The sequence below is a fragment of the Hoplias malabaricus genome, chromosome 1, assembly GCF_029633855.1.
Source record: "Hoplias malabaricus isolate fHopMal1 chromosome 1, fHopMal1.hap1, whole genome shotgun sequence".
Lineage (NCBI taxonomy): Eukaryota > Metazoa > Chordata > Actinopteri > Characiformes > Erythrinidae > Hoplias > Hoplias malabaricus.
The window spans coordinates 28,688,852-28,740,160 of record NC_089800.1 but is presented as its reverse complement, the minus strand read 5'-3'; the positions used below and the strand labels follow the sequence as shown (position 1 = coordinate 28,740,160).

Here is a 51,309-nt window from a genome sequence, read left to right as displayed (position 1 = left end):
TTTATTAAAATCTATATACTGTCATGTACGCTTATGCCTGGTTATTTAGTTCAGACCCTACCATTTCCATTATTAAAAACATGACCGTCAATTTGTCTTCGGGTCATTTATTTACAATGATTTGTCCTTTCACTCATCAGCCGCTTTATTAGAAACACCATCTTATACGTCTTTAAAAATTGTAGATTAGGAAGGCATTTAAAAGCATTTTTATAGTGGATCCTAAACTAAGAGCTGTTTTTTTTATTATTACTAAGTAATAAAAATGTAACTTCAACTTTCACCCAAACACACCATTCATAAAGTAATACCAAAATTTGTCTGTGAGTTATCAGCCAATCACAGCTGAGAAGGCGGGCCCTTGGTAACCAATCACAGTGCAGGAGAGCTGGGCTGGTCTGAAAACGGGTGGTGAAAACCAGGCTGTGTTGCGCATGCGTATTGTGTTGACGTGCGCTGCGTTGCTCGACTGTGCCCTCTGGTGAACACAGACGATATCGGTAGGCTTAAAGGGAAACTCCGCCTATTTTCAAAATGTTCGCATAATTGAGTAAGTAACGTTAATGAGGGAGGTTTGATGTACTATGTGTTACTGTCGAATAATCTACTCAGATTTATATGATCCATGTTCACCCAGGTCTACAACAAATTTTAATTTATTCTTCATAATATATTTGCATTAACAATTACATTTTAAGCAATAATCTTATCTATAAATGTATAGTAAAATATTGTATACTATAGAAGTGAATTCACAGCGTTTCTGTAAAATTCACAAACATTCCCTGAAGAGTTTTGGAGACAGTAAACTCTCCAGATGTCTGGTTCCTCAAGTCATGTCAGGTCAGGTCAAGTAGCTTGATTAGCTCAGACTCAAATGTAGCCCTAAGGCCTGCAGTCCTCCTCAAAGTTTACACTCTGGTGATGTCAAACACACACAGACCCGTAGGGCATTTGGGAGAGATGTGTGTGATCTCCAGGCCCTGCATTTACTGAAAGAAGCAAACAACAACAGGGTTAGTGAATACACCAAAGCATTCATAGACACATCTTAATATCTTTCTCTCTCCACATGATGAGCAGACCGCCATCATGAAAACAGTCTATTATTACTGGCAAAAGTGCAAACAAATAAGCAGAAAGTCTATACCATAATACCATATTGTAAAGATTATGTCACCATCACTGTGAAAAATTCTAGATCATTTTCCCTAAAGTGTAGCATTTAACACAAAACCCTCTTCTTGACCTTGTATAAAGATTTATTATTCTTTTTAATGCAGGAATTCAAAAATGTTACAAATTTGGTGGAATTCCCCTTTAAACAAAGATTGTTGACATTTTAAATATTATTTGTTGATTAAGGAAAATATAATAAGAATATGAATCATTAATCAATACTGAAATACATTTACAAAAATTTACAACACAAAATAACTTACAAAAAGAGCATGTCGTATTATTACAGTTTTAATTGATTCAATATAGAAAAATAAACAAAAGAGTTTTAAATAAAACAGCAGTAAAAAATACAGAAATATATTTTTAAAGTCCAAATATTTTTTAATAAAAATGATGTAAACATACATTTTGGTGAATTGCATTCTGTCTACAACTAAATAAATAAAAATAAAACAATATATAAAATATAAAAACATATAAAATATACATATCCAATGTAGTACAATGACTATGCACAGATATGTAAAAAATAAAAAATAAATTAATCAGATACATGTGAGGTTTGGCTGATTAAATATGAAATGCATTTCATTTCTGATCACCACTCCCCGCAGTGAGACACTAGGTGGCAGTAAATGTAAGATGATGTATATCAACTGCAGAAGTAATGGTGATTTAAATACAAACATAATTTAACTAGGAATGCCCAGCGCATTTAATAAAATACTGCCTTTCAGCTAAATCTAAAACAGGCTCACAGACCATAAAAACATAGAATATGAAAAAAAAATAAGTTTTTTAAAAAATATATCCTCTGTACAAAAATATATTCCATTGTTTTTTAATTCACCATTTGATTTTTGGGATTCAGTGTCTTAAAGAGTCTGACAAATGAATATAACACTTTCTTTAATGTTTACAATAGAGTACCTTAAATATATTTATTTATTTAAATTATTTACACTTTACATCCCAATAATATATAAATCATATTCTCTGATAATAAAAAAATATATATAAATCATTTCCTGTGGTATCTTCTGGCTATTAAAACACTCATCCATTTTTTTTTTATTCAAACTCTGGAAATACATGACCTACCTGCATGTTTACCCACCTCCCCTCAACCTGCCCACATGCGCATGCTCAGCTGTACTCAGACTGCCTTCAGGGCCACCTTGGGCATTCCTGCTTACGAGTTCAGAGCTCATAATTATGACATGATTTGTGTTTAAGTCGTTCCTGCTCAGGGAACAACACGCAAAAAAAACTGCTTGACAAATGAAAAGTTAGATTACTGGCTACACACACACACTCTCTCTCTCATTGTTGTGGACTCCTCCAGCTGCACAGAAACGTTGGAACAACGTCCCGGAGAGGTCCAGCCCACGTCACCCCCTAGCTACGGCGTAGGCAACCCAGCTACACAATATCGATGTAGATGTGCCTTTAGTATAAGAGCTAACGGAGGGAGTGAGATTTTTTGGGTTGGATATTCAAATTAAAATTTACACTTGTTGTTTTCTTCAAAACGACATATTCCTTGACATAAATACAAAGGGAACACACGATTGTGGGGAAACGCTTTTCTCTCTTGTTTAAGTTCAGAAGCTCTGTGTCTGTTAAAGTGGAATGGTATTTTTGAGGAAATAAACAACTGTTTGTATCACTACGTGGCTGATGTTTACCTGGCCTGTACTTTTTTATTCACTATTTGAATTACCACAGAAAGTCGCTTGTTGCTCTGCCATATCATACCGGGCCTGCTGTACTGTAGTGGTGTAGCTGTATTCGGTACACTGTTTAAGGAGCTAGTGAGCGATTTTGAAAACAGTTGTGGAGAAAGAAACGAACCTATGAGGAAGTATGACGCACCTGACTTGCACGGTGCAAACTCTCGCTCTCTCTCACACACACACACAGAGAGAGAGAGTGTCGGTGACACACAAACACACCCCGACTGATGAAACTCGCTCTGAGTTGTGTGTTGACAGTGGGAGTCTTCACACTGAAATCTCTTTAACTCGCCTCAAAGGCTCCGAGGACAGACGGAACTGACGGAGTTTTGTCCATTCTATAAAGTCAGGAATACACGGATATATCTGGGCTAGTTGTGGATTTAATTTTGTAGCTGAACCCGAGCTTAACAAGGCACCATGCACTCTGCTGTTTATGTAAGTCCTTACTCTCCTATGTAGCCCTGCTTTTGACATAAATCTTAGGTGTGGGACTGAGTTCGTGGGAAAAAATATTTACTTAATTTATTAAGTTAACAACTTTATTAATCGTTTGCACGCTTTACCGACCAGTAACCACGCCTTTTAAACCCATTTCATCGCTTTAAATGGTTCCCACGTTTGCACAACGTTTGTTTTGAATGGATGTCATCAGTAGTGCTCTGTAAAAAAATGATGGGCCTTGGAATAATACTCACTATTAGAGGTCACTGGTCTCCTCTAGTACACCTTCAGCAACTAGAATCATAAAATGAACCATATTTGAATGGTTTCTGTGTTTGTTTGTTTGTTTTTGAGTAGGGGTCAGTACTTTCAGAAATTTCAGCCAATCAAATTTTAAGTTATCGCTCTTAAACTTAAGAAGGAAGGATAATCTGATCAGTGGTATATTAACATGTTAATGTCAGACTAGAGTTGTGATGGGTTGCCAGATTTCAATAGTTAATGTACTTCAAATGGAATGTCTGCATAATTCAGTGGTTACGGTGTAAAAAATAAACAAAATCTATGAAAGTGGCATGAATGGGAATGAAATGGCTAACTATAGACAGACTTTTACAGACCACTTAAAGCAAGTAACAATATTGGCTACAAAACACCTGCATGAGCCTCCCGTGATAACTGACACATGTCTTTAAAAGCTTATTTCAACAATGATGTGTTGTTATAAAAGCTGCTTCATCCTGAGATGTATCAGCCAAAAGCTTGTTGGAATAAGCCTTTATTGATATAGAGACAACATCCACTTCCTCAGTCTCATGCAGAACGCCCATAACATTCAAACGTCATTTGATTATATCTTTTCCAGATCTTTTAAAAAGGGGCACATTTTGAAAAAAATCATCTGTTCAGTGCATGTGAGAATTTATTTAGGGATCTGGAGCCTACCGACCCACACACCGTCAAACAAGATTTGTATTTATTTATTAATTTTTTGGGGTGGGCTGTCTAAATCAAGCATGGGATAAAACTAGTCATTCCATTTTGGGGTTGAATCTTAAGTATTGTGCTAGGGTTAGGTTTAGGATTTAGGATTTGTCCTGCCCCGTAGTCTTAGTCTGTCCAATCACAGCGCTGCACCTGTGTTTACGTGAGTGTGCAATGACGATGTTAAACAGAGCAAAACAAGCATGGAGGAATCAGAGCACTGAATTAAAAATGGAGAAAAAAGAGAACTGAGCAAATTTGCTCCTCACTGCTGCGTTCTTAAAAGATTATTATTTAAAGGAAATGGTGCTGAAACTGGCCATTTTGATCAGGGCTGTTTGATCCTTGTGGTATTTTGGCCAAAGACCCAGAACTATGATCCCATGTGGGGTTAAAGGGCTTTTATAGACATTTAAAGTCAAATCAGTGTTGAAATGGGTGTGAAATTACACCATATTTGCCTGGTATAATACCGCAAATTTATTTTTACCACCAAAAGTAGCCAAAAATATATATGAAAGAATTTAATTATTTAGGTTTAAATAAAAAAAAAACTCTAATCAGACGAAGCATTATTCATTAAATTAATATTTTTTGTTGTAAATCAGATTTTATATAAAAGTTTTGGTGACATCCAGGCCACTATGTGCCAGTATAAGGGCTGTTTTACAACATAAAATATAATTATTGAAGAAAAAGATTAACTGCACAGATGAGGTTCCTCGCAAGTGGACATTATAAGATGCAGTGACTTCATTAAAGCTGAAGCAGTAGCTGCTGCCCAACAGAGAAACACCATCATGGTCAGCTATATTGCTTCACTCTGTTTCATAACCATATTTCCTGGCCTGATCAGGATTTCCACCCTGCGTTCTGTATCAGATTTGTCCATGTCAGAGCTTAGAGTGGTGATTTAAGGACACCATTAATTACTCTGTGGAGTATGGATTAGTGAGCTCCATAGGGTGATGTAAGTATGGGATGCTGTGAAATGACAAATGATTTCACCACAGGTTTAAATAAACACTGACACTACTAAGAAGGATGGTCTTGACACTAAAGCTTCTTATTTACTGCAGGGCTAAACGGTTCTGAGAACAGAGGGTCATATTTCTAATGGCGATTCTCTACAACCTCCTGTTCTCATCCAGTTTTCTCAGGACCCATTCGGGTGTGATGACATAATGACATAGGTGTTAGCTGATTGGTTCACGTCACATTTTCTCCACCTTTTCTCTCGGCACCTCTGTTTGTTTTATGTTTTCAGCTGCGTTATGCAGGGGGAAAAAACCCACAAAATTCCAACATAAACCTAGCATCCTCTGAATTGTAAGTTACGTAGAGTGACATAGCGAACAATTACAGGATGCTGTCTAGATGGATAAAGAAACCGTCCAGGATACACATCCTGGATAGGATGCTACACAGGAGTCTAGGGCTGAAGTAACAGGAAAATTGCCATTTTCAAATCACGATTAGCTGCCATTTATATTATATTCCATATCATAAACATTCATTCATTCATTATCTGTAACCGCTTATCCAGTTCAGGGTCATGGTGGGTCCAGAGCTTACCCGGAATCATTGGGCGCAAGGCGGGAATACACCCTGGAGGGGGCGCAAGTCCTTCACAGGGCAACACACACTCATACATTCACTCACACACTCACACCTACAGACACTTTTGAGTCACCAATCCACCTACCAACGTGTGTTTTTTGGACTGTGGGAGGAAACCGGAGCACCCAGAGGAAACCCACGCAGACACGCACCAAACTCCTCACAGACAGTCACCCGGAGCGGGAATCGAACCCACAACCTCCAGGTCCCTGGAGCTGTGTGACTGCCACACTACCTGCTGCGTTACTGTGCCATCCCATATCAAAAACAATGATGATGAAAGTTTTCAAGTTGGCTAGTTAAGGCCTAATCAGCTCCTATGTTTCCTGTCAATAACTATGACCAATCAGAAGCGACCAATTGCTGAATGTCCTGTTATATCACACCCTCCCAAAATGTTCAAAAAGTTAAAACTTTTCCCCAAAGTATTCCTCCCTAGATCATCATTGTAGATTAATCTAGAGCACATTAAACCTTTCTGTCTCTACATAAAAAAGCAAAACATGAACTAAATAAATCTGCTGTTTTCCTACTGATCAACATAACAGCTCCAGAACAGAGTGAGTGGCTGATCTGTTGGTGACATGCCAGTAAATAAAGTGAGCAATACTGAGGTCAGCAAAAACTATTCAGGAAATGTCCACATATTGTATGAGAAGTCAATAATATAGCTATTGTGACAAGACGGACAGTGTGATTTATTGCTTGCCTGATCACCTGATTAATTAATAGAGGTTGTATTTCCAGTACTATGATGCATAAAGGGGCCAGCCATACTGGAGAGTCTGTTTTATCTGTGCTGATTTTCTACAATGAATAATTAGTATGTTTTAGATTGAGTACATTTAGTCACAGTTAGCTTGTGTCACTCTCAAATTTACTCAGTTCTAATTATCATTCTCCATTTAAAGCAATCTTTGTCCTCTCAGTTAGTTGGGAGCTGTAATGCCATGTAGATTTCTGCAGGAATGACACCTGTGGAAAAGCTCAGTCATTTGAGGGAAGATGTTCTGTTTTTATCTGTCTCCACGGTTCGTCCGCATCCCTTTTGTAGTTCGTTCAGTCACACTTTTCCTTAGACTTGTTGTGACATGTAACTTGCCCTATTCATACATAACTGCCATTCAGCCGTCTCTGGACTTCTAGAATCCACAGTAATGAATTGCTTTAAAAAATAAAAAATAACAACCCTGAAGGTCTATAATTAATATCATTTCTTTACTGTCTCCTGGGCAGAGCTTTATATCTCTTCAGCCCTGGTTCTTTATCCTGAGAATGAGTGTATAGTCCTCTGCTCTTCTGAGTTCAAGAGCTGCTCTTCATGTCGAGTGTGTATTTAGGAGGATAGCATTGGCTTCTTTGTTCCTTTCCATGCATACATCACTAATGCAGTCTGATAATGAATGCTCAGAGACGAGTGCTCTTTTGTAAGCTGGAGGTCTTTAAGTTTATTTATTAGTCATTTTCTGGTTCTACAAAAGCTCTTACAAAGATATTGATTCCATATAGAGCCAGTCAGGCAGGTACAGTGTTCAAATGCAGACTTTATTTCTTGATTTTCCAGATGGTTTCATATGATTTATCTGAAGATTTTTGAACACTGTGATATAATGACAACAAGTGAAGGGCAGTATTTTGCAGCCTTTGACTCTATTAGCCGAACTCTCGCTATCCCCCCTAGTAGCCCCAGCAGTGGGAAGGTGAAGAAAAGCATGTACTTCCTCTGAGATTGCAATGTCAACCACCAGTCTTTTCACACTGCTGCCAATACAACATCACCAGAGAGCCCCAAGTGCCAGAGGGTAGCCCTGAGCGCTCAGGTCTGTCACATCAGCAGACAGATGCCCATGCAGGCTGGGCTCATGCTGTGTGATGAGGGGACAGCAGGGACCATCCCACCCACACAGACAATGAAGCCTTGAATGGCTGACACATCACTGGGGATCTAATAAGCCATCTCTTGATGACAGAGGAAACACTCTGTTCTTCTGTGAAGTCCGGCTACACCTCTGCGGCATTCTGTTTGCATTGGTTGTAGAAACATGATTGAGCTGAAACGTTTTTGAACTATTCCAGACAGTTTACTTTTCCTTAGCCAACATCTACCACGTTTTTAAAGGCTTAAAACATGTTTTCATAAAACGTCCTTTGGCTGAAAACTTACCCACTGATTATAGTCCTTGTAATCTCCCCCTCGTTTGTAATCTTCTCCCCATGTGCTTGACCCTATAGAGAAATGCAGGTGTGTTTCTGCAGTAATATGATTTCCACGGTTGTCTATGCGCTTTGAAGAAAGACAAAGAGAAACCAGTTAATGATGTGATAAAGATGATAATAATGTATACAACTGCCAGAAGTCTTTGGTCAATCAGCTTCAGACAGAAATCTGCACGTGTTTGAGAAGCAGACCAATGCTAGTGTTCATTTGTCCATTTTACAGTTTTTTATTAGGTCCTCTAAATGCACGAATAAAAAATACTTAGCATTCATGAAAAAATCAACTCGCCAAGCAATGTTTGACTAAACAGAAATCAAGCTTTGTTTTGTTTTAGCTGCAGCTGTAGAGTCAGTAGCAGACGAATAACAATGTAGTCTGACAAAATGCTGTCTTTTTCAAAAGCAAAATCCCAGAATTATTTTAACTGCTATCAATATTGTAAGAGAAGCATGCGATGTAAGTAAATCAGACATTATTGTATCTTCTTTACCCATAGTTTTAATGCTTTTGGCTGATTAACAGGAACAGATGTTTCATTTATAGAAAAGTTGTCAAAGGCTTGGGAAAGTTGTTCTAGCAGGGGACTTTTGCTTTGGAGTGAGGAAACAAAAAAAAAAAAAAAAACACTTGTAGCTCATGTTTAGCTTCATGTTTTATCCTGGCACTATGTACACTGACTGCTACTAATAACTTTAAAATATTATTTCACTAGGACCTCATTTTAATATTTGTTTTTGTGAGGGAGCACTTACACTTATAGCTCTTTTCACTTTACAAAGTCATAAGTGATTAAATGTGATTACAGGTGATATCTGGTGGCCATATCCACAAAAAACGATTAACTTTGCTGTACTTACCTTAGCTGAACCTATGGCTTCATGTGTGTTTTGTTTATCTAATATTTTAGAGCTGTAAGTAGCCACGCTAAACCATGCATTAGCCAGCTGCTTAACACACATCCTCCAGTGGATTACTTACTCTACAGAGAAGACAATTTTGCACTTTTTAAAGCACGGTTACTATTATTTGCTATTTATTTAAAAAAAAAAAAAACACAAAATGAATGAATGAATAATTTTCCCCATGTGTTAACCTTAAAGTTTTGCATTTACCTGTTTACAGCATTGAGGCATTCGGTAGAGATTCAATCTAACATCTGACAACTATCTTACTTACTCAAGACTTCTACAAGACTCAACATGTTTGTTGCAATGAGAGGAATGTCAGCAGAATTGCTGTCTAGAACCGTGCCTTCCACCGTTTTCCATTCCATTACGTACTCTTATGATGAAACTGGCTGTAAAGCTGTACTATTTTTTTAAGTCTATATATCTGAGTGAATGAGTAAATGAAGACAGTAAATCCACTTTTAATTTCATAAATAATTCCCATTTCACCTTCTCTTCATTTCCTCACACATAACTCAATGACTAAAGGATTCTCAAATGAATTCATAAATAATTTATGCTTATTACTGTTCAGCAATTTCTAAATTTGACACAACTTCTTAAGACACCCACAGGGAGAGGGAGAGAGCTGCTGTTTGTATTCCAGCATTCTCAAAATATGTCCAATTACATGTGCAGGAATTAAATTATCTTCTTTACAAAAGCCAACACTATTTTTACTGTTTTGTTGTCAGTTGAAAACTGCATCAAACAAGTGCAACAGCAGGAGATCAGTTGAGATAAAGTCTTAGCAATAATACTTTTTTTTTTAGTTTTTTTTTTCTGCTGGGTGCAGCTTAGCCAGGTTTGTTAAAGCAGGGAAAATGCAGTGTTTCTGTGGTTTATAGGTCACTGTGTGAGTTTTTTCCTAATCAGAGGAACCTATGTCTACCCCAGGTGAACTTAATGATGTGGAAGTATGCAGCTTGTGTTACTCCCGATTGAGTGGTCTCTTTGTTTAGACCATATGACAGTGCAGAATCTCTGCAGTAGTGTTAGTGCTGGCCTGGCCTAACAACGATATGACATTTTCAGTATTTTAGTACATTATTTACAACTTCTGTCACTGATGTTCATTACTGTTGCCAGTTCAGCGCTTTTAATATTGACAAAGCCAATAGATTTATGTTTGATGGTGATGTCATGTTTCTTGTTTGTTCTTGGACTTGTTTCAGTGGATTTTATATTGTTCATATTGATATCACAATTATATCATATCGACCACAATTAAGAAAAATATCATGAAATAAATTTCGTCCATATCGTCCAGCCCTAGCTGGCCTGAACAATTGAGATATTTGAATATTATTTACTTATTTGGAGATATACGTTGCACATTTTTTCTAGAAGCCTTTGTATTTTATTTGACAATGACAGTAATTTATTTTATTTTATTATTTACCGTCACATTATATGTTACTATTCCAGAGGAAAGCCCCACTCTGTAACTTGATCTTATTGTCATATTAAACACTGAGGAAATACAACCTGCATGAAAAACTGTACCTGTAATGGAGCTCAATGTGGTTAAGGAACATATGAATGAAATGAGACATATTATACCACCTTTTCAATAAGTGAAGACAGTTCTTGGATCTTAAATGAATATCTGTCACCTGCTTTGGTCAAAACATCACAGCACTTTTCTTACCCAGTCTCAGCTCTGTTAAGAAGGGCCAGCTTAGGCCCCTGTCGAAAACAAGCCTGTGTTTATTTCAAATGCGAGAGCCCGGGAGTGTAGTGTGAGGAGCAGAAATGCTGGCTTTCATTACACTCTATGTTTATGCTGCCATATGTAATAATAATTGTAACAATAACAGTAATTATAACAACAAAATTTGATAAACCACATTTCTTATACCCAATGGCACTTGAAGATAGAACAGATAAACAAAAACACAGCAATAGAGTACAGAACCTAACACACAGAAAGCAGTGCTTAGAGTTGGTAACTAGACCAGTGAGCAGCACCAAGTCACAGGCTTAAAACATTTTGATTTACTCATTATTCTTATTTCTGTGCTTGTTTTGCTGCGTTTAATGTTGTACTCTCTGTACATAAACAGCTCCAGATTAGTGACTGGAGAGATTCTGACAAGGGGGTGGGGACCCTTCTATAGTTCCTGCTGTCTACAGTATGTAATGCACAGAACAAAAGCACAAAGACTCATTTTATCCCATGTTTCCAAACTTTCAGACCCCTAAAAACTGACTGGTTTGATTCATTTTGCAGTTTGTTTGTTGTAAGATCCTCCAGATCCTCCCCAAATGTATAGGTTACTGCACTCAAAGTGCATTGTTTGGAATGTGTCTCCTAATAAAATAGAGGAAATACAGAGTTTCCATGGTTTGCAGGTCACTGGGTAAGTATGGTCCTAAGCAGAGGAACCTACGTCTACAGAAGGTGAAGTTACTGATGTGGAAGTATGTGGAGTATGTTATTTTTCATCAAATGTGTATTAATATATTTTTAGACAGGACCATTCCTGACCATTTTCAGGTGTACCAACCAATACCAAGCCCTGCCTGGAGAGGTATAAATCCCCCAGCATAGGGCTGTGAGTAGTGTGACTGTTGTCTGCAGTGCTGGACCTCTGTCTGGTATCTGTGTGTGAGAATCAGCAGACATCCACAGTGTTTTGACCATATAGTGCATGTTTCTGCTCTTTATCGGGGGGATGACATGGTTCTTTGCGCTCTGAGCACTCGTGATGGATTAGGAGATTAGCTGATTATAGACAGTGCTGTACTTGTTGGATGTTTGACAGACAGGGGATCGTTATCTCCTCACCATCTTAATTTTCCAGAGTAGCAGATATGAGATTGCACTGTCAGAGATTTTGGTGTTATCCGATTGAATCAGATCTGCAGCCCTGCCCTCCTGCAGGATTCCTTCTAATTCTCATTTCTCCCTTTCCCACCCTTCACTATCCCTCCTCGCTCTGGCACAGCTGGCCTCAGCGATGGCTTGCTTGCACGGCTGCTTTGTTCCTCACAACACCCTGCTGTAGTGTGACATCACTGATTTGTCAGGCCAAAGACAGACAAGCTTAAGTTTCTGGAGCCCAATGTCTGATGTTCTGCTGGAAGATCTGAGAGTCAGATATGAGAGGGACATGATGGACATATTGACGAGTGTAGGTGCTTATTTCTTTAAATGAAATTCTCTGTACCTGCATCCTTCCTCATGATAGATCATGGTGGGTCTGGAAACAACCCGCAATCATTGCGTGCATGTCAGGCACACACCCTAGAGGGGCCGCCAGTCCTTCACAGGGCCACACACATTCACATCTATTGACATTTTGGACTATGGGAGGAAACCGGAGCACCCGGAGGAAACCTACATGGACACGGGGAGAACGCACAAAACTCCTCACAGACAGTCACCTGGAGCGGGACTTGAACCCTGTGACACTACCTGCTGTGCCATCGTGCCACCCGCAGTTTCGATTAATACATTTAATTATTTTTTTCATTATTGAATTATTATTCATTGTCTGCAACCAGAATCAATGGGCACAAGCGGGAATACACCTTGGAGGAGGAGCCATTCTTTCTCAGAGCGACATACACTCACACATTCACTCACACAGTTACACCTATGGACACTTGAGTCGCAAATCCACCTGCCAACCCGGAGGAAACCCACGTGGACACAAAGAGAACACATTTAATTCAATATATAATAAAATATTGTTGCAGCACCCCTTGTGGTGCTGTACTCTAAGCGTTGGCCCTATAAGCAGGAGATCGCAGGTCGAATCAAGGTGAAAGTCTTAGAGACCACATTTGGATTTGCTCTCTGGGGGGGAGATAGGGGGTGCTCTGCCCCATCACTGTCAACACTGCTAGCTAGCGCAGGCATCTGTCAGCTGATGTGACCGACAGGAGCAGTTTTTTCACTCTCCTATGTGATGTAACGCTCAGTGGAGTGGCATTAGTGGCAGTTTGTAAAGAAGCGGTAGGTTGGCCTTGTGTGTTGAAGGCAGCAAATGTTTGCCTTCACCCTCCCGAGGCTGGAAGTGGGAGATTCACTGACAGAACTGGACACGACTGATAATAGGGGTGAAAATTCAGTGAAAGCTGGGGATAAACAAAGGAAGATAAAAATATATTGTTGCGTACGTGTTGTATTTTCAATAAAAAAAAAACCTTTTATATACATAATTCCCTCACAATGTTTCTTAGTTTTACTGTTGAAATAGTTTCTCAAGGGGGTGGCACAGTGGTGCAGCAGGTAGTGTCTCTGTCACAGCTCCAGACTTAGAGGTTGTGGGTTCAAGTCCTGCTCTGGGTGACTGTCTGTGAGGAGTTGTTGTGTTCTCCCTGTGTCTGCGTGGGTTTCCTCTGGGTGCTCCGCTTTCCTCCCATGGCCTAAAAACTCATTGGTAGGTGGATTGGCGACTCAAAAAAGTGTCAATAGGTGTGAATATGTGTCGCCCTGTAAAGGATTGGCGCCTCCTACAGGGTATGTTTCTGCCTTGCACCCAATGATTCCGGGTACCCACCGCGACCCTGAAGTGGATAAGCTGTTACAGACAATGAATGAATGAATGAATGTATGAGTGAATGAGGATGTGATCATAGTGAATTTTGACATGTAATCACCTACAATGATTGCACAATAAGAAAGTATCTTTGGCAGCCTCCTCCACCCAGCACTCCTTAAGAGCAGATACAAACTGCTCAGTGAACCTCATGCAAATGCAAGGCATCATAGTGGGTGTTTTCTTTTTTTTTTATCTTGTTAAGCAGGTTTGTTTACGCTGTGCTAAACAGAAGTGTGTAGTTTTACTTCAGGGAGCCACTCCCTGAATACTGACCTGCATTTCAGATTTACACAATACCGTACAGTCTCACGGTGTTATCTCTGTCCACTGGCATCTCAGAAGCTCATGAGGTTGCTTTTACCACCAAGATGCAGCAAGCAATATTTATGAACCTGGCTATAAAGTTTTCTATAAATTGACCTCTACTGAGATAAAGAACAAGATTGCTCTGTAGTCCCTTAATGAACTGGTTTATGCTTCATAAAATGGGATCCCACAGGAGAGTTGTCATTTTAACATAGGGCTGATGGCTGTGTATTCTTACAGCTGTTTAACACAGTGGCTCTGTAGGCTTCATATAGCATGTCTACTCACAGAAGTAGTTCCCCAGCCCAAATATATAAAATCAGCCAACTCATGTCTGGCATCTTTATTGTTATTCTGGAGTCAAAATACTACAATAATGGAAAATGTGTCCAAAGTAATATATTTTGTTTCTGACATTATATAACTGACTGTGATAATCCTGGATGAAACGTCTGGTTTCAGCACTTGCTCCTTTAAACGATAAGGAGATGTTCGTTGTTCACCCCCGACCCGAGCACTCAGCAGTGTGGAGCAAGGAGCAGAAGCTCTGCTTTTTAGCCGTTTTTGCTCGGTTCACTTTTTTCATAACTTTTCCCCTTTTTAAAGAGGACTTTGAATATCATCCTCTCATTCAGAGTGAAAGTAGAAAAGGCAGAGGTCTGTTAGCTAACGTTCTCCTCTAAGCGTGTTGAGCTCCAGTTGATTAAAAAGATGCAGTGGTGCTGGAGGTCTTGGAGGAAACGTACTCCTTACACTCCTAGTGGGTGAAATTGGAAATGTATAAATGTAGAAAGTGTATATGCATATTGCTGAATGTTATTATCACAGTAGTCTAATATCACAGCTGATGTATCGTGACTGTATCACTGTTTCCAATCCTGTTAGCTTTGTAATTTGTGTCAAACAAAAGAAGCAAACTTATTAAACCAAACACGTCTCGGCTGATTTACTACATTTGGTGTAAAAATGGAAAAGTTAATAAATTCCAAGATTTGATTCATCACCAGATACTTTCTTTAATGGATTTTTATGATGGATCTATTTTTAATGCCGTCTGTGCACATTGTTGAACTGAAGCAAACCCAAGGGTTCTAACTCTCACCAGTAGTTGGTCAAATTGAGTGAGATAGTTAGAAACGGAGAGGCCGAGGGGGGAGAGAGGAGAGAAGAATGAGAGTGGGGTGGTTTTAGAGAGATGAGGGAGTGATGGAGCTGTTGACGGATGGGTTGTGAGGGAGGTGTGTGTTGTACAGGAGTTTATATTATGTGTGTGTGTGTGTGTGTGTGTGTGTGTGTAATGGTTTTATTAGACGGTGATCAGGGTGAGTGATGGCGGAGCCCCAAAGCAGTGAGTGACCCTTTTCCCCAATGACTCTCTTAATTCACCACCATGATTACTATTAAAAAACCCCAATTAGGCTTCTGCAGTGGCGGCTGGAGGAGTGCCTTTAATTGCGGAGAGTTATCATCATCTGCTCTGCTGTAATTGAGGCCGATCTGAAGGGTGCAGTGCATCTGACAAATTGATTTAATACCAAAGTAATTCTCTCTCCCTAATGACACTCCTCCCGGCCTAGACACACACACACACACACACACACACACACACACACACACACAGATCGCTAACTAATCGCACCCTCTCTTACCAGTGTTGTTGGGGGAATGGAATTAAAGTGTGTGTGTGTGTGTGTGTTTGTGTGTGTGTGTGTGGGGGGTTAAGAAATGCTTGCTGTAATCTTGGCTGGTCCCAGTTTGCTTCCACTGTGCAGTATTAGCACTGCAGTAAGGAGAGGAGTGATTTATGGACAATTAGATCTCTTTTAGTGGAGTCAGCTGTGTGTGGAAGAAAGGAGGGGGTCCAGTGGAGTGAAAGAAAGAATGGAGATCCACAACAATACAAGAGAACAAGGGGATCAAACTGCCTGAAAAAGACTCCAAGAATCTAGCTACTATTAAGGTGCGCTCACTGTGGACACAGTTTTTCCACAGTGGACACACAGCTTGTATAATCTCTGTATAATGGGTCAGCCTAAAATCACCATGCCCAATACCAAGTGAAAACAGCAGTGTATAAAGCTCCTTGGCATTGGGCTTGTGATCCTGAACTAATTATTCGACTTCAGTACCTGAGCTCTTCACTCTTCCCTGAGCTGAAGTCCATCAAATCCAAGCAGCAATGTTCAACTCCTCAGTATAGTCTAAAGCCTTTCCAGAAGAAATGTATCCATTGGATAAAAATAGTATATGCTTCTCCTTTGGCCACAATTGTCACCCAATGGGTCAACTTACCAAGCTTTGCATTACATCAGGGAACCAGACAACGAAGTTTGTTCTCTCCATCCTTGTTTAACTTCTTGTAGCAGCGATACCCCAAAACAAAGGTGTAGATTTGCTCTTGACATTGGTGTGGACCTATGAATCTCTTTTGCCTTTCCACTAGACAAATCTGGTACCTGGTCCCTGGAACCATGTAAATTTTCAGTCCCTGCTCGCTACGGGTTCCAGCCGTGATGAGTAGGTACTAAATGCTGACATCTAAACCCTGCAGAGTGCTAATTGGCCAGAGAGACATGTCTATCACCACTAAATGCATCAAATCCAGCAACAACTTAACACTTGTAAAATCTCTTTACTGTATCTTTTACATATATTTTTCTCGGATGCACAATGGCAGCCCGTAACTTTACCTCGAGGTGTTTTGAAGAGGTTTAAACACTCCTTGGGCCTACGGCCGATGAAAATTTCCATTGAAAGCATGCAATAAGTAAAACTGATCTGTGAGAACTGGGGTGCGGAGCTTTGTTCAGTCCAACAAACAAGAACACAAGAATGCATGATGTGTAAACAGCACCTAACTTTACCGCCACCATTGTTGTGGTTTTCAAAGCCAGCAATTCCTGTTAGAGACAGGGTATTGAACTGTGCCAGTGGAAGCTTTAAGTGTGCCTTGCTGAGCTGAGTTGAGCCATATGGAGTCGGACCCATATGACTGAAAAGTTTTCCTTCCAGTTTTAGCGTTGCTAACAACCAAACGTAGCTACAGTCACACTGGCTATATGTTTTACGGGGAGGTAGAACTCGAGTAGAGAATGTAATTTAACCCTTTCTGCACTTCTGGGTTAATGAGACATTGACAGATCGAGGGATCAAATTATTGGTGCGGACATGTCACTTCCGTCCATGCTAATTTTATGCCCTTGCCCCAAAATAATAATTTTAATGGATTTCAAAATGCCAATTCACTTTATTAGTTTATCTACAGTAGCCCCATGCATCTCTACAGGAAACACTCAACATTATCAACTATTTTCTAAAGTCTCAAAGAAATCAACAATATTACCAATGACTGACCAAAGATTGTTGGGATTCTGCAATCCAAGATCACAACCTCCCCCTTATCATGGATAATATTAAATAACTTGAATATCACAATTTCCCCCAGGCCAAGTTTTTATATTGGACAGGTGCTGAAAAGGAAAATAAAATCAACAGAGGTAAATTATTAACTTAAATACATTAACAAGAAAACCATCAAAGTAAAAATAAGAAGAGTAAAATATATTATTAAATAAATCAGGATTTAATTAGAGAGGATAAATTAATTAAAACTAATCAAAAAGTAAATAAAAGAAAGCTCAGTTAATTACTGAATTAATAAAAATTAATTATAAAATGCACAAATAAATAAATGGAAAAAAATAAAATAATAATATGAACATGCAGAGCGACGACTGTTAGAAATGTTGTCCACACACCTTTGTCATCTGTTTCAACTGCAGCAAATGGATGAGACACCTTTCTAGAAACCCAAGGACACTTTACAATCAACACTGCACAGAACGCCATTCCATTCAACATTTAATCCACACAAACACTGGCAAGAAGCACCTGCCAAGCGTGCAGTCTCCTCTCAACCAGGAACAACCATCCACCACCTGGAGGACTGCATCAGGAACTAGGGGTTCACACAGGATAGAACTCCAATTCATATCTGGCCACATACATACACACTCATTTACACTCACGCCAGGACAGTTATTAGAGGGGCCAGTTCACCTAACCTCCATGTTTTTGGACTGTGGGAGGAAACGAGACATCAGGAAACCCACACAGACACAGGGAGAACATGGAAACTCCACCAAGATGTGACTTGAATCCAAGATCCCAGCACTGAGAGGTGAACGTACTAACCACCAAGCCACCATGCTGCCCAGAGAGGGAGGGAAAACCCTTCTTTACACAATACTCTGATACTGTCTTTCCTGAGAAAACACTTTCTATGAAAAAGGAGGCCTGGTACTCTGGAAGTGTGTTACAAAAACAAAAACGGGTTTCGCCAGATTCATACTAAGGTTTATTGGCCAATCAAACATGTTCCTGTTTCCACAGCCGAGAGAATGACCGTGTCGGTACTCAACGTAAAATATTTGGTTAGTTCTGATTTCTATACAAAAGCAGCCATTTGAAAATGTGAAATAGAATTTGTGTGAAATCAAATCAGGACTAGGAGGTTGAATAATATGTCTTTTTGTTATACATCATAAAACATATTCTACCCATGGGGCATAAAATACTGAATGCCTGGTTTTTCCTTTTCTAGCAGTCAGTTATTTTTGTCCCCTAATAATGTTTATTAATTTCTAAAACATCCATTATACTGACACCTGGTGGCCTGTACTAGTTTCTGTATTAAATCAATTTGTTTACAAGGTGTTTGATTGGCAACATGGCAACATGGTTACAATCAGGTTGGGGACCTGCTCCATGGAGAATAAACTGTTCATTTCAGGGACTGCACTCTATTTAGATTCTTCATCTGAAGTGATATGCATTTAGAAAAATAGAAAAAGCAAATGGGGGAAAATGTATAAATATAACTAATTACCCAAAGACTCCGAGCATGTATTACACAAATCTGAATTTGAAGTTTAGTGTTAAATATTTTATTAAACTTAATGCTAGCAATAAAAGTAACTGTAACATTAACCTACACCTAATCTCAGTCACAGATGCCCCGCCCACAACGTCTGATACAGTGTGTCTGATACCTTCAGGGCGCTAATCTGGCCTTACTGTTAGGATCCTGCCTGTTTCATTATGCTGTATTCAGGCCGCTTGTACATCCGTGGATATGCACATAAGTGTATCGTTTTGTACTGGCTCTGGTACTGGTCCAACGTGAATCCTCATACACGTCTTGCCAAAATAGCAGTCTTTTTTGCATATCAGTCAAATTTCTTTTCCTAATGTAGTAGGCATTTCTTGCAATGTGAGACTAACCTACGCCTCTAAATTGTACATAATTTTTGTTGTTAAATACAAATCAGTAAAATATATTGTTAGTTTACATATACTTATTTAATTATCTATAAGAAAAATGATCTATTTGAAAAAAGTGTGACTGTTATACATTACCATGGCTACAGGACAAATATATTTTGTGATGTGTGTCTCTGTAGGGTAAGAATGGACCCCAGGAGGCAGTTACGTTTCTGGACAGCAGGCAGAAGAACACACCGTCTAACAAGAAAAAGACTGGGCTGGTGGTGGGAGCGTTGCTGGCTCTGCTGGTGCTGGCTGCTGTGGCTGCAGTTTTAATCTGGTTTTTTGCTGGTAGGTGAACAACTCTGCACCTAAAACGAGTGTACTGAAAAAAGAAAAAATAATAAATTGGACCTCTTTTACCAAAGAGTTTAGCTGGGTGAACATTTTAATATTCAATATTTAATTTAATTAAATATTAGATATATTTATATATTTATTTAGTTGTTGGGGTTTTTTTTAATACCAAATGATTATCATTGTTATTATTAATGATTTTGGGTCTTATGGCCAAGTGTAGTTATTATATTGAAAATAATAATCATCATTCTCCTGTGTATCTTTATGCATATTTTTACATATCACCATCCAGTGAAAAACATGCATCTCCAAAATTGCTTTAAAACACTTTACAGGAGACTTCCAGTTTAATTAATTTCTATTAATTTTGGAGCATTCTTATTGGTCCATTCATCAGGAAATTTTCACAGAATGTGAAGGGCAGCTGTGTGCTCAAATGATATAGTAAACAAATTAGATGAGGCTTCTATATGACACCAAAAATGTTCTTCAAGCATTCAGGGTACTATATAGAATCATTACCCTCAATAAAAACTCTTGTAGAACCATCATTTTTAAATGTGTATTCATTTTCCTCACATCTATTGTCCAACATCTAATGAGATTTTACATGATGTTAGATGATATTTTGTTTTGTTTTTATAAATATAACTATTTTAAACTCCTCTCTTTCTTCAGTCAAACCCAAAATGCTAGCACAGAAGAATAACCCCTCACTGGCGGCACGGCGGACCACCGCAACACGGGTCTTCAGTGGACACATGAGACTGATAGACTTGCCATACAGTGCTGCATTCGATGACCCTAAGAGCCCTGAATTCAATGACACAGCTTCCCAGCTACAGGATATTGTACGTTTTTTATGTTGTTATCATTGCACAACAGAAAAGTGAAAATATGGATTCATTTAACCCATTTGTGACAGTGAACACACACACACACACACACACACACATGATTAAGACTAAAGAACCCACACCACCCATACCATAATTATTAGCCTTAATAGATCCTTAATACTCTCAAATAGACTTACAGCATGTGCTGGTATTAATTATCACTTTTTACTGCAATAACTGCCACAGAGATCTTCTCAGAGAAGACCTTGCGCTTTTACAGCACTGTCATAAAATGGAGAGGGGATTTCCTTACCTCCTCCAAAAGTTACATAGTGCAGTTTCTGCATTGCTGGACCATGTGTAGCTATGACAGTGGCCCTATTTTATTCCTGTTACAGGAGAGTAAAAAAAATACAAAGACTTTGAAGCTGTAAGTTTAAGGTGACAACTGTCTTTACTATTGTCTTTAAATTTTCTATTTGCTACATTAACCTTTGATTTTTGAGTGATTTTTAAGCAGTTTTACTCACTACGTTTGATTTGTTTTGGCTTAAAAGTAACTGTTGATTGTGGGAAACTGCTGTTTTCTGTGGTTTGTTTACATTCAGAAGCTCTGCCTCTTTTAAAGTGGGATCATGTGTTTCAGGAGAAAAAGACTGCTGTTTATACGTGGCTGAACTGTAACTAGTTTTTATAAACTGTTTGAATTACCACAGAATCAAAGTCAGCTCCAGCTAGAGCAGAAATAAGTAACTATTACCCCCCTTTTGAGCAGGAATAGAGCAATATCCTCATCTCTTTTAATAATTTTCAACTTTTGTCTCTTTGCTGTCTTAACATCTCCAGATCCCGTTTCTCTGCTGTGAGCAAAGAGAGAGAACAACTTGAATATCAGACCGAGACCCTTTTTTTAACTCATTTACTGACACTTGGACTTTGTAGCCACAGTAAACAGAGCGAGCAAACAGACTGAAGTTTTCCGGGGCTTTATTTCATAGAGATATTTGTTAGTGTTGTCTTTCACAATGTGTCCAATAGCAGGACCGAGGACCAAGAGCAGGTGATTTTTTTTTTATTTCTAAAGGAATACTGGACTTGATACTAAAATACAGCAAATGATTTTGTTTCCAGACCCCTTTGTTGCCACCATTTACTGAGTGTTTACTTCCTGTGATACACACACACACACACACACACACACACACTCATATACAAACTGTACTTTCCAGCTGCACATGCAATGGCTGAGAGTCTCTTGAACACACTCCTTTATGCTGTTTCTTTTCCATTTTCATGGCCATCTCTGCCTTGAGTTTGCTGAAAAGCTCAGATCTTAAGGAGTGTGAATGGTGTGAATCCTTGTTGCCTTGCTAAGCCTAGCAGAGGGAACAGCCTTTACTTTATTTCAGGATGGAGAGTTGTTGTTTTGGTCAACGTAGATTGAAGTTATGCCTGATTTTTTAAAAGGCTTGTGAATGACTTTAAAATTCAGATTTTGTGAATGTTCTGCTCCACTTCTGTTGGCTTTGTATTCGTTTGTACTCGCTATTGAACATGCTTTAAATCAATGCTATTGAAATGAATCTTATTTCAATGAGAGTTATTTTAATGATAGATGCTGCTCATATTATTTCTCTACAGTCTGAAATGTGGTTAAGAAATGTACATTTAAGCTCAGAATTTAAGCTCACAAAGGATGCCTTAAAAATAGTACTTTCTGAGAATAAAGTCAAAATATTTTAAGAAAAGTGAATTGCAGTTTTATTGCATTACTATGAGACACAATTGGAAATATTTTGGTAATGATGTACACCCACAGATTAATTACCAATACATGTACATTGACACTAATGGTGCAAACAGTGTTAATGTAGCTTTTAAAGGTATAGCCGTGGTTAAGTTGTGTTCCCTAAAGTTATATTATATTCTCTTCTCCAGAACTGTGCAAAAGAACATCCTGGAGATGAAATGGGTCATATAAAATCAACACAAAATCTACAATTATTATAGAATATGGTACAATTATATTGCACCTGGTTTCAACTTGAAACCACTTGGATACCATAGCCAACATGTTGTGAATTCCAAAAAACACAATGGATACCACAGAAACCATGTCACAACACCCTAGAAATCACTTGAAATACCATAGCAACCACCTTGGATAATATAACTACTACCTCACAATACCATGCACCCCCAAACCCCCCCACCCCAACACACACACACACACACACACACACACACACACACACACACATGTATACCATAGCATGCACATAACAAAATCCTAGCAACCACCTTGTAAACAATAGCAACCAGCTAACCTAACCCAGCTACCACTTATAAGAACCACTTGGATGCCATAGCAACCACCTATCAACCACTTAATCACACCTTAGCAACAACCTAGCAACACCCTAGCAACCTCCTTGGATACAAAATCAACTGCCTAACAACACCCTAGCAACCACTTAAGATTCCATAGCAACAACCAAGCAAAACTGTGGCAAGCACACGGGAATTGCTAAATCTGTCCAATCACTCTGTATTTCCTTCAGGAAATGCACTTTTCTACTTGTTATTGCTCTTTTTCTGTGAGCACCCAGTTGCACTGGTGAGATGTGATGGCTAAATGATTTTGCTTTCAGCACATGCTGCCTTCCAAGGAGCCATTGTAGCGTTTCAATTTGCTCGCTTTAATGTGGACGCCTTGCAGACCCTTTCATCTTAGAAAGAAACTGCTTCAAACAGAGAAAGGAGCTTCAGCGCGCTGTGCTCTGATAGACTCTGACATCTGTTTGGGGGAAAAATTACAAGCAGTATTGGGTTTAAACTGTCAGCAGTGATCTGGCAGCTTATGTAAAATTTAACAACAAGCTGTAGCCTTAAAATCCATCAGCGCAGGTTCTAGTCAGAGCTTACTCGCAGGATTAGAAGTTTCACACATGGTTCCTTTTAGGGGATAGCACCGTGAGATCCTGAAGACAGGTGGTAGGCCTTTTAGAGTCAGGTTTAAATCACTGATAGGCTTTAAAAGGGAAGTTTGATGAAGTTTCTGAATTTCATTATTGTTCAATCACTTTCATGTACAATGCTTAGTTCTAGTGAATTTAGCTAACAGTGGAGATGATAGGAACCAGAAATCTAAGCAATTTAGTTCTGAGAAGGTTTTGATCTTTTGAAAGAGTTAATCAATATATTCGGTACTTGTGGAGGTCCATGATTAATTTTGTGGGGGTTTTTTTTAAGTATGTTTTTGTCACATGTTTATTCATGGTGCTTTCAACAAAATGCTTAAAGTTTTGTTTCCTCCATCCATGCGCACTTTACTTTAATCAATTTTATGCTGCAATTTTTAAATATCAATTTAAATTCAAAACTCATTTCATCATTTGCAGATGGCAACTTGAAATTTTAAATGATATTATTTAAAACAAAATGGCAATATTATTTTACTCTATTTTTGAAAATGGTCCAGGAGTTTTTCCTTATGGGTTTGTGTATCTTTGAATATCATAGCATATAAAATGCATAATATAACCAACTCTAAGTCTGTTTAGTTCTTACTGAGTGAAGGTAATGCTTTATTTATTATTATTATTAATATCCTAGGAATGTTAGCAGACGCAGTGTGAGTGAATAAGAAAGCGTGAAGGATTTCCTAAGTACATCTTAAAGAATAATGATGAGGGCTGTTTGCTCTGGACATGCCTGACCTTCATGAATGTGAGGTGTCATGATGGAATTGAGTTTATTTGGATGAAAATCTCCTGTTTGTTCACTGTAGAAGACTCTCTCACACACATACACACACACACACAGTCAGATAAGTAAGAATATAATTCTGACCTCACTTCAGTTTAATGAAAGTGCATTATAAAATGTCAAGATATTGCACAAGTGGCTTAAATTATTTCGGTATCAGGATGAAATTAGCTCCAAACTCTCACCTTAGTTATGAGGTGGGGTGAGGGTCTGTGTGTGGGTGTTTGTGTACGAGTCCCCTACCTGTTTCTATATTCATTGTCCATAGTATCAGCTCCACATTATTAAATCTGATTTAGTTTTCCCCTATTCATCCAGTTCTTCAGTGCTCAGGACCCCACAGAACAGGCATGATTTGAGTGGCAGATCATTCTCAGTGCTGCAGTGGCAGTTTAACATGTGTTCCTTGGTTGGAAGTGGATCGGACACATACACCTGCTCTTTATAAGTCTGAAGATGTTCCTAACTGGTTTAGTGCTGCTCTGTTTTGTATTTGTCTGACCTCTACTGTACCTCATCAGTCTAAAATCAGTCTGAGAACACCCCTCCTAGCTGTGGTGATTGCTGGGAGCTAACTACTGTTGGCTGTTGATTTTTATGACGTGACTAAAATGATTTATTCCATATGAATTTTTTGCAGCTTAGTTTTCCGGGATGGCTGGTATTGACTGAGGAAAATGGACTGTATGAATGTTCAGCTTTGAATCTTTACATATTAGATAGACTGACCAACCCTCATCCCTGAGGGAGCGTCATGTCGAGATATATCAGATTACTTTAAATCCTGAAGAACTTCGCATGAAATTGACTCTCTTTAAAATTCAAATACCAAAAAAATGTTTTTTTCCGGACCGCCTGCCCGCCAGCCTAAATTAGACACTGACACCTGATATTGAAACGCGCATGCGCGAGTAGGAACCGTGAGGTTAATTGAGCCTATTTCACAGAGAGGACTTGAGGTAGCGCTACTACACCGTCTGTGGTTAGTTTAGCCATATTTCACATTCCAGTTCGCAAACTAAATTTGGAACCGTTCGGCAGTGACCAAACGTCCTCTTTTCCCCGGACAAAAACTACTCTTTTTGCGACATAAAAAATGCGTCCGGCAGGGTTTCCCAATTAACAAAAAATGTACGGGATTTTGCTGTCTGCAGGTTTTCTCCCCCGTCTCGTTTCTTGTCATGAGCCCTAAAATCATTCATTAAAGTGGTCACGTTGATGACTTTGTTGAAAGGTGAGCAGAAGGCGTGAGGGTTGAAGTGTTCAGGGGGTCAGTGACACAGCCTTTTGTTTTCTACTATATACGAATACATGGACATATCTCACCGTTAGTGACTTTCTGACGAGGAAATTACATCTGCACAGCTTTTTGTTTAACTTTACACGAAAATGGACAAAATCTCTGGATTATTAAAGCCAGAACACCAGAGTGAGATGTTATTCAAAATGAACAAAACTGTTACAGCACCGTTTTATCAGTCGGACTCTTATAGAAATGTAAGTCAGTACAAAAATACCTATCATCAGTTCCCAGCAATGGCCTGTTCCTTCGTCAAGGGTAGATCACTTGGGTGATAAAATAATAAGGTGCTTGGTTTTAGAAACGTTCAAATTCTTAAATGTAAAAATGTTCAGTTTTGTAGCTTTTTATGAACAGAAAAGAGAAAAAATTGATTATAGATAAACTATTTTTAAAATGTGTTACTATTGTAAACAAACACATGAAGCACCAAAGCTCCTCCAGACCTTCCAGTGACAAAGTTATGTGTTTTGGGCTTTCGTGTTTTTGAAATACCAGAAAAACCTCTGTGACAATGGCTAAATGGCTAATGGCGGTCCGGCAAAACTAGGCTTGCCTAGTTTCTCATTGTTTCTTTCCGTTACCAGTTTCCTGTTAAAGAGGAGCATATAGGGAAACTAGTGCTTTATTTCAAATGAGGCCAGATTTGGTATTCACATTTTAATCTACACCCTGCTAATCTGTTTAAGATTAAAGAAAAGAAAAGAAAAAACCTTCCATTTTAAACTCTGGCTCTGCTTATATTATAGAGCAGGGAAAAGACCTAATGTCAGCAGCACTCTTTAATTCATTGCCTTATGTGTGAGGTTGGGTGTTTTAATTGAAGTCTCTGTATTACCAGCACCCTGAACAGAAATAGAAAGTGTGAAACGAAGCCATTTTAACATTGGGTTTATGAATTTTAATCAAACACCGCTGGCGTGTTTGAAATGTAGGCATATTGCTCACAGAGTGATTGCGTCTTTGCTTTAACGATGTCTTTATGTCTCTTTGTTCTGTTTCAGCTAAAGCAGACTTTCAAGAAAGATTCCCTTTTCTCCAAATACTACAACACGTCCGTCATCACCGCCTTCAGGTAAACGCAGCTCTATGCTCCAGGCCAGAACAGATCCACCCTACAGCTCTAAACATACTCGAGGCTCCAGGTTTAATTCAGATTAAACATTCTTAAACACATATTCTGTCAATATTGGATTTATCTCCAGCAGATGCATATTAAATCTTCCGTAGAGTGAACTAAACCAATCTGTCTAGTGGTGCTAAGAGCACTGTAAATATTCAATTATAGTTTTTTTTGTTTGTTTGTTTTTTTTTTAATTGTTATATTTATTTCTTAATTTTTTGATATCTCATGTCAAACCCTCGTTGACACAGATATTAACTGAATTCTGTTGTTTATTTATCATATTTGAGTGTTTATAAACCCAGCTTTGCCCTGGCGGATGTTACATGTATGCAAGTATGAACGGAATCTACATGGAATCTAAACTGGTGGTGATAATGTAATGTTCTGTGTCCTGTATGCTGCAGTGATGGACTGCAGGCGTATCACTGGACCCAGTTTGTGGTTCCTCCCTCAGACCTGGTGGCTCTCCCCAAGCTGACGGAGGAGCGGGTTCTGGACGTTCTCCGCAGGGGGATCAGGCAGGAAGGAAAACGCAGCATGCAGTCCTTTACCATCACCGACATCACCGCCTCGAGTAACTAGCACATCACATTCACATGCACACATGCTAGGTCAGACTCTTGTCTTTAAAATGAGTGCTTAGTATTAAAAAAAACAAAAAGCTACTTTCACTGGGTTCTACTTTAACTCTAAATCTAGGCAATCAGTCAAAACATGTTTGAGATGAAGATCTACACCCAAGCAAGTGTCATCACTATTACCCTCACTGTAGCACGATGCAATGGTGTCTGAGGCTCACTTCGTTAGTTTACACTGTAGCTGTGAGGCTAATGCATCTTAGCTGTCTTATATATGTAATCTGACTGTTGTAAGCTGCGTCTGAGTGTCCAAATAATTTTAATGAATGTATTCCACTGGGGCTAACATACTTAATATAATGATAATAATGAACATTTCTTAGAATTGAGAAATGGAATTGTTAATTAATACTAACCTATGCAAAGTAGACTGAATTTCTCATTGTCTACACGTGGTTTTCTCTTCTCAGTAAATATGTTCCAGTATGTTTAAGGTAACTTAGAGAACAGTGCAATGTAGCTTTTATGGTTTTTTAAAAATGGACCTGACGTAAGAAATAAACAGCCGACACCAAATGCCGTCGCATATTTGAGTAACAGGAGAGATTGTGCAGATATAATTTTTTGCTGAACTATCACATTGAGCAGTGTTTAACAGATTGGTGGACATCCAGTACAATACACCTGGGTGTGTAAGAGTGTGGAGAAAAACATGATAGAGCTGTCGACTAAGCAGATTTTTTTTCTTCCCTCCCTCCAACTGACCAACATCCACAAACATGCATAAAGAAAAGGTCAGAATGCATTTTTTATTATTGATGTGCAGCTTTTGCCCCAAGGGCTTAAGTTCAGTTAACTGAAGGGAAGGAGTGATTCTGTTTAAATCAGCAGAAATTGATTTTTTTGCATTAAAAAAAGATGATATATATATATTTTAACTTTTTCTTAAAAGAAATCATCTAGCATCAGGAAACCTGCAGAAGGGATACTCTCAGAGCTGAAAACTAGATAGCCTTAAAAGCTAATTCACAGTGATTGTTGCTGCTGCTAATGAAACCAAGTGTATTTATAGAGCACCTTTCATCACAATGACAAACAGTACAGAGAAATGACAGTAAATTAATGAACATTTAAAAGGTAATTTATACAATTTAAAAGCAATTAAAAATAATAATTCAAACAAATAGTGCAATAAAAGAAAAAACAATAAAATACATGACAGTTAATTGGAATATAATTATAGAAGCTGTACATTTATACATGCTAAAATAATAAAATAAATATGTGCTAATGATAAACATCATTCATGAGCTCTCTAGTTGTGCGGCGGTCTAAGCCATGGCCCCATCATCAAGAAATCGTCTGGTCAGTCCCCTGTGATGTCTTGCAGCATGATACTGTGCACCCATCCAAGCGTGTTGAAGCTGTGCATGGGTGTTGTGTGAACAGAAGTTTGAGAAGAATTTATTGTTGGTTTTACCAAGTTTCCTTTTGTGGAAGTGTGTGTGGGTTCTAATCTTAGATAACAGGTATAATTTATAGGGGAATTTATAAATACCAGAAAATTAAATCAAAATAATTCTGTAAACCGTTTATCCACGACGTCTGCTAAAAATACATGCAGCATAAAGATCTGAATCACAGCAGAAGCTACTGAGGAATAATCCCTAAAGGGACAATTTGCAGCTGTCAAGAAAAGTCTGTGTTTAGGCTTCATCTTCATGGAAGTTCAAAGCGTTAGCATTTTATTCCAGGCTCAGAAAGCTGCGAAAGGCCTGAGGGGGTGGAAGTGCTGAGACGTGGCCAATGGAACATCAGAATTTGGGGGAGTGTGATGCAATGTACCCTCAGAGATGAAGATGAGGCATTGTTTAGGTTTCATAGTGATAATAAAGAGTTCCAGACAGTAATTAATTATATATTATCCAAACACAATTTGCATCACTGTAGTGCTTATATCTATCTGTCAGTTTATTTTATTACCCCTGAGCTGAACATAATATTCATAACATTCCTGATTCAGTGTTTATTTTTATTTTTTTAAGGCATTATCTTGCATACATTTATATTTAAGCATAGTACCTGCTTGTTTTACGTCTAAAAGTTATAAAATATAGTAAATGTTATTGCATGCCGGTACTTGCATCAATATGTAATGCATATGCAATATGCTATTATTACCCATATTATATATTTCAGATACATTACAAGTGTAATAAAGATATGTGTTAAATATTTATTCAGAATATTGTCCATTCCTCATGTTCTGACTCATAAAAAGTATATGTGGTCTGGGTTATTTTGTGCATACAAGGAAAACACTGAGAAATTGGTCAGTACAAGTGCAGTTGCCATAACCTATACTTCAGAATGACACATTCATTCTCTCTCTCTTTCTCTGTCTCTCTCTCTCTCTGTCTCTCTCCACCTTACACAGTTACGGATCCTCGAATGGCCATGGACCCCAGAACTCGTGAGTAAAGCATGTCCCATTTCAGTCTCTGCTGCTCTGTAATTTTCCACGTGGCTCGGCAGCCGCTCTGCTGACACTCTACTGAAATACAGCTGCTCAGCTCCATCGCTCTCTTGCTCTCTCGCTCTCTCTCTTTCTCTACACCAGGGCCTGACACCTCACTCACTCACACCACCAATTTCCTTCTTCTTCACTCCTGCTTGTCTCCTTCACCCGTTTCTGCATGTGTATGCTGTGTAACAGACTCCTTCAAACTCTGACAACAAGAATTCTCCAATATGTATCTAGTCTCATGCATTTAAAACAAGAAGGGGAAAGATTGGTTACTGCTGCCATTTAATCTACTCTTCTGCCTTTTGTTGTTATCCTCGTTCAGATTAAGCCAATCAATAAATAGACATTTTGAGTTCTGAATGTGTTCAGAGGCTGACTTGGAACATATTGCATAGAGGCAGCAGTGGAAACAGTGTCACAGCACTTAAACACATTTTCTAAATACACTTTTACAGCTGTGTAGTGCCTCCACGTAGCCCTGTTATCGAGAGATCCAAGCTGATCCAAACTGATTCTCTCCCCAGAGGAGGTCTGCTTCACTCGTCTGGAGGCTGGTTCCACAAACCAGACCTTCTTGTCTCCAGGCTTTCCTACTGGTTACCCCACCCAGACCCGCTGCATGTGGCAAATCCGTGCTCCTAAAGGCCAAGCAATCCTGGTCAAGTTCCCCAAATTCTTCATAGAGGATGACTGCGCCAACAACTACGTATTTATCTACAACTCCTTCAGCCCGGACGCATCTCAGGCCATCACACAGTGAGTAGAGGCTGGTCCTCAGCATACGCTTTTTCATCAAGAGCATGTTTCCTCTTGTTCATCATGTTTAGTGCATGGTTTTCTCATATTGATGCACTAGATCTGAATTGCTGAGCAGGGATTATAAAGGCTGTGGTCCCCTTTTTATAGATGGCAGATTAAAGTACACACCCCTAAATACTCAACTCATGCCAGGACCTGACCTGTACGATGCTAGATTTATTTATTTATTTATTGATTGATCATTACATTTATATAGCACCTTTCTTGATACCCAAAGATAACAATGAACACTGCTCAGAACGCCATTCCATTGCTCTTAAAGCAACACTAGGTAATATTTTTACCTTAAAATTACAGCCTCAAATTCATTGTGATGCTTCACTGAGCTGTGACTAGTCTGGTCTTAGCACTGCAGAAGCTGCACTAGTTCTGGGTAGTTCTGTGAAAGTGCTCCCTTTGAAACTGTAGGCGGAGCCCAGGAGCAAATATTCCAAATCTTAACTAGTGTTCCTTTATGTTACTCTGGGATGGGCATGAAGTCAGAGTGGTTTGCACATATAATCTCTCTAACTGTTTAAAAAGCACCACTTTATTAGATATGGCCCGAGCTTATTTAATTTATGAACAAAAATGAAATTATTAAAGAGCTACAGCTTTTAAAAATGTTGAAGCGTCCTGGTCCTATTTTGAGTAGCAGTGTGATAAACAATATTAGTAATGGATCATTCTAGGTGTTTGTCACCTTAAAACAAGTTCACCCCATAATCAATTTACATTCATATTGAAAAACCTAGTTGAAACGGGTGTAATTGCCAATCTTGGTGTGAAAATTGGTGTGCACCCTGTACAGATGCTGATAAGGATAAATGTGGCATGTGCAAAAGCTAAGACGAAACTTTTAATTATTATTTTTTCCAATTTGTTGAACTGCACTATAAATTTCCGAAAAATACCTAGGGTATGCCATATGAAAATTACAATTTGTCATAAATTAGTGACATTATCAAAAATCTGTTTTAGCAGTCACTACGTTTTGACTGAAGATGATGGGAAACCTTTTAATTTAAAATTTTGTATTATTTTTATTTATTTAATTTTTAATAAAAAAAAACAAATTCTCTTGTGGATTGATAAGATAAAGAATCATACGCTGACACGGTTACCAATATCAGCTTAGAATCCTGACTTTAAAACGTAACTGGGGATTTATTTGAAACACGTCAATAAGTATGAACGAACTGTACCAGTTTACATGTGTACGTATTAATTAAGTTCTTCAAATCCATTTGAAGTTGTGAGTGGCGGGTGGGTTTTTCCTTGTTGTTTTTTTTCTCTTTAAATAAAGCTTCACCAGGTTTTATAAAAATGACTCCTGCCTCTGCTGGCCTTGGTAGAAGTTTCACAGGAACATTCCAGCTGTTCATGGTTTAGCCCATTACATTTTTCGTTTTCCCCTTTCTTCCTGAATACCAAGGACAAAATGTTTATTGTATCCCTTCAGAAAGCTTAGACAACTTATTCATCCGCTTCAAAGGCTATTTCTCGCTGGTTCTGGCTGGCGCTGGCATGTGTGGGTTCCTTCTGAGACCTTGCAGGAGATTGACTTGGCTTTTGAAGACCTCACTTTTGAAATCCATCAGCCACAGCTGCCACCTGCGGTTACCCCGAGCTCCAGAGAACGCCAACCTTTTTAAAGGACGTCCACACCCACCACCCCCCACTCCGCCCCAATCTCTATATTTAGACTGTGTTTCAAATGTTAACATGACAAGTGTGAAACCTCCCCCCAAAAAAAAAAATGCCAGCAATGTAAATGTAAGTCTGACATTGAGGAATGGGGAGCAGTATGCCGGTAGGTATTTGCTTTTAAATGAGGTGGAGAAATGCTGTTTGTAATGACATTATTATTCTCCAGTGACATGTTTTATCTCCCTCTCTCGCTCTCACTCCTTGTTAAATTACATCCCTCCTGCTCTCTTCTTTCTCTGCTTGTTAAATTGCTTGTTTGGGAGAGAGAATGTTTGATAATGGAGTGATGAAAGGTTCGCTATGTCTGTTATAGCTTGGTAAACATGAAGTATTCATTTATTTGTACGTCTTCAGTAGGACTGTATTAATGCAGGGGTTCTCACATCCCACTTCTACACACTCAGATCATGGCTTTATAAACACTCCATTTGTGCAAACATTTGTAGGGATGTGGGCTACTGGACCCAAAATCATGTTGTATTTGTTTGTCCTCAGAATGTAATGCACATTATGACTTACATCCAGTATCTTAGAGGAGCACAGGAGAATTATGTGTGTACTGTTTTTAAATGTCAGTATAGTATAGCACTGTGAGTTAAATGCCAAACTGCAGACTTTGTGCCAGAAGCCTATCTGAAAAATAATAAACATTTTATGCTAATAAGACAGTGATTTCTATCTCCATTAAATATTGTCTGATTAACTGCATTTTTATGTGACTGATAGGAAATGTGGTCAGCGCCCACCCACAAACCCACTGGAAGTTATGTCCTCCAGCAACTTAATGCTCATCAACCTGATCACAGACAGTGTGGTGCAGAAACCCGGATTCATTGCAGAGTACATTGCCGTCCCCATCATTACAGGTAATGACAGGTAACATTTCTATCACTACAGGTAACACACAGCATCGTCCACCTTCATTATAGGTAACATACAGCATCGTCCACTTCACCACAGGTAACGCACAGCATGGTCCACCTCACCACAGGTAACACACAGCATGGTCCACCTTCAGTACAGGTAACACACAGCATCGTCCGCGTCGCCACAGGTAACACACAGCATGGTCCAGCTTCACTGCAGGTAACGCACAGCATCGTCCACCTTCGCCACAGGTAACGCACAGCATCGTCCACCTTTGCCACAGGTAACGCACAGCATTGTCCGCTTCGCCACAGGTAACGCACAGCATGGTCAACCTCACCACAGGTAACACACAGCATGGTCCACCTTCAGTACAGGTAACACACAGCATCGTCCGAGTCGCCACAGGTACCACACAGCATGGTCCAGCTTCACCGCAGGTAACGCACAGTATCGTCCACCTTCGCCACAGGTAACGCACAGCATTGTCCACCTTCGCCACAGGTAACGCACAGCATCGTCCACCTTCGCCACAGGTAACGCACAGCATCGTCCACCTTCGCCACAGGTAACGCACAGCATCGTCTGCTTCGCCACAGGTAACGCACAGCATCGTCCGCCTTCGCCACAGGTAACGCACAGCATCGTCCGCCTTCGCCACAGGTAACGCACAGCATCGTCCACCTTCGCCACAGGTAACGCACAGCATCGTCCACCTTCGCCACAGGTAACGCACAGCATCGTTCAACTTCGCTACAGGTAACGCACAGCATCGTCCACCTTCGCCACAGGTAACGCACAGCATCATCCGCTTCGCCACAGGTAACGCACAGCATCGTCCACCTTCGCCACAGGTAACGCCCAGCATCGTCCACCTTCGCCACAGGTAACGCCCAGCATCGTCCACCTTCGCCACAGGTAACGCACAGCATCGTCCACCTTCGCCACAGGTAACGCACAGCATCGTCCACTTCGCCACAGGTAACGCACAGCATCGTCCACCTTTGCCACAGGTAACGATGCTGTGCGTTACCTGTTACCTCCGCTTCGCCACAGGTAACGCACAGCATCGTCCGCTTCGCCACATGTAACGCCCAGCATCGTCCACCTTCACCACAGGTAACGATGCTGTGCGTTACCTGTTACCTCCGCTTCGCCACAGGTAACGCACAGCATCGTCCGCTTCGCCACATGTAACGCCCAGCATCGTCCACCTTCACCACAGGTAACGATGCTGTGCGTTACCCGTTACCTCCGCTTCGCCACAGGTAACGCACAGCATCGTCCGCTTCGCCACATGTAACGCCCAGCATCGTCCACCTTCACCACAGGTAACGATGCTGTGCGTTACCTGTTACCTCCGCTTCGCCACAGGTAACGCACAGCATTGTCCGCTTCGCCACAGGTAACGCACAGCATTGTCCGCTTCGCCACAGGTAACGCACAGCATCGTACTCCTTCGCCACAGGTAACGCACAGCATCGTCCACTTCGCCACAGGTAACGCACAGCATCGTCCGCTTCGCCACAGGTAACGCACAGCATCGTACTCCTTCGCCACAGGTAACGCACAACATTGTCCGCTTCACTTCATGTAATACTCAAATTCTTTAAGTAACACCCACTTCATGAAACACATCACTCCCTAAAATAGTGCCACCACCTTCGCTGGTAATTCCCAACCACCCATTCAGTCTGTACATCATATCCCTTTAGGGTATACTCTTGCCCACAAATAATAAACCACACTCATCAGGTAAAAGTAACACCCCATCACATAAAACCCCACTTACAAGGGGAAATATCCCTTATCCCCATTCCTCCTGTAGAAATGCCCCACCCCTAAACTGTCATTATTAACTGATTTAAAAATGCTAGACGTTAGCAAAGTTGGTGCGAAACCTGTTGAATAAGAGCGACACCCACACAGTTTCACTGCTGTTCATTACTCATTAAGTCTTGAGTAAAGGAGCCGCTCACTGTTGTGTTGTGACACGCGTTATCTGACTGACTGAGATTAAATCTGTTTGAATGTGTCACAGAAAGATGGCATGGATCCAATCGCTCGCTAACACTGTTTTCTCTTGTTTTATAGCATATATCTTTATACTGAGGTGGTTTGTAATTATATTTATATATCATGGTTTCTAATCAATATTGCTACAAATTGTTTGACACATAACAGATAAATATTTCTCTATTTCATCACTGTTGTGAAGGAATAAAGCCTATGTCTACAAACAAAACAGCTGTAGAGATGGGGAGAATAAACCCCACTGAGCTTTCAGTGTACACATTTTATATATAGCTGTTCTTGTTAATGTATAACTTTATGTATGTATATCTTATATTTGTGTTTTAATGTTTAAAGTTTAGTGTTTGTGTTTTATTTACTGCATTCTTGGCCAGGGCTTACTTGTAAAAGAGATTTTTATAATTTTTTTTTTAGTCTCAATGTGAATACCCTGGTAAAATAAAGGTTAAAATAAAATAAATAGCCTTGTGGGGGACTGGCGCCCCCTCCGGGATGTGTTTCTGCCTTGCGCCCAGTGGTTCCGGGGGGGCTCCGGACCTACCGCGACCCTGGACTAGATGAGCGGTTACAGATGAATGAATGAATGAATGAATGAATGAAATAATTAAATGAATAAAAGAATCAATGTAATTCTAAGCAATGTATTCTATATAATTTTAGAGGTTACCATTTCTGTTGTTGTTATTTATAATGATGCAGTGAAAATATCAGCAGATAAAAAAGGTTACAAGAAAGATACCGGTTTTGTTCCAGCAGCATATGCTTATGTACATGGTTGGTGTGTATATATATATATATATATATATATATATATATATATATATATAACCCCAAGGACACTTTACAAAGTGAAGATGTACATGAAAGTGTAAGAAAAGGCTCCAAATATCTTTGGAGTTTACTTCAAGGCTTTGCTGGCTTTTCCATTCATGCAGTATCTTCATTCCTTTTTGTGTGTTTGTAGCTCAGACATGTGGAGGCGTTCTGACCACTTCTACTGGAAACATCACCTCCCCCCGTTATCCCAGCTTCTACCCGCCCTCAGTGGACTGCACATGGACCATAAATGTAACAACTCTGTTCTACATCTCACCTGCCTGAACTGTGTGTTAATTAATCTTGCATTTTAATTTTAAAAGGGGTTTTATTAAGTTGTCTCATCTATGTAGTCGAGCTTTAACTGAACTGAGCTGAAGATTTTCAGCCAGCGGCCAACACTTAGCATCAGACATGGCGACATGGGGCTAGTATACGGCTGTTGACAATGCCACTGGAACCTATACAAACATTGAAGGCAGATGGACACTTAAAATAGCTGAGCTCACTAATTACAAGGATTGTCCTTAAGCTTAGTGTGTAAGTAGTGTATGGCTTTCTTGTTTTATTTTATTTATTTATTTGTTGGGTTTTTTTTTTTTTTTTTTTTTGGTTCAAAGAAAATATTTTTTTCAGTGCAGAAGCTTTATTAATAAACTCTTCTTTGTACAAACTTTGTGAACACTGACTGTTCACAAATGCATTCGTATTAATTTAATCATTTATGAGCTGTGCATTAAATAAAATCTGATTAAAAATAAGTGTCCAATTAGAAAAAGGAAGAGAAGCATTCTTGCAATAGCCATTGCTCTGTACATTTCATAACCATTGCATTTTTTTAATTAGTTATGAATTGTTATAAATAATTCCAAGAATTTTCTTAATTACGAATTTAGGATGAAACTCAAGTGCACTTCTTATAAACAAGGCCCCATGGTTTTAAACTCGCTATTTAAGCCTAATACAATGTTTGTACACATGAATAAATAATCACTGACCACTCTCTGACCGTTCCACTGTGCTTTCAGGCTCCTGTAGGGATGAAGATCCGGGTGATGTTCAGCATGTTCCGGATGAAAGAGCCTGAGGTCAGCATCCGCACCTGCAACAAAGACTATGTGGAGGTCCTGGGTGCAAAGTAAGAGTCCTCATTCTGTTCAGTATGAGCAATGTCTTACAACAGAAGTGTTAGGTTTGTGTGGAGCAGATTTTCTTATTTTTCTCAGAATTTCAGCATATAAAGTTGAACATATTTATTTAATTTCTAGGTTAAAATTTAAAGTGATGTGATTTGGCAGGTGTTTCAATGCTTATTTCTGTTCTGTTTGTTTAATGCTTATTTTTTAAAGATTAAATTTCTTACAAGTGGAAAAAAAAGATTATTGATATAATGCTTTACACTATCATTTATTATCTTGTGTTCTTTAATAATGATTAATGCTGGTTCTATTTGTGTGCATCTGCAGGTATTGTGGCGAGAGGTCAACATTGGCCCTGAGCAGCACAAACAACTCCCTGACCATTCGTTTTCACTCAGACAAATCTTACACAGATAAAGGCTTCATGGCTACATACAGCGCCTACGACCCTCAGAACCGTAAGCTCAGGCTTAAAGGAGAACTTCACCCAAAATTCAACTTTCCTAAATTCTTTCTTTCTTTATTTATTATTATTATTTTTCATTCATATTTTTCCCTCCCTTATTCTCCCCTTAACTATTATATAGTCTCTCAAGGCCAATGTTCAGTGTTTGGAGTTTTTCAGAATAAAATCAATATATTAAAGATGTATGTAGTGAACCATCAGTCTTTAGTAAATCTTTTTTAAAGACTATTAAAAAATGTAAGAATCCAAAAATAATCAATCTCTCTCTCTCTCTCTCTCTCTCTCTCTCTCTCTCACTCTCTCTCGCTCTCCTGTATTTAGCATGCCCTGGTCAGTTCACCTGCACCTCAGGGATCTGTATACCTAAGGACCTACACTGTGATGGATGGAATGACTGTGGAGACATGAGCGATGAGAAGAAGTGCAGTAAGGGACAAACGAGTGCAGTCTTCATGCTAAATATCCTTAATTACAGGGGACAGCTATCAACTTTTGTTTGACAGACAGACAATAAACAAATTAATGGAACAGTTTTGCATTTATTTACTTTATTAACTACATTGTACTTGAAACTAACAGTAGAAATATGACCTTCAAAAAGGAAATTTCAGCTCATCAATATGAAATAAATAATACAATTCTGTGTGTTTTTCCTCCCCCTCCACTTTCCAGAATGTGCGGATGACCACTTTGCGTGTGCTAATGGGATCTGTAAGCCAAAGTACTTTGTGTGTGATCAGGTGAATGACTGTGGAGACAACAGTGATGAGAAACAGTGCAGTGAGTACACATCGCTCATTCTCACAACTCCCCTGTTTTACTTTTCTCTCCACTCCTCTCTCTATAGCTTTGTTCTTGCTTTATTTTTTTTCTTGATTGCTTCTTTCCTTCTAAATATTATATGAAAAGAATTTTCATATAATATTTAGTTTTTTGTAATGAAACTGAGCAGGATCTCTCTCTCTGTCTCTCTCTCTCCTCTCTCTCTCTCTCTCTCTATCTATCTATCTATTTATCTATTTCTATTTCTATCTCTATCTCTAGGCTGTGCGAAAGATCAGCTGAGGTGCGGTGATGGGACGTGTTTACCAAAAACTGTGATTTGTGATGGAAAGATGGACTGTGCGGATGGGAGTGATGAGGCGTCCTGTAAAGAGTGTGAGTGTGTTTCAGACACATTGTGTCTTGTTGTAAATTTGCCATTATGAATTAAAATAGTTTAAGCTGCACCAGCCCTCGCGTTTTAAAGGAGCAATCTGTAATATGTTTCCTGTACTAAATCATAAAATGAGCAGGGTGTGTCATCAGAGATTAAGGAATGATTAAGAAGCAGTGCTGCAGCCAATATGTTCTTTTGTTATTCGTTCTGTTGGTGTTTCGGCCTGTGATCCTGTCATCTGTCCAATCACAGTGAAGTTTACACAGCCCGGGTTGGCAGGTATGACACACAACTGCACACCCAAACAGCCAAAGCGCATTCAGACAGAGAAAATGTTAGATTTTACCAGACATAATAAGGTCAGTTTTCCTCAACCTGGCTCCACTGGTTTGACCGTGGAGTGCAATTCTCCTTGTAACTCCTTGCTCTCAGTATCATTACAAATTGCTCCTTTAAGGTTATTTGAAAAGGAAAGATTGTTCAGCTCTAAATGCAAATAGGAGGGTTATATTTTTCTGTTGAGAATGTAATGGAGTAAAATACAGAGTCATTGACTTTCAAATTAATGCAAAATAAAAAAGTAATTCACAACAGTCATTTAAAGAGTATGTCCACTGTTAGTTTATGCTGGGTCCTGTTAACCTTTAGTGCTAATGTCCTCTGTTTGCCGAACCTGCCCTTTTGGACATGATAATGACCATGTGGCTGATATTACTGGCTTTCAGAGTCAGAAAGTAAATCTAATTTTTTCAGTATAGTGGATGGGCTACAAAAACAACCTCCGAGTTTTACAGAAAACACTCTCAGTGGTGCTTGAAACCACTCTGACTTTGACCGTAGTGTCACTGGTACATTTACGCCAAAGAAAACACTCCGGAGCAGAATGACCAGCAGCAAATTCATTCAGCTGCTTTCACAGAGTGGTAAGGTTTCATCAGCAAACTTGCCTACTCTGGAGTGAGAGAGTGAGAGGGTCCTGATGTCCTTAACTTCATGTGAAGAATATAATATTAACAGCACTGTCCTAAAATCAGTGGCTAAGGAGAGGGAGAGGGTGGTACCTACCCTCCTTCAAATGTTACATAGTGCAGTTTCTGCAGTGCTGAACCTCGGATTAGCAACAACAGGGGCTCTCTTCTCCTTATTACTGCACAATGGACCATCGCAGTGATACTGAACCTGTTATTTTAAGGTATAAATATTACCTCGAGTTGCTTTAAAGGAGAATAAAAAGAACTCTTCCCACTGAAATGCACTTGTTTACTCTTCGCCCCTGCAGTGCTACTTTTTGTGTTGTGTGTTGTGTGTATAATTTACAGGTGATAAGTGATCGCCTCTGGTGATCAATACATCTGACCAATAAAGCAGCTCTTGCATTGCCATGAGCAAGCAACTTCCCACCAATCACACACTTTTTCTTTACACCTCATTGACCTCTCTCTCTCTCGCACTCTCTATCTCTCTCTCTCTCTCACAGCTGCAGGGATGTGTACAGACTTTACGTTCTTGTGTAAGAACAGTGAATGTGTGAACAAAGTCAACGCTGAGTGTGATAAAGTCGATGACTGCGCAGACAAATCTGATGAGGAGAACTGCGGTGAGTTAACCTTCATTAACATGTGATTAGTAAATGTGATTTGAGCCACTGACTCCTGATGTTGAAACACGCATGTGCGCATAGGAACATATTTCATAGAAAAAAAGGTAAGGTTGTGCTACTACAACCTCTGTTGATAGTTCAGCCATATTTCTCATAGCACCTTTCCACCAACGAGGAACCGGACCGGTTCCAGTTCGTAAACTAAATTTGGAACTGTTTGGCACTTTTCCACTGACATAAACTGGTTCGCGAGCCAGAAAAAATTGTTCCCAGCTGGAACAAAAGAACAGTAGAGTCCTCAGCGCGAACCGTGGCTGAATAATAGAAAATAAGACAGGAACACACTACGTTTGTGTGTGTTTCTGGGGCTGTGTTTGGTGCGGCACCATGCACGTTGGCCAGAGCTCAGTAGGACGCTTCTGAACTCGGCAACGTTTACACACATATCTCACAGAGAGAGGAGGACTGCTGAATTTGCCTTATTTCACGTGAGTGTGTCTTTGCCTGAAATATTGTAAAGGGATGTGGTGGGGAGACATTTTATGGCGTTAGCGTGTTTATAAAACTCTATACAGCTGCACAAAGCCTCCTTAAAATTCACATGCTTTAACTGTAAGTAATTTTAACTCTTAAAATCAACCAAATGTTATTCAAAATGGTCTTCTTTATTCTTTGGCGGTAGATCATCTAGTATTTATTTTTAAATAAAATGAACAAGAAAAACACTGATGCCGGTGTTTATTATATATGTTTATTTGTTCTGACCTCCATATTTTCTGTACAACACAATCACATAATAAAAACCACATGTAAACAACAACATTTATATGAAGCACCAAAGCTTCTCCAGACCTTCCAATGACAAGGTTATGTATTTTGGGTTTTCCTGTTTTTGAAATTCCAGCAACACCTCCGTGACAGTGGCGATATGGCTAATGGCAGTCCGGCAGAACTAGGCTTGCCTAATTTTCTTTTTTCTTGTTGTCTCTCTGCCTCAGTATCTCTTCCCTCATGTTTCAGACTGTGGAGAGCGCCCCTATAAACACAACCGCATCGTCGGTGGTCAGAACGCCGATGTTGGGGAATGGCCGTGGCAGGTCAGTCTCCACTTTCAGACCAACGGACACACTTGTGGTGCCTCCATCATCTCCAAACAGTGGCTGCTGTCTGCTGCTCACTGTTTCGCCCTCGAAGGGCCCATGTGAGTCTCATGCTGACTTTGAATTGTAGGAATTTTTGCAGATTGTTCTGGTTTCTTATAGAGTTTGAGGTCAGGCAAAAACTGATGTCATGAAATGCTGTTCACTTCAAATGCTGCAGAAAAATTCCAAACAGCTGGTATTTGGGCAAAAAGAAGGTACACAGCAAGGCAGCCAATCAGAACAGAATCAGGCAGGTGGGGAAAAAAACATATATATATATATATATATATATATATATATATATATATATATATATATATATATATTATAATACAAAAATATGGGAGCGCTTTAAACATTCAGCCTCCAACTTGTAGCAGAGAGGTTTGTCCAGCAGGTGGAGCACTGGCCACACACTAAAGCATTGTTTTCCAGTCTTGCAGTCTTGATCCTCCTCCACCTCTTGGCTGCACATTTCAGTGTTTTTCTCCGCTCCCCACACACCTGACTCAACTCATCAGCTAATTACCCAGACCTACGTAATGAGGGGCTTACAGCCGGGAGGATGTGTGACAGTAGCTCTCATTTTATTCCAGAGTACAGGCACACTACAGGTCCACGAGAATAACACCTCGCTAAAACATTCTGAATAAAGCGGGGGGAGGGATTACAGCAGAAAAATTACTTTAAAATCAAATCAAGGAAAGCTTTTAAGATTAATTTTAAAATCAATTTAATGCAACCCACAGATTACTGCCACCAAGCGTGGGTTCATATATCAAATACTGAAACCATTACAGCAGAAACAACTCCCTTTTTCTAATAGAGGAGAACCATAATGTATTAGGCTCTAATATTTTAGTGACCATGGTTTGGTTTTCAAAAAATAGGACACTGAAAACCAGTGAGGGCAGCACAACTGGTAGTGTTTTTTACACAGCTACATGGTCCTGGGGCTGTGGGTACAAATCCCGCTCCAGGCGACTGTCTTTGAGTAGTTTGCTGTGTTCTCCCCGTGTCCTTGTAGGTTTTCTCAAGGTGCTCCAATTCGGGGTCGCAGTGGGTCCGGCGCCTACCCGAAATCACTGGGTACAAGGCAGGAACACACCCTGGATGGACCCTTCACAGGGCGACACACACTCACACTTATGGACACTTGAGTCGCCAATCCACCTACCAACATGTGTTTTTAGACTGTGGGAGGAAACCGGAGCACCCGGTACACGAGGAGAACACACCAAACTCCTCACAGTCAGTCACCAGGAGCAGGACTTGAACCCACAACCCCCTGGTCCCTGGAGCTGTGTGACTGTGACACTACCTGCTGCTCCACCAAATAGATTAGAGTTTTTAATCCAAAAGTAATTGTCCTCCATCAGTATACGGAGAACTGGGCAGAGAAATGATATGCGTCTGTATCCTCAGATATCACGTGCCGTCCAACTGGCTGACGTACAGCGGGATGCAGGACCAGGAGAAGGACGACTCTAACGTACAGATAAGGGAAGTGAAGAACATCATCATCCACCAGGACTACAACACCATGACCCAGGACAACGACATCGCTCTGCTGGAGCTGAAGGAGCCGCTGGTGTTCTCTAACACCATCCACCCCGTCTGTCTGCCCTCAAGCTCCCACGTGTTCCCCGCCGGCATGCCCTGCTGGGTCACGGGCTGGGGGGCTGTCAGAGAGGGAGGTGAGACTCTGACTTTTTCTCTCTCTCTCTCTCTCTCTCTCTCTCTCTCTCACTTTCTCACTCTCACACATACACACACACACACACACACACACACTCACTTATTGACTCATACACTCACACACACACACTTTCCCTCTTTTTTTCTTTCTGTCTATCTTTATTTCCCTTTATATTGTTTTTATTTTTCTATTCTGTCTTTTGTCTCCATCTTTCTTTATTCCTCCATGTGGGAGGTGTTCTTTCTCAAATTTGGTCTCTTATTCTTGTCTCTCTCTTCATTCTTCTTCCTTTATTTTCTTTCCTATTCCTTTATATCACACCTCCACTTTTTCAATCCGTCTCTTATTTTGTTTTTCTCTTAAGCTTCCTTTGTTTCTTTTACTTCTTCTCTCTGTGTTTTTTTGTTTGTTTGTTTTTTCCCTCCACCTCTCTCTCCCTCCACGTCTTGGTCATTATCACTACCCAGTGACCTGATCAGGAGATGCTTGGGGTGTAAAGAGTATCCTTAATGATGTTTACATTTATTTGCATATTGGAAAATAACACCAAGCACTGTCTGTCTCTCTCTCTGTCTGTGTGTGTGTGTGTTGTTGTTTGTTTGTTCCAGGGCAAATTTCTCGTGTGTTACAAAAAGCCGAGGTGAAGATCATTAATGACACAGTGTGTGATGAAGTCACTGAGGGACAGGTGACCTCACGCATGCTCTGCAGTGGGTTCCTTACCGGAGGAGTGGATGCATGCCAGGTATAAATACACACACACACACACACACACACACTGAAATGAAGTCATAAATGTGTTCCATATCTGTGAATATCAGTGCAGTCATCTTCTGCCTTTTAGGAAATCCACTGCCATAAATATTAGCTCCTTGGTTCTACACCTATTGTCCATTTTGTCAGCTCTTAGCACTTTGTAGTTCTACAATTAAAGACTGTAGTCCATCTGTTGCTCTGCATACTTTGTTAGCCCACTTACACCCAGTTCTTCATTGGCCAGGACCCTCAAGTAACGTGGTGGTGTGGTTCTTGTTCTTATTGTGCTTTTAAAAGTGGATCAGCCACAGTAGTGCTGCTGGAGTTTTTTTGAGAGCAGTCGACCAACCAAAAATACTGAGTCAGCAGCATCCAGTAACAACTGATGGAAGTAGCTAGCCCAATTCTAGTATAAGGAGCTATGGAGAATGATTGGGAAATTTTAGCAAATGTGTGGAATTGACAGCGAGTAAAGTGTGGGGGGGAATGTTTGGCAAAAATGAAAAGAATAAAAAAATATATATTTAAGTGAGTTTCCTGCAGTGGATGTTAATGATTAAATGTGTCCAAACTTGTGTATTCAAATGCGTAATACATATGGGACTGGGTGCTTCCTCTCGCTGTGTCTCTCTATATTTCTCTCTACCCTCTCTCTCTAACTAACTAGCACACACATCTGAAAGTACGTACATGCACGTGTGAGTAAGTGGAGTGTTTTTCCTGCTGTAGTCTGCAGTGATTGGGTCCCTGGGTATCGACTGCTCTGGTGCACAGAGAAAACAAATCCACGTCTGCGCATACTCCAGGGATTTTGAGGAGTTGTGTAGGGGGTGGGGTGGGGAGGGAGGTCTGTAAAAATGTGATCTGGCACACATACTAAAACAAAGCAATGCAAGTGAAATAAACATCTCTTATAAGACTGTTAGTTCTGCTGCTGCAATCGGATTGGCTGATTGTCAGTCTGTGAAATACTATACATACATGGATGCACACATTGATGTGTTAGTGCATGAAGCATTAAAGCATTAAAGGAATCGTTTGCCAAATAATCACATTTTCAGTTTCTACCACACACTGTGCATGTACTCAGTCAGCCAAGGCATGTCTGTCTTTTTTCTTTCGTGCTGGAGCTACGCAGCCAATTAAATAGCAAACAGCAGAAGTCAATAGTCGCCCAGTTTTTTACTAAATACATCCTTCAACCCCTTCCTCCCCCAACACCCAGGTCTTTACTGAGGTCACACAGATGTGTCAGTAGTCAAGTTCTCATGCAGCCTGATATGTACATGTATACAACTGAGTCAGAATAGAGTGGTCCAATCAAAACCATTTGGATTACAGTCACTATCCGATGGTGTGAGGTGGGTAATCTTTTAAATAATTAGATAAATAGAAGATGAATAGCCATGTAATCACCATGGATGTTAAACTGATTGGAGAAAACCGTGGGTCTTACACTATGTTCTGCAGGGGTGAGATAAAGGGTCTGTCCCAAAACATAGTGAGCTTTGCCCTTCAACCAGAGCAAACTAATGAAAGACTAGAATCCATCACGCTGAAACGCTGAGGTGACTACGCAATCACTCTCTAACTACAGCATTTCAACAATCTGCCTTATAAGGATAGACGTCCGTTACAATGCTGCTTATATAAACAGCTGCCTACGTAATCAGTGCCTACTTAGGTAGCTCACTTAGTTTTGCGACAGACTTAATAATTCATGAAGTCACACAAATTCATGAATCATTCCCATATCATACTTCTGCTCCAAACTTGTGATGCTCAAATTCCATCAGTCTGACTTTGTTTCCAAAGTGTACTTTCACCCACACTTTTTGTGTCTTCAGATTTGGGGCCCAGCTATGTGTCTTGGAATGGCACGGGACGTTGCGGCTTCTTCTCGCCCCTTCTTTAATTAATTCATGCAAAGCGCATTTTAGTCTGCCATAATTTAAAGCCGTTCCAAATACAAACACATTGACTGATAGCTGTGGTAGCACTGCTGCTTCTCTCACTCTGACTGGGCTCACGTGCACATGCTCGTTATGCTGACATTTTGGATCGGATTACTTGTAGTGTGCATGTAAAAGTATTAATCTGTAATCTGAATAATTTACATCGGATTGGAGGAAATCTTTGTGTGTAAACATAGTCGTTGTGGTTTAGTACATGCTCTGAATTATGTACTGTAAAAATGAACAGAAGTTCATCGTGTAGATGAATGCCTTACACATTTTAGACAACAGGTGCTGTGCTGAAGGTGGACTCATCTCAGTGTGCCAACAGGTAGCACAGGTGTATAGATGGACAGATTGTGTTTGTGATTTCTGTTTCTTCTGATGACAACGTTTTGAATTTACAAACCCAGAGTATATAAAAATATGGGAAAAAAAGAGATCATAAACATAATCTTGCATGTTTATGATGCATGTCATGCATGACAAGGGGAGTCAGATTTTAGCCCAGCACCTGTTGTCAGAAATGACTGACCTCATTGTTCAGCTTCTTTTGTTCTACCCCTTTCCACCATCGTTTCTCCCTCCTGAATTTTTCCATATTTTCTCCATCTCTCTCTCCCTTCTGTAACACCCCACTCCCTGAATTTAAGTGTGTTAAGAGAAATTTGGGTATGATATTTACAGAGGTCTTTGGTAAGTGGAAAATCTTAAACTGCAAATCATCTCTTTGTGGAGTTAAGTGATATTACACGGCAGCTGTAGCCTACTGTTTGTGAACTACATAAAGAGGCAGAAGCAATGATAATATTAAATATTGTTTTTTTTCTTTTTCTGGCATTTTTAAAAAACAGGCATCCACAGGGGGCCCTGTGTTACCATGATTTTTACTCCAATTTAGTTTTACGCCTACCTTAAAAATCACAGTTTATTGCTTATTGCCTTATTATCTAAGTTGAAACACATTCGTTGTAAACGTTAGGCAGTGATTGTGTGTCTGCTGTGATAAGTTTGATTGCTAATTTAATCATTATGCTCATCAAATCAAGACCCAAATGTAATTAAAGTAATACAATTCCGACGCCACGTGTGGTCCTAGCACGCTGGCGGACTTTTTGCTGAACAATTTATTAAATCAGCGGAGTCCGCTGTGAAAGCCAGTGTAAATAAGACCCGTCTAAAGCTTTCCTGGAGAATAGATCTAATGTTGTCTTCCGGCGTTGTGAGGACTTTTTCTCTACGTTCGAAACACAAAAAGGTTCTGTCTTTGAAGGAAGAAAAGAAGGTAAAATGTGGTAAAAGGTCATGAAAAATATTCATTAGCTCAGTCTCGCACTGAAAATGAGAGAAACCCAATGCTGTAATCTTCAATGCTCAATGAGGGAGTTTGATCATTGTATGAACTCATATTTATACACTAGTAAAAACAGAAGTCATGGATGGAAGTTGTTTGAGTAGACAAACCGTACAGTCTAAATATATCCATATAAATAGGAACATGATTCAGTAACATGCCATTCATAGGAACATAAAGGGGGTCCAGTATTTGGGTTAAACTGTTGGTCTGATGTTTTCAGCTGGAGTCTGAGCTAGACAATTGCACTTATTATATTTTTAAAACCCGTTTTTGACTAACTTCCAGTGATTGTGGAGGCGAAAGTATATAATACTCATGTGTATGATGCAATGTCCTGATATTGTCTGAAAACAAGCCTGTGTGTGTACGCGGGTGCATTCAGGCTCATACTGCAGGAGATTAATTGTTGTACCCTGGTCCCTGATATGTAAATTGGACTGATTTCCATAATTTCTACTTCTCTCTCGCTTGTTATTCATCTTGCTTCCCCTCCTGAGCACTCCTCGTACCAGCTTTCTCTTTCTGCACCTAATCTCCTTATTTTGCTCTACTTCTCTCACAGGTTTTAGCTGTTTTCTCTCTGCCCCCCCCTCCCTCTCATGCTCTCTCTTGCTTCCTCTTTCACTCTTCTTCCATTCCATTCTTCCTCCCTCCCTCCCTTCCATTCGCACTCATTCTTTGATTCCCCCAATCTTCATCTCGCTCTCGCTCTCATTTCAGTTTCCAATCCAAATATGCTTTATTGCCTCGACTGTTTACATTGCAATATTGGCAAAGTAATTAGCAGCGAAATTGTATTACACCTAAAACAAATCATTCAGGGGTAATAGCAACGGAATGAAATGAAACAATAAATAAAGACGACTAAATTAGACGTATGAAACAATGGCTGACAAGCGATTACAATAAAAATAATTAAAATTTCGATCTCCTCCGGAAACCTAACCACACGTTTGTTCACTTCTAATCATCTCTCTCTCTCTCTCTCTCTCTCTCTCCACCTCTCTTGTCTTCAACAGGGCGACTCGGGTGGTCCTCTGGTCTGTCTCTCTGAGGCTAATATTTGGTTCCAGTGTGGTGTAGTGAGTTGGGGAGAAGGCTGTGCACGGAGAAACAAACCTGGAGTTTACACTCGTTTAACCAAGTTCAGAGACTGGATCCGCACACACTCAGGAGTATAGCAGCCATCAGGAACTTCAGTACTGCCATAGCAAGGCCAGTGTGTGTGTGCTTGTGTGACTGTGCGTCCAGATAAATCTACCATGCTCTTCATCAAGCGCTATACACAATGTTGGATCCAGCCGATGCTGCAAATCCAGAATGCTCAGGTTGAAGATTTATTTTGGATTTTAATTAATATCTTAGTTTTAAACATAAATTTAGTTTTGAAAATGGTATTCCAATTGTTATTCTTTTTATTTTTATTTTTTTAATAGCACTGTTGATTTCATACAAGCTGAATTAATTGTCTGGACATTCTTTGAAATCTTCTGGGTCTTTCTTCTGAGGTGTTTTTCCTTCAGACGCTGACTTATATAGTTTCTTCTGATATTCAGGGATAAGATGTGTTCTCTTTGACCAAAGGTTATGGTCCTTGTTTGTCTCCCATCACCCCTCCACGAAGCAGCCCATGAGTCTGTCAGCTAACGTTGCAGACGTGGCAGTTCGTGTTCTCCTCAAAATGTGCTCAGACTTCATGACGTTGTGTTGGCCGTGATTTGGAAAGAAGCTCAGGAACCACCCAAGACTAATCAAAAAAGTCTCACAGATTACAAACGTTCATATAGTTTGCCATTCATCAAAAAAAGGTCGAAGAGTCCTTGCACAACACCTTGATAGCACTTTGAATTCCATAAATATATTTCAGTGAGTTGTTCTTTAAAGTATTGTTTTTAATGAGTTGTGAGAGGGTGAAGAAACCTTTAAAGGTGAAATAAAAGAAGTTCTTGTGAAAATTCTTAATCCCTTTAAAGGTTTGTTGGGCACCACATTTATTTCTTCATCTGTGGCATTACTCTAAGAATGCTTTAAGAATATAAATAAATAAATAAATAAATAGCTTACATTTTTTGTTTTTTTACAATTTTACAGTTTTTATAAAATGTTTGCAACATATTTTTTTACACTGTTTTATGTGACAAATGATTCCAAAAGCACGATTTAATGCAGATACCTAAAGCCTACTTAACCTTTTGTTGTTTGTCTTTTTTTTCTTCTTCCTCAAATGGTGCCTTTTTCCCCCCATTTTTCAAAATTGTTTCACACATTCACCACATTACAGTTCTATGTCGGGATCAAACTTCAGTGCTGAGCTGATCATCTTGGACTATTTAATGCAAAGTAAATAAATGTTCCACTTGTTACAAATGGTTCAGTTGTAAAATTGCTTTTCGATTATAGATAAATTTATAATTTTTATGTAATACACACTCTCACCTTTGGGCAGTTCCACAAACTCATCCAGTCACATACTCACCCAGTCACTCACACGTACATGTGGAAAGTTTCACACAAAAACACACAGCTAATTCACCTCCAACATGTGGTTTTTTGGGAGGAAACCCACATGGACACAGGGAGAACACATCATTCTCCTCACAGACAGTGACTCAAGACAGAGATGGAACTAAGTGACACAGCCATGACGCCCTTTCTTCGTTTCACTGTAAGAGATTGTACATTTACAAAGCATTTTTGGAGAATGTCAGTTCAACGTTTAATTCTGACGCAGTGTAAACAGAACATGTTTTTTCTGTAAATTCTGTAAAACTTTGAGGTACAAGGTTTTGTTCTGACTGTGACTGTGTGTAATTTTTCACACCTCTCTGCTCTTCCACAGCCTGCTCTCTGTTCATCAAAGGGGGGTCTTCAAAGAGGGATTCTACAGAGGAAGCTTACAGAGCTCCAGCTCAGGTCATCTCCCCTCTCTTTAGTCATGTGCGCTCTTCTAATTTTACAGCCATATTCTGATGGGTTGCAATCACCAGGAGTTTCTTTCAGAAATTCCTTTTGGAGAAAGCTTTGATGAAGAACACTTCTCCATGTTGATTTAATTTATTGTTATTATTATTATTATTATTAACAGTGTCTTTGCACAACTGATGCTATGAGAGGTGATCTGTGGCCCTTTTGCCCAAATATCTAAGTATTTATATATTAGAAGTTTACTGTGGCAGGTCAGACCAAGTTAAGTGATGTTTATTTGCATTTATTTTAAACCATTCCAGCATTCACTATGACTTCGTCTGTAGCTCTTTCTTTTGTGTATCATCGTCATTCACTCGTTTCTTTGCAAACTTGCTCAGGGTTTATCCACTTTATGGAACATTTTAATATAATATAACAAGGTGAATACATATCTCAGTAGTTTTTGGGTTTGAGTGGAAAAGCAGGGTTTCTGCATACACTGGAAAGCCCTAATATTTATGATGGTGGCACTCTTTGAATATTTGAACATTAATAAAGTGATGAAAACGTCAGCAAAGTCATGTAAAAGTGTGAAGATTGAGACTTTAATCTACTGAGATTGCCTGCTTGAGCATATGGCTGCTAATCCTACTGTGAGTGTCTAATAGATACGTTTTTGGACTGTGCGGAGCTACAGAAACATGGATATTGTTTAAGAATGGTGTAGTGTGAAGCTACATCAACACACTCTGATTTCTTGAGTGAACCATGTCTTACCCTTAAAGGCACCCCCCCCGCCCGCTCTCTCTCTCTCAAAACACAGGAATACACCCTAAACAATTTGCAAGTCCATTATAGAGGATTACTCACACCTTTTGGACAATTTTGAACATGCAATAAAGCTACTAATCTGTTTGTGGACTGTGGGAGGAAAACACATCACCCAGAGGAGTCCTATGCAGACACAGGGAGAACACAGCACACTCCTCACAGACAGTGACACAAGGCCAGGATTGAACCTATAGGATCCTGAGGCCCTGGAAATGTATCGCAGCAACACTACACCTCTTTCCCCTCTGCCATGTAAGCTGTTAGGATGTGTTCCCTAGGTTTATGATGTAAGAAACCCTGACTGTTTGAATCTATGGGAT

General features: G+C 39.6%; 1 protein-coding gene across 1 annotated transcript; it reads left to right on the top strand.

Annotated features, from left to right (window-relative positions):
• The first annotated feature begins 3,126 nt into the window (after positions 1 to 3,126).
• st14 (ST14 transmembrane serine protease matriptase) lies at positions 3,127 to 50,522 on the top strand. Its single transcript, XM_066661342.1, has 19 exons — positions 3,127 to 3,356; positions 19,453 to 19,606; positions 20,294 to 20,466; positions 26,527 to 26,597; positions 27,053 to 27,222; positions 29,664 to 29,699; positions 30,278 to 30,509; positions 32,988 to 33,127; positions 36,127 to 36,230; positions 37,007 to 37,116; positions 37,445 to 37,575; positions 37,905 to 38,009; positions 38,256 to 38,363; positions 38,628 to 38,741; positions 40,220 to 40,339; positions 41,363 to 41,543; positions 42,910 to 43,181; positions 43,792 to 43,928; positions 48,271 to 50,522. Exons 1-19 carry the CDS (start codon positions 3,339 to 3,341, stop codon positions 48,430 to 48,432), a joined length of 2,538 nt encoding a protein of 845 aa, XP_066517439.1. The 5' UTR covers positions 3,127 to 3,338; the 3' UTR covers positions 48,433 to 50,522.
• The last annotated feature ends 787 nt before the right edge of the window (positions 50,523 to 51,309 follow it).

Coding starts and splice junctions, on each gene's coding strand:
- st14 (XM_066661342.1), top strand. Junction 26,598..27,052: donor TCCGTCATCACCGCCTTCAG/GTAAACGCAGCT, acceptor TGTATGCTGCAG/TGATGGACTGCAGGCGTATC. Junction 41,544..42,909: donor TTCGCCCTCGAAGGGCCCAT/GTGAGTCTCATG, acceptor CTGTATCCTCAG/ATATCACGTGCCGTCCAACT.